General features: G+C 39.1%; 3 protein-coding genes across 7 annotated transcripts in view; all 3 read right to left on the bottom strand.

The window, feature by feature from the left end:
* kcnh7 (potassium channel, voltage gated eag related subfamily H, member 7) overlaps window positions 1–8,782 on the bottom strand; it is a 43,042-nt gene extending 34,260 nt beyond the window's left edge. For 2 of the 3 annotated variants that reach the window (XM_057338011.1, XM_057338012.1), the window contains exons 1-2: window positions 8,133–8,782; window positions 6,493–6,723 (exon numbers count right to left, since the gene is read on the bottom strand). In XM_057338011.1, coding sequence (XP_057193994.1) covers window positions 6,493–6,723; window positions 8,133–8,208 — 307 coding nt within the window. In that variant the 5' untranslated portion in view covers window positions 8,209–8,782. The remainder of the gene's footprint in view (window positions 1–6,492; window positions 6,724–8,132) is intronic. The other variant, XM_057338014.1, reaches the window with a different exon arrangement.
* Window positions 8,783–21,143: 12,361 nt separating this feature from the next.
* Window positions 21,144–35,512, bottom strand: LOC130556854 (fidgetin). 2 transcript variants are annotated; one of them, XM_057338170.1, is made up of 4 exons: window positions 35,355–35,512; window positions 34,469–34,621; window positions 31,718–31,841; window positions 21,144–24,668 (listed from the first exon to the last, which is right to left on the bottom strand). In XM_057338170.1, the coding sequence occupies exons 3-4, from the start codon at window positions 31,794–31,796 to the stop codon at window positions 23,494–23,496; spliced, it is 1,254 nt and encodes a 417-aa protein (XP_057194153.1). In that variant the 5' UTR covers window positions 31,797–31,841; window positions 34,469–34,621; window positions 35,355–35,512; the 3' UTR covers window positions 21,144–23,493. The 2 variants fall into 2 exon arrangements, with proteins under 2 accessions (XP_057194153.1, XP_057194154.1); XM_057338171.1 differs by lacking the exon at window positions 31,718–31,841.
* Window positions 35,513–39,650: 4,138 nt separating this feature from the next.
* On the bottom strand, window positions 39,651–47,306 carry cobll1a (cordon-bleu WH2 repeat protein-like 1a). Of its 2 annotated transcripts, none has more exons than XM_057338286.1 (11): window positions 47,193–47,306; window positions 46,296–46,420; window positions 46,001–46,205; window positions 45,657–45,882; window positions 45,307–45,348; window positions 45,102–45,196; window positions 44,560–44,781; window positions 44,198–44,288; window positions 42,561–42,699; window positions 41,344–42,369; window positions 39,651–39,747 (listed from the first exon to the last, which is right to left on the bottom strand). In XM_057338286.1, exons 2-11 carry the CDS (start codon window positions 46,385–46,387, stop codon window positions 39,672–39,674), a joined length of 2,214 nt encoding a protein of 737 aa, XP_057194269.1. In that variant the 5' UTR covers window positions 46,388–46,420; window positions 47,193–47,306; the 3' UTR covers window positions 39,651–39,671. The 2 variants fall into 2 exon arrangements, with proteins under 2 accessions (XP_057194269.1, XP_057194270.1); XM_057338287.1 differs by lacking the exon at window positions 39,651–39,747 and adding an exon at window positions 40,408–40,793.
* Between the last annotated feature and the right edge of the window lie 4,958 nt (window positions 47,307–52,264).

Raw genomic sequence — 52,264 nt, 5'->3', positions numbered from 1 at the left:
TAATTTTAGCATGATTTAAGCAGAGCCTTTCTTGAATTTGATCACGCTGTTCTGCAAACTCTTGATAGTTTTCTCCGAGCGCATCTGTCGGGGCGAGCGCCGCAGGCATCACAGCGTGAAAGACAAGCAGACAGAACGGACATCGCTCGGGATGCAATCATCATTTCTCGCCCCTACGGTAAACTGAGCTCAACCGCGTTTCAACATTTGGCATCTCTTGCCCATTTGTTCTGACTTGCAGTCACAGGAGACGGAGAACACAGTTTCACTGTCTGATGCACCTTAATCGGTTACTTGAGATGTCAATCATGTGACCTGCTGGAGGTTAGGGCACCTATATCACACTGTGATACACAAATACGTTTTTTTACAAAAACTGTGTATTATAATCTATGCTGACAGTGAACACCGAATATTGTCGAGACAACGTAGCTATCGGTGTCTTTTAATTTTTAATGTGGTGTATTCTGACCTGAAGGGGTTGTTTTGTATGTAGGGTTCTGAAATGTTTAGATCAAACGTGTGTGTGTGTGTGTGTGTGTGTGTGTCAATGTTGTTTTGTATATGAACCCACAGACTATATTCAGCTCAGTTCTCGTTTCAAGATGACGGAAATTTCATTAGATTCAATTTCCGTTATCAATAATTAAACCGACAGAGGCCGTGGAGCCGTCTTAAAACAGAGTAATCCATACGCACACGCACATACGTTCACAGTCATAGCTTTTCAAATCAATACGAGCATTCATTTATTCATCACCCTATTCGCGTAACCTTTCCTTATCTTAGAGAAAAGTGTTGGTGACATTTTAAGAAAAATCAATGATGATCACTGTTAGCGTATGATTGTGTGTATTTTGTGCTTGTATACATCACATTTTCAGTTTAGCCATCTCTGTACATTTACATTACATTTAAGAACTTACATTGCATTGTTCTATACATTTTGTCTTTGACTATGTGCAATCCACTGGGATCGAACCCATGACCCTGGCATTGCTAGCATCATGCTCTAACCACTGAGCTACAGGAAAGCTCGTCACACGCACACACACACACATGATCAAACATTGTGACGGATGGGTTCCATGTTTTATGGGGACAATCCATTGACTTCCATTGATTTTATATCAGGCTTATGATTTATTCCATCCCCTAACCTTACCCCAACACCTAATCCTTATAATCACACGAACCTTTCTGCATTTTTAAATTTTCAATAAATATCATTCTGTATGATTTATAAGCTGTTTTCCCTTATGGGGACCTGAAAAATGTCCCCACAAGGTCAAAATCTACTGGTGTTACTATCTTTGTGGGGACATTACACACACACACACACACACAGGATCAAACACTGTGACTGATGGCTGTTTGAGGACTGTGTGAAAGGTCATTTATTACTCCACTACAGGAGAGAAATAACACTACAACACACACAACGAATGTGTCAGACAGACCATAATTATCTGCCCTGTCAGCTCTTTCTGAAAATCCCTACACTTTAAATCATAATCTTTTTTTCTGTACAGCTGCTGTGATACGATACAAACTATGATGCTTCACCAGACCGTATGGTTTTCATAAAATTGTATCGAAACTTTCAACATTTAGTGTCTCTTGACATCATACATCAAAAAGTGGATTTAGGTCCAATTTTGGTGTGGGCGGAGCTAAATCTAACCAGCCAGCCAAATAGCGTGTTAGGACAACAACTCCTATGAAGATTAAAGAGATCAATGGTTGCTTTATTAATCCACGTCCAGTGAAGAGACCGTGTAAAGAAGAGAAGATGGAAGAAACAAAAATGTGTGCGTCAATAGAAGGAAACTATATCATCTGTGTGTTTCCTCAAATAAAATAAAGATTTCTGATTCATTCCTGCTCACAGAAAACTATTTGTCTTAAAAGATTCACCACCTGACACAGCATTTTAAATCTGTACTTATAATGATGAGTCCTTATAGGTTTTATTTCTGCTGTTTTGTTGTGGGTTTGCAGATTCTCTCTCTCTCTCTGTTCCCTTGAGCTGAAACTCCAAACATCATACCTACCAAAAGCACAGAGCTATAAATATCTCTCATTCTGTGTGTGTGTCGCTCTCTCTTCAGTCTCTGGCCAGGTAAAGCAGTAATATTTCATTTGCATGATCTGTATCAACAGAATCTGAATTAAAACCACTGATCTATATCAATGACTGGATTGCTCGTGACGTCATTACACTGAAGCCACCGCGCCGCCATGTTGGTTTGCCCAAACGGTCTATTGAAGTAATGGAGATATCACATATTAATAATGAAACAGTAAATTGCCAGTCCCTGTTTTTATATCGGGAATTTTCCCATCTCTTCATTACAGTAGCGTACGTAACAGATCAGCGGACGGACGAGGCACCAACATATGACAAATGTGCTCGTTCTAAATACAGATAAATGTAGACTGCATATGTTCTTAAAGTCATGAAATTTTACTTCATAACAGAACTGCACCAATACTCACCTTAACGATCTCTATACATCACTTTCTGCCCAAAATAAACAAACGCAAACACTTCCGCCGCTGGTTTAGCGTTCTATCCGGTCATTTATATAGATCAGTGATTACAACACAATGCCCGTAGCTGCCAGTGTGAACAAATCCACATTCATGTTCAAGTTCAAATATCCATCTCAAGCGAGCATTGTATTAGCACCGTACATGTTAAGGTATCCTAACGCAACTGCATTTACTAAAATAAATAATCATTTAACTAACAGGCCTTTGACATGGTTGTGAACGCTCATAAAAATAAAGGTGCTTGAAAGGTTCTTCACAGCGATGCCATGGAAGTCAGTCAGTCTAAGGTTCTTTAAAGAACCCTCTCTTTCTTACTTCTTTTTAATCTGAAGAACCTTTTTTCGCCACAAAGAACCTTTTTTGAAACAGAAAGGTTCTTCCGATGTTAAAGGTTCTTTAACGAAGCAAATGGCAAACCTTTTGAAGCACCTTTTTTTAAGAGTGTACATTTACGCCGTTTCAAATGAAATGGAAAACATGGACACGGGTCTGCGTGCTGATTGGTTGAGCTGTGTGCTAATAAATCATATACAGAGAGGCCGTAGGGCATCACGACAGCATCTGTTCATTACTGAAATAATAACAGACAGAACAAAGAGGCAAACGGGTCACTGTTTCACAGAATTACTCTGCATTTAACCATAATTGATTTTTATCAATACGCGTTTTCTTTGGGAATCAAATGCATGACAATGCAATGCCCAACCAGTCGAGATACACGAACATACATACACAGGTGCTTAAAAGGTTCTTCACAGCGATGTCACAGAAGAACCATTTTGGTTCCACAAAGAACCATTCAGCCAAAGGTTCTTTAAAGAACCATCTCTTTCTTTTATTTATAATCTGAAGAACCTTTTGTGAAACAGAAAGGTTCTTTAGATGTTAAAGGTTCTTTATGGAACCAAAAGGTTCTTCTATAGCATCGAAGAACCTTTTGAAACACCCTTTTTTTGAGAGTGTACACAATCTGAACGCAAATGAAAACCATGAAATACATTCTGGAACTGGATTTTTGCTTTGAATGAAATCGTGTTCAGAGAGAAAATGCCAGAGCAGCGGTTTCTCACGATAGTGTCCTGTTAGACGGGAAGTCTCAGAAGAATTATGAGGGGCTATCATATTCTGCTGCAATAGAAATGCTAAATGAGGCATGACCCGTATTCATGAATACATTGTTGTCTACAATATGATGTGTATGTGTGTAAGTGTGCGTGCGTGCGATGAATGCAGAGATCCTTGGAAATGAAACCCTTGAAAATAAACTCTTAAATTTGATGTAATGGAATGTTTTGGAAATAAAGAAACATCAATTTTGCAAATCTCTGCGACTCAACAAATGACGCTCTTTAAAGACTTTAGCCCAAATGTTGTTCTTTGATGATGGTAGTCGATTAGTTTCTTACTCCAAATTAGGTGTGAAAGCTCTTCTAATCAAAGATTTTTACTGTAAAGGGCTTTTGAGTTTGCCGTATGGTTCTGTGGAGATTAAAAGTGTTCTTAATAGGATACACGATGTTCTTTGGTTCAGTGTTGTGGTTTCTAGGTTTTATTAAGTACTACGAACACTGGTTTACTAGAGAATAAAAATGATGTGTACAATCTGTAACTTTTTGGGGTTCGAAATAAAGGACAAGTCAGCGCCGATAGCCTTTTGGTTAGCGTGCCGACATATAGCGCCAATGCGCTTTCGGCAACCGGAGACCCGATTCCCGTCTCGAGAGTCCTTTTCCAAACCCGCTCCCCTATCTGCCCAACGCTTTTCTGTCAGCTCTACATGGTCCTGTTCCAATAAATGGTGTAAAACCCCTAAAAATGTAACAAAAAACAGTATTTGTACCTTAGCCTACAACGACGACCTTATAATAACAGTTTACAATTTGAGCTGTCCGCTATGATTTTGCTGTTAATGTCATTTGACTCGAACTTACATAAAGTACATAAAACAACCTGCAATTTAATGTTTGAAATGGACAGATGTTGATGGAGAGGCAGAAGTTATGAATTGCAGCTTTAAATGGATCGTTCACAAAAAACAAATGGCCATTATGGTGTTCTAAACCTCCTGTTTAAGTCGCCTTCTCTCATGGAATACAAAATGTTAGATTCAATGTTTGGAACTGAAATCTTCAGTCACGGTGGAGAAAAAGATGCAATGAAAGTGAACGGCGACTACGGTTGACAGGCCTTATCCTCCTCTGTCCTATAAATCACACAGGCTTAGAACAACATGAGGATGGGAATGAGAACTAATCGTTTTCTGCTGAATTATCCCTCTTGGAAATGATAGGTTCTCTTCCAGGAGTGACGCGAAACAGAAAAAAGACACAAAGGATTCTCTAAAAATGAAACGCGCACCTGCTCATCGTTCACAGTTTAATGCATTCACGGTGGAAATCAGAATAAAACCCCCAGAAGAGCCTCATTTCCACCTCACACAGAGAAGAGCGTTTATGTGACGTCTCCAGGGTGGAAACCAGCATAATGCCATATCCATGAGGTCATATAAAGATAGGTTTGACAATAAAACACGAGACTTCCCCTGTGAGACATACTGTAAAAATAAAGAGGTGAAATGAAATGGGAATGCCAGATAGATTGTGAATTATGTTAGCGGACAGCTTTTCTGCTCTTGCGTTTACGATTGATCAAATTAAATAGATATTCTCTATCACTTTTCTCTATTTAAAAGACATTTAAACAGTTATTGAATTTTTAAAGGGCATGAACGATGGATGGATGATGGCTTTACATCCGTCTCAGATAATGCACTATTACACTTTTGGATTACGAGTAAGTGCTGTTGGTGTGGTCGTGGCTTCCGGCTGAAGGAATGAGATCTGTCCTGATAAAATGATGAATCTCCCATTAGAGGATGAATGTTACAGTAAATCTTGGTGATGTGAGACGGGTGCAAGTGCATGGCTTTTTATGCACCAAAGGAGACAGAAAAGAGCAAGACGTCTGAGGTAAATGAAGAGTGTGCAAACAGGTGGCCGACTGTTGCTTTTGTGTTGGATTTTAAATGTGAAGGTTAAGATATGGACACCTTAAAAAACAAATGTTTTTTGTTTATGTGAAACACTAATTCAGACCTCATTTCTACATTTAGCAGATGCTTTCTTTCTGAAGCAATGTTTAGCACTGTGCTATTTTCCCAAGTAAAATGTATTGATTTATTATTTAAATGCATGAATATTAAAATGCCAACAATATACAAAGCTACTTTTATCTGAAATGACCCTACGGTTTCTCAGGATTATCATACGCAAATTGATGATTGTCACCTTTCAGATTTAATAGCGATGCTTGTTTCATTGCAATAGTAATATTTCGGCGTTCAGACTGTTTATTTTGTGCCTTCCTCTTTCTTTCTTTCTTTCTTTCTTTCTTTCTTTCTTTCTTTCTTTCTTTCTTTCTTTCTTTCTTTCTTTCTTTCTTTCTTTCTTTCTTTCTTTCTTTCTTTCTTTCCCTTTACATTTCATTTAGTCTCGAACTGATCTCTGGTTTCTCTGTGATTTGAGACAAACCCTAACCCAACACAACTGAAGCCGTCACATAGACCTTAACCTCCTCTAAACTCTCTCCTTCTGTTTATATCGCAAATCCCATGGATTAGTTTATTCCTAGAAAACCAATTATAAAACAAAATCAAGCTGCTACCTAACACGATGATGTTTTAAATGATAACATGAATTAGCTTTATGACGCCGATTGTTCCACCAGTCTGAATGCAACTTCTATAACTGACAGCCCAGAATCCATTGTGTTTCACACATTTCTGTTTCCATCCCTGAATGTAAAGTGTGCGACGTGATGTTTCGTGAAGCGCATCAAGTATTACAAAACGTACTTTGATCAAGGGATTTCACTTTGGCCAAGGGATTTCATCATTTAATAAACACACTATATCACACACGTGAAGATGATACATACCGTCCTTGCGGTGATACGCGATCTCCACTTTGCGTTCCTCCGAGCCCAGCAGAGCCTGCGCTACCTGCGCGATGGCGTGCCGTTTGGTCAGCTGTCCATGCAAGAAGTCGCAGGTGCACGGCTTCTGCATGATGTCCGGCCGGGAAAAGCCCGTCATTTCACAGAAGGCATCGTTGCAGTAGATGATGGCACAGTTCTGGACGCGTGCATTGGCTATGACAAATCTCTTGTCTGCGCAAAACAGAGTTAAACATTTTATTACGAGGAGGTTTGTTATTTTTCGTAAGAAAGCCCTGAGGTTTATATGCTAGTCAACTCGATGCGCGTTGTATGGCACTAACACAAACATATCTGATTAAAACACTCGACTATTAGCATCAATGAAAACCAGCGTGAAACATTAAACAAATATCAGCTATTGTAGTAGTGCTCTCGTATTAACAAATCATGTCGGTTTTAACTCAAATTAAACCCATAATGTCCTCTTCAGTTCAGTACTTATGTCATGAATTGAGGGGGAAGAACCCAGATGCAGACAGCAAGGAAGGGGTCAACACAAAATATTGATTAAATAATAAAACAAAAACCCACAATGGGGGAACAAACACTACAAACCAAAGACTCCTTACAAAAAGGGAAAACCAAAACTTCCCTCAAGGGGGAAAAAGGAGAACTAAAAATCCTAAACAAACAAAACTCACTTTATAGGGCAAGGCAGGAACAGGAGAAACTACGGAGACTCACAATAATGGGGAGCAATGTACGTAGACCGAGGAACCAGGACCATAGAACAATGTACGAGACCCGCGAACAACATACGAGGAACAATGTACCGACACGGGACAGGGAAACAGAGGCTTTAAATAGAGGAATACAAAGGAGGGATGATAACACAGGGAGGGTGACGGGCAGGTGACAGGGATCAAACACTAAGGGGAAGCTAACGAGGGAACGAGAGGGCGGGGCTTAGAGACCAGACACCGGGGAGAACGCATATTATGTCGTGACAGACAATAATATGCTTCTCTCCACACATAACAAGAGGTTCTGCCACAAGACCAAGAAAGACATGACAAGAGAGGCAGAACCATGACAATTTAGGCCTACATTTTTGTATTTAGCAGACGTTTTTATTCAAAGCACATTTATTGTGTGCATTATTTAATCCGTATGAACAGTAATATTAGAGAGAAGACAGCAGAGTTAGATGTGAGAGCATGAGGTAGTGTGAATAAACACACGAACACTTAAACAAACCGAATAGATCCTGACATGCTATTAACCCAACACAGGACAAGATCAATGAACAGTTTCCTTCCTAACAACTTATGGAGAACGTGCAAATCTATTGCGCTCTCTCTTAACCACTTAATAAATCAATGACAAACAGCCCAAAGCTATACGTGGACATCAATGAAATACTGAAAGAGTTGTGAATTCTCACCATTTCAGGTTATTTACAGTGAAAGACAATGACATTTTTAACGCTTATGCATTGCGTGTATGTGTGTTTATCCGTATGTGTGTGTTCTCTGGGGATCGAACCCACGACCTTTAAGCTTCCACCAGCGCGTCACAGAAAGCGCGCACGATATTACTGCAATTCTATTAAAAACGAAAACGTAAAATCTGACACTCACTTTGTCCCTCGAATTTGCGAATGATAATGCCGAGAAATGTGTTTTGCGGCGCGACGTGACCCCGCCGCACCGGCATGACTGACGCCTGGTAGGGATCGCGCGTCCCTGCGAATCCGCTTGACGAGCTTCAAGAGCGCAGCGCGAGGAGACGCGGGGTCATTCCGGCGGAGTCTTCTCCTTATGTCCACCGCTCCCGTTGACGTTAGATTCCCGCTGCCCGCGATGCATTCCCGTGTTGGTCTTCGGTGGCCGTTGCGCGAAACGAAAGGCGAGGAAACGCGGCGCGCTGTGAGGCTGCGGGTCCGAGCGGCATCTCAAAGCAGCGGTGTTATGAGAAGCCAGCAGTGACGTCTGTCTCTCCGCGCGGGGCCCTCGCGCATTGCGCGCGACGCGGTTATGAGAGGAAACGGCATCCGTCGCACACGAGGGGAGCGCTGGAGGAGGGCACGGTTCACGCGGATCGCTCTCCGCGAAACACGTCAAACACCAAAACACGTGGGGTTTTCTTTTTCCACCCTCAGGATATCCGTGACAGCGAAGTCGGAAGCGCTCGGGTCCGAATTGGAAAGGTCCATTACATTATCTTATCCGCGTCTACGGTGTCCAACTAAATGACATCAAGTCCTTATTTAGATCAATGGTTAAAAGCAGTTTTACAGTAAAGTTTCCCCTACAAACATTCACCACGGATACGATTTCACAGTAACCAAAGTTTTGCTTTGTTTGCTTTATTTGCGATAGTAACCGCAAATTGTGAAAACATTTTGGACGCTAATAGCTTTTCAAAAGGCGATAGACAATAAATATTCAGCTCGAATCGGTTGAATTCGGTTTGATATCGCGTGACATGAGAGGTGCAGTTTCATCGGTCGCGTGGGATGTCGTGGCTGTCCATGGTGCTGAAAATATTCCTCTGAGAAAATGAATTTTACCTTCTGTAACGAATAAAGCAATGAACTCTGACAGATTGAGAGAAATACAGATTATTCCTGCAGGCTGCTGAAAACGTTATGTGAAATAAAAAGTTGCAATCAGTTAGAACTGTTGTTTTTGTGAGTAATGTGTAGACAATACGTTTTTTTTACAAACATACAAAAAATGAACCCTTAATTTAAAAAAAGTGAACATATCCAAAATGTATAATACAAAATAACAGACCAACACACACTTTCTTTATTTACATAAATAGAATTGAAGGGCCTGTTTAAGCATCATTAAGTTCTAATAGCACGCCTAATCCACATGTTAAGTACACAAACACCTAACACTGAGACATCACGTCAGCACTTTCCAGTGCTTTAACGCTGACTGCTTTACTGGTTTGTTGAGAGATCATTCATGCGTGTCTGTGACCTCGGAAACATGAAGAAAACTCCACTGGGGGTGCAAGTAACAGAGGATGCATCAGTGCTGACATCTAGTGGTGACAACGAGAGAATGAGCACATTTTCAGGATTTAAGAATCAATCACATAATGAACATTTATCCACACATCCAAGTGCTGTCAGATATGTGCGCCTTTTATGTCTATAGTGACTGGAGATCTGATTTAGTGAACATGAATACACACAGGCATGGAATACAGTCTATTTATTCGCAAAGATAAATAATACATGCATTTATTGACCCACTCACAACTTACAGAAAACACCATTTTAATAATCGGTAGTTAGATGCACAGTAGTGCAGAATGGGTTAAATACACCCTGTGATTAGTGTAAAACAACCTAATAATTAAGCCAAAAAAATAAAATAAATATACATTTAATCATTAAGACATTTCATAAATCATATGTTATTATGTTTTAATGATATTTTATTGTGTAAGTTAGTCAGTTTTGAGTTACTATTACTTAATCAAAACAACCCAACTAAAGCTTGATTGATATGCATTGGAACGCATAAAAAGCAAGATTTTTGATATCTGATTTAACAAATGAACTCTTCAGATTTGAGAGACTAATATTTGCAGGAAATGTTCTTGTTAACTTTCCTCTTCAGCAGTTGGCAAATGTTGTGATGTTGCTTTGGAACACAATGTAAATCAATGCAGTGATCCTATAGAAGCGTCTACACTTAACCCCGTTTCTCATTAATATTCAGTGTGATTCATCAATACTCCACTGCACGCATCAATATTCACAAGGATGGAACTTAGAAAGTGACACAGACTCCTGCGGTAACGTCTGCCCGGCTATAATGAAAGGACTGTTGGTAAAGCGTGTAAACCCGTGTTTGTTTGTGTACGTGCGTGTGCATCTACATGTGTGCAGCCAGGTTTACTTACATTGATGGACTTTCAAATGAAGTCAGTAAAATCAAAGAGACGGTAAAAATTGTGAATCAATGAAACAATTTTCAATATCAAAGTGTGTTGTGTCTGGAGAGTGTCCAGTGTTTTATTCATAATTCATAAATATGTTCAGTGTGTAATGCTGTGCAAATGAATGAATAACTCTGTATGAAAACAGAACGACATGGAAAATGAAAATGCCTCTCCTTCAGTTCAAGAACCATAACCCTTGACAGACTTGCTTTGCAGTGTTTGGCTCTTTTCTATTGGAATTCGTCTGACTGATGTTCTGTGTTCATATTTGAAGGACTTTTTCTTAAGCATGCACATTTACTTTCAGACAGACGGATAGATTCCGTGATACATCTGTGTTACAGGGTTTGTCTTAAATATTTACAGCGTGATCCAAAGAAACCTTACACGGCCTCTTAGATTTCGTCTTCCAAAACATTATCAATTAAACACAGGCTACACTTGGGCAAAGAAGAGGTGTTTTGATAGTGTCTGACATCTAACCTCTGCCCTCGAGCCGACGGCTATCAGCTGTCTCACAGTCACCGTCTACAACGTACAGGAGAGTTTATAGAGTTTAAAGAGGTTATTTACGTCAGCCGTGGTCACAGACGGCGCAAGTGTAAATGGGAATCTTTGGGAAATGGGAAAAGTTTATTACACACATTTGTGTGTTATTGTGGAGGAAATGTGTGTGCATGTTGAAGTTGTTTAAAGCTACATTGTCAGATGAAGGCATTGTGAAAGCTGATTCTGATTTCCATTGACGTTTTACATTGTGCATTACCACCTTTGTCAGTCAGCAGATGGCAGCACATTTACATCGAAGAAGTCGTGCTTCATTTTAAACAGATTCTCAAAAGTGCAAATCAGTTTTTTCCTCGTTTGAAAAGATGTTAGATGGTGGAGGACATTATTTAACCAAATAACTAATATGACTCATTTGATCTCCTTGATATTAGACACTTTATATTGCGTAAGAAATATTGTCTTTCACATTTGCATTGTTCAAAAAGTCCAAGACGAATGTCATAAACACAAGGCATCTTTAAATACTTTGAATAAATACATTTGACATTTATTCGTTTAGCAGATGCTTTTATGCAAAGGGACGTACAAATAAAAGAGCATTTAATAAGCCAACAACAGTAAGTACATCCTACAAAGCCATGTTTACAAGTAGGACTGTAGTTTAACATATCAAGGTTACAACATCTTCAATATCATTTAAATCAATAGAATATTGATCTGTTCAATGTGAAGAATGAAGACTGTATTTGAATGATGGCATTAACTGTTGTGGCTGCGCTGTAGGTAGAAGCAAAGCCACAGGAAGAAATCGAAGAGATGTTAATAATTCAGGAGCAAGGAATTTGCTTATCCTCACTTTATTCACAACATTTCAAAGAGACAGACACAAACACCACTCATGAGACCTGCACTTCAGTTTGCAACAAAGTTCAAACATATTCCTGTTATTAATCATAATAAAAATGGATTTATTTCAGAGAATATTAATGCAAGAGTATTACACGACTAAGCAGATTTACAAAGTATATTACAATTTTTAATAAATATGATTATCAGAATCATTTGTCCCTGAATTGTATCTTCTCTCTTTTATTGACTTTCAAATGATCTTATTTTTGATTAATCTGCAAACACTTGATCTGTAATGTAGAATACATTTATGAGGCATTGGAAAGGTCAAAAGGAAGGGCTCCATCTAAACATATTTTGATCTGCATATTATGACTTTTTAAATTATGATGATAATAATTAAGAGACAAAAAAAGCATATATTTGTCACACTGCAGGATCATATAAATTTAATATAAATTTAAAGAATGTTGGCATAAAAAAGTAAACGGAGACAAACACTGTCAGTCATATTTACATCTATTGTGTCCCACAATATATCAATATATTATATCCCATTATATCACACAAACTATGATGTGTCACCACCTAAATTTGACACTTTTCTTAATACATACGCACCATAGAATGGTCAAATGTTTAGTGATTTAAAACACTGTTTTGCAGAGCACAAGTTATGTGATCATTTCCTTTTGAAACTTTTAATGACACATCTTTCTCTAACATTATTTCTCTTATAAAAAGCTTATTTTACACAGACGCTATGATGTCAGTGAAACATAACTGACATCAGTCAAAGAAACAGAGAGAAGAGTTTGGAAAGAGACAAACTGCAGGAGAGAGAGAGAGAGTTATATCGAGACACTGAATCAGATTTATTCTCACGGTAAGTTTGAAGACAAGACGGGTTTTCTTTTTTATCTCTTCGTTCCATCTGTTCTTGTCTTTTGTAAGGCATCAGTCAAACTGAGCGAGTCAGAAAAAAGACACATGTTCTCATTTATGATCTCACAATGGAACCGTTCAACTCTTACATGAACTCCACAAACATCACAAGTCAATGAACAAAAGGTTGTGTGGAGGATGAGGTGTTCATTACTTAAAACTGTTTGTCTTGTAATGCAGCACTTTTCCACATATATAACTGTCTATAGCTAAACTCATTGCCCTGAAACATGCCTGCTGGAATGAGAGTAAACTGTGACCGATTTCACTTTTGAGTTTGCTCCTCACAGGTATTGAGTCAAATCCGGCGCGCACGCGAACATAACTTCACATTCACAGCATGTGCTTATTTGTCCAACACTAAAACTCTCTGCGTTTTAAAGGTTGTCCATCATTAATCCGTTTCCTTTCCCCCGCATGATCGGCCAATCGGAACAGAGCTTAATGAATCCGCTGCAAGGTTAATTTGGCCAGTAATGGCATTAAACGGATATATGGAAACAGTTTCTCCTCTAAATACCAATTCATTACATCTAAGCTTATTAAGAGCGAAGACTATGAAATTATGGCCGGCGTCGGCGCATTAAGAGTCATTAGCTCCACATGCTTGTATATTTGCCTCGCTGAGGTTTTTCTGTGAAAGGGGCTGAAGCTGGCGTAATTATTCCTCTGGCTAACCTTCTACCTCATATTTTCATCATTCTGGCCCACATTTCCATCTTTCCATCCCTCCGTTGCATACTTAGTCAGGGTCCGTCGAGTGGGCCGAGCCATTTGAGCGGGAAAATGAAGCGATTAACGCTTCCAAACGGACGGCTATACGGAGAAATGGACTCGCAGTATCAAAAAAAAAGAAAGAATTTAATAGAGAAAAAACTCATTATTTCATCCCACTCATTTTGTATTAGCGTCTCTCTCCCTCTCCGACCACTCGCCGCTTCAAAATGGTATCTCAAGGTTATGTGTGTCTAATGTTAAGCTTTCATTTTAATTCTCAGCCCCTCATCCTCAATTACGTTTCTCTACCTTTGAAGGTGCGTGCGTGTGTGCGCGCACTCTATATGCTTAATTAAAATAGTGGTGTTGTGGTTTGAAGGGCTGTAATTACACAGTATCTCTCTCTCTCTAGATCACCCACATGCGCCGACTATAATGGATCATAGATTCTTTTTTATTTGCTTTTGTTTTATAGGGTCGATTAAACAATAATAACAATAAAAGATGCAATTAATTGCAAAGGTAATAAATGGTAGTTGTGATGGTGTTTTCAGCAATGCGATTTCATAATTACCCACCACACACACGCGCGCACGCGCACGCACGCACGCACACACACACGCACACACGAGAGAGCTTTAATAGATGCTGAAGCTCTACAACAAAGGCGAATGAAACTCATAATGTAATTAAACAAAACCGCTCTGCATAATTATGAGAGGAAAGCCGATTGCAGAAGCCGGGGGTGTGATGATGTCAAACTTGGGCAGGCCGGGAACATTAAGTGTGTGAAGATATGAACAGTCTTTTGGAAAAGCATTAAATTGACATCCTTAAATGCTTGGGATTAGCCGCCTCTCCAAGATCCGGAGACACATTTGTGCGTGCGTGCGTGCGTGTGCGTGTCTGTCCTGTACTGAGGATTTCTCTGGGGTTAGTCCGAGATTGGCTTTCCAAAGCGTAGGAAAGCGAAGACAGAAGCAGCGCGAGACGCCGTTCAGCCGTCAACCCCACTTGACTTTCTTGGAGAGAGCTCTTTCTGTCTCTCTTTCTCACACGCGCGCGCCGCTGACATGCATATTGACCCTGCAGTTGTGTGTGCTTGCTGAATTCAGATGGTATGCTAATTCGCCGCTATTCTGTCTAGTTAGTGTGGTCACTGCGTAAGCGTCCGGACAATGCGGTTATAAGGCTTCTCTTTTTCTGCACAACTCGAGACGCTAGCGTGCCACGTGCAGTGGAGACAAGCTGTGTTTAATATGTTAAGACTGAGATAAAGAGACTGTCTGGGTAACTCTACCTTCATTTAGAAGATGAGAACCAACAGATTATCAGCGCCTTTATATCAGTGTCTCACATCTGGAAGTGATAACAAGAGACTTTTGAAGTATTAAATATAGTCATTTCAAACCTGTATGAGTTTCTTTTTTCTTCAGAAAACAAAAGAAGATATTTCGAAGAATGTCGATAAGCTAACAACACTGAACTCCATTGTGTGAACACAAACCCACTGAGACATTTCTCAAAATATCTTCTTTTGTGTTCCAGTAAAGAAAGAGTGAATAAATGATGACAAAGTTGATATTTTTGAGTGAAGTGTCCCTTTAGTGCATTTGATGGATAGGAATGTAATGCAAAGGCCGGGTCAGTACACCAAACTAAATTTCAGAAAGCACAAAATCTGAAATCAATGCTCATGTCTTCATGACAAGAGGGAGGGTGTACGTGCAGAAATATTTGAAGTTGGAATCAGGGGCCGCATTCCCAAAACGTTATTAAGGAGAAAATTCTCAGGAACGTTTGGAATGTTTTGCATTCCTGAATAAACTTCTTAAGAAAGTTCTTAATTTTTTTCTCAAGATTGATTTACAAAGTCATTTTATTCTCATGAGAAATGGATCTTAAGATGATCTTAAGAAAATATTTGTGAATTTAAGAAAGAACATTCTTACGAGAACGTCATATAATTTATCTTAATAACAAATTAATATTTGGTCAGTTTTGTGAATCCGGCCCCAGTAGTTCTCTATTACTTTACTTTAAGACAAATCAACGAAGACGCAGCGTTTTTCTGACTCTGAACTCTGCCCTCAGTTTGATTTTGGCGGTTTTTAAAATGTTTTTGACATTTTTACCAATACAATCATGGAGATTTAAACATGCGTCATTGTGCGTAAATGGTCCATTATCAAGATCTTGTTTGAATCCAATCAAACGGTTTTTAATGTCTGCAATCAGTTTTAAAGCTATATTCAGTATTCAAACACAACCCAACCTGATTTCATAAAAAATCAGACCTATTTTATGAGGTGGCTAATTCGTATGAATTCGTACAGCGTGAATCGTGCAAAAAACGTATGATTATTAGAAAAACAATACTGAAGCCCCTCCCCTAACTCCACCCCTAAACCTAACGTCACTGGTGCCAAAGCAAATCGTACTAAAACATACTTACTAATGCATAGGAATCAGCCACCTTGTAAAATAGATGTGAGTGTGATTACCAGTAAAGATGCTTCATGTTCCATTCTTTTCCTAAATCAAATTTTACGAAACATTTGGATCTGCATACAAATTGTGAAACGATAAATATAACACAATTCAAAATACAAATGGCTTATTGTTGCGTAGCAATCTTGGATAAAACGTTTTCTTGGGATACATGTTCCAAAATCCTAAATCTTCAAAATCCAGAATTAAATAAAAAAACCTGATTTTCAGTCTCTGACATTTGAAGCCCACTGTTTGTGACCAATTCTTCAACTCTCTGTTCTTCTGCACGAGGCCGTTTGCTTATTGCAGCACTATGAGAAACAGAACGCACACAAATATGATTGACTTTGTGAATCCCAGCAGCACACAGACAGATAGATGGATCTGTTTTACAGGCCCATATAAAAGCAATCTGTTTCCCACTGTAAGTACCTGTTGAGTTATGGCCACTGACTCAAGGTCAGTCTGTCAGAATCTTCTCTTCTCAGATGGCATTTACACACGGAGGGAGAGAGAGATTGTGGAGAGGGAGGGAGATAAAAAGGTGAAGGAAAGCAGGCTTCGTCCGCTGAAGGGTGGCTTTGGAAATGTGTAGCGACAGCGAGCGAAAGAGATGCATGTGAAATTCTGCTTTTATAAAGCCGTGTCTTTTGTGTGCATGTTTGAAGAAAGAGAGAGTGAATGGGTGATGAAATGAATGTGTGTATTATAAAATGATGTCACTATGTTAGATTAAAGCAGTAATGAAGCGCGCTCAGACCATTAGTCGTGTAATGCGTCTCCAGAGATCACAGCCGGAGACGCACGAGCGGCCGGTACATTAAAGCAGTTTGTATTTCAGTAGGTTAAAACCACTCTTTACCTCATTCTCAACCAATCAGATGCAAGAGATGAGGAGAGGAAGGATAAAGTGCAGCGAGTTACAGACACACCGGGGCCTTAAAGTCCCAGTGAAATTAAAAATGAAATTTCATACTTTTTCATGAAATATTGCAGTGTTTATAGTAAATAGCTTATCAATGTGGCTCATTTTCTTTTTAAAATTCACGTGCCCTCATAATCTTCAGTTAAAATCTGAAAATGCACTTCTGCCCTGAAATGACATAAATTAGATGGCTTGGCCGGAGCATCCGTCAACTCCTCCCCTTCAACTGTCAGTCTGCTGCCAGTTTCATTGCAAAATCAATGCAACAGCTGTTTTTACACATCCAATCAATTCGCAGGGAAAAACACAAGCCACGCCCACTCATTTTCTCCTTTGAAATTACTTTTCACTCGTGAATGTGTCAGAATACGGAAGTAAAAACGATCGCAACTTCCGGTTAACGGGGACTTTAAACGTACAAACCAACAGCATTTCTCCACAATCCCCTCACAAGTGCCAGTGATGCTCAGATTGGATTCAGACAGGTGTGAGTTTGACAAACTACACGCTTCAAAGCTTCAGGGGTAAAAATCACACCTGTCACTGTAGTAGATCAATGGTGTAAACAGACTGTGAAAGCAAGGAAAGCGAAGAAAATTGCAGATAAATACAGGATGGATGGCTTTATCTTGAGCTGAAATCAAAATCTAATTGGATATATTTTTAACAGTTAACTCTCAGTTAAAGGAGGGGGTCTCGCTGCGTGCCGAGCCGAGCGCTATGATTATTCAAATGAGTACTCTACCTTACATTTTAATGACTTGTGTTAGCCGTAATTAAGGTGTCTATTAAAATAGCGATTCGTGACGACGAATACATTTTCGTTCCGGATTAACCACAATAACATGTAGATAATTGTCTCAGATTAGAAGACATCATCGCCGTTATCAGCCCTCAGAACCCAATGTTCCCGTGACTGAGGCACGTTTAAAAGAGGACCAAATGAACGATTGGAGATCAGTCTTAGATCTCAGTCTGAGCTCTGGGTGTGAGTTCAAAATGGACAGGTCTCATTTTTAAAAATGTTCAAAAGCTATATGGAAAAAACATCGTTAGATCACTATAGACCACTTTGGAAGACATAACGCAGGTTCAACACGGGTCCAGAAGAACTTCCTGTTTCAGTTTTTTAACACTACACAAATGTTAAAAATACAATCAGAAAATGTATAATTGAATCAAAACGTTAAATGAATATCTTTAAGATTTAATTATGTGAGATTTAAATAATGGGTGACACTTTACAATAAGGTGCTATTTGTTAACAATGAGTTAATGCATTAGCTAACATGAACTAACAATGAACAATACTCCTACAGCATTTATTAATAATAGTTCATGTTAATTTCAGCATTTACTAAAACATTATTAAAATCAAATGTTGTAAATGTTAACATTAGTTAATGCACCATGAACTAACATGAATAACTGTATTGACATGAACTAACATTGACAAGGATTAATAAATGCAATTAATAACAATTGTTCATTGTTAGCTAATGTTAGTTAATGCATTTACTAATGATAAATAATAGCACCTTATTGTAAAGTGTTACCAAATAATGTAAAAAAAGTGAAATTTTTATATCTTTTAAAGTGGTGTACGGATGTAAAGATGGGTGTCATGGACGGTTGTTAGGGTGTTGCTATGTTGTTTACCGGCCCAGCCCAAAGTCACCAAGATTATTTGAATAATTATGATTATTTTCAAGAAAACAAATTAGCTTGTGATCGTTCCTTTTGATTCAGCCGTCTGTGTAAAAATTCTCTAGCACGAAAAGCCTATTCAAGCTAGTTTTGTACGGAAAGAAAGGCTATTACTGAGATCATTTCAAATGTTTTACTCTAAATGTCGTACTGTAAATAAAACCCATTCATCCATGTGAATCAAGCAAGAAAGAAAAAGAAAGAAAGAAAGAAAGAAAGAAAGAAAGAAAGAAAGAAAGAAAGAAAGAAAGAAAGAAAGAAATGTTAAACATGTTGGCTAGCTGGTAAAGTCACAGAAAGCACACAAACGGACACATAATTTGAACTTTATTAATATTATATATTATCAATACTATGCATAATAACAAATGTACAATCGTCTACACGCACGCACTCGCGCACACACACACACACACTCCGTGGGGACAGTCCATAGGCGTAATGAGTTGTATACTGTACAAACTGTATATTTTATCCCCTACCCCTAAACCTAAAGATCGTAGAAAACTTTTTGCATTATTAGATTTTCAAAAATTATCGTTCTGTACAATTTATAAGCTTTTGTGCCCGTGCGGACCTCAATTTTGGTCCCCACAGTGACACGAGTCCCCATGAGTTGGTGTGCATTCAAGTTCACACACACACACACGCACGCACGCACGCACACACACACACACACACAATTTATTCCCTCCCCCTAACCCTAACAATCACACACAACTGTCTGCTCTTTTACATTTTCACAAAAGTTCATTCTGTATGATTTATAAGCTTGTTTCCTCATGGGGACCAAAAAATGTCCTCACAAGGACAAGGGTTTTGGATATTGCCATCTTTGTGGGACATTTTGTCCCCATACCGTAGGGTTTACCCTTCACACACACACACACACACAAACAGCTGTTTGTGTTCATTCATCCTGTTGTCAAATCTATCAGAGAGAGAGAGAGAGAGAATTGTCCTTTAATGACTGCGTGCTAAAATAAAAAAAATTGCCACTGCACTTATTACTGGGAACGCAGGCTTTCAAATGGTCAAGTCCTTTTGTTATTTGCATAATTTATTCCTGTTTTTCTTTCTCTTTACGCCTTTGCACAATTTTCTAATTTGCATAGACTGTCCATTTAAAGGGTCCTTAAACAGAATTACTGCCCCGCACACTTTAATTGTTGCACAGAAAGAAAATTACACTTAACTTGAAGGGACAAAACAAAGCCATTAAAACATAAGTCAATTTGAGAGAACAATGTGAGGAATGTGAGGTTTAAAGATAAAAAATAAAAGCGTACAGCGATATCTTTCTATAAATATTCATTTGACACACACAAGAAATATTTAAAGGCACAAAATGATCTCATTTACTTAAATAACGTGAAATGACAACAAACAGATATTTTTTACGAGTTTGTATTTTTAAACTGCTTTTGTGCATGTAAATCGCAAGAACAGAAATCAAGTTATTGATTGTCAAAAGTGTTGTAAGAAATAATGGAAAAGGCATTGTAGAAAGAATAAAATCCCCAACTGTAATTTTACAACTAAGCAAGTTTTTATTTTAGCGTTGTCAGTAAAAAAAAATAGTTGTCGACTTGTTGACTCAAGTTTTTAGGTCTTGTCTTAGTTTCGTTGTGTGGAGTCTCTTGTGATTTTTTGATTGTGTTATTCTTACAGTCTCATTTTTAACCTTTGGAAAGTGTCCCTGTATATTTTCTAAGATTTAGCTCACTTTTATTGACAAATTCTTCACCAAAGTGTAGTTACATACTTCCAAAAACACACAGGTTAGTTTTGACATGATTGTGGGGACTTGTCCTTATCAACACACATGCACGCACGCACACACACACACATGTTTATACCAAATTGTTTACAATACCCAAAAATTCATGAAAACAAACGCAACAGAGACAACTGAGAATACATTCATTAAAACTCATAACCCCTTCAAAATGTGTTTTATATATTGAGATGCACTGTAAAACAAGACATTTCTGTTTTATTTTGTGGATTGAAGAACAGAAGTGATCAGCCACTAAAGGGATGTGAAGTTGTAATGCAGTTTCGTTGGCCACACCGCACACACCACAGGAGGTTTTCTGGCGTGTATAAATCTTTAAGGGTTTAGAGAAACTCATCAAACGATGCCATGTGCTCCTATTCTAACCTCTGCTGTCTGCAGCCAGTCTTTTATGTTCCATTACTTTGGTTTGGTTACATCATATGCATTGTCCTGTAACACACTCTTTTTCTTCAGGGTGCATCTTAGAATGATCCTTACACGCAGATAGACCTGTGTTGAGAAATCTTTGTGTCTTGTGTCAAAAGCTCTGCTTCAGAATCTAATGAGCTGCAGTGCTGTCTACATAGACATCCCAACGGCTATGGACCCTCACAAGTGAATGATGGGAAGAAACTGTTAACAGTCACTGTCACACCACACAAATGACCCACAAGAGACTCGACTAAAGCTCACAGCTGACTGATGTTCTGTTGCCAACGGCTCCATTCTCAAATAAACAAACCAAATCTTGGATGATCGTGAAACAGGAAAATATTTATTTTCAAAGATGAATATTTTAGACCAAAAATCATACATGACGATATTTTGCAGTATCATTTCTCAACATTTCATTGGCCATATTTGGACATTTTCCACTGAGCTCACTGCTATGCATTCTGGGATTGCCTAATCCGAAAGGCATACATGCAATGCAGTCTGAGACCTTTTATTAATGTGTTTATTTATTAATTCGAATTGTTTTTTAATAAACCAGCGTAATATTTCTGTCTATTTCTTGGAACAGCTTTTATGTTGTGAATGATGCTCTCAAACATGATCTGTGGTTTGGAACAGAGCTGCTGTGGATGACCGTGTTTTACATAGAATGCTACAGTCTATTGTGTCTTGTGGGTGGAAATAAGTCTCCTTTAAAGTTTTAATCCCTAACAACCTTTTTAACATCACAGATGGTTTGAAAAATTAAAGTCCCCTTTAAGTTGCTCAAAATCAGAAAAGCTGCAGTCAGGACAAAAAAGAAAATCCTTTCAGACATCAGCAATACAAAAAACATGATGGAAGAAAATATTTCCTTTTAAAAGAAAGAAATGCACTTTTGGAAACCAGTTTAAACACACTTAAGGAGCGCCTGTGCTTTCATCTAGAAAATGCATGTAGATGTATCTGTCCAAATCAGTGGAAAATGTACAATAACTGTAAGTTAAATGCGTAGCGAGCACATGATAACACACAGAAACAATACAGTGACGTATCTCATTGAGAATCATCATCATCATCATCATCGGGATGGAGGTGTGTTGTGTCCAGTTCAGCAGAGGAAATTCAATTTGGTTCAAATCACAATTCAATTTCAACCCCGTGGATCTTTGCGCAGTCTTTTCAAGGAATTCCTTCCATTCGTCTCCTGGAATGAATTCAATTCACCCTCCTGAACTGAAACAGCATGGAAATGAAATCCACCCGCATGCATTCACACAGAGAGAGCATTTTTTGGCTGAACGTCTCCGTGCGAGTCGGCTCCCACACTGCTGCTTTGGTGATTTACTTTCAGAAACAAGCACGATATCTTAATTCCCTTTGGTGGGATTCGTAAAAACTCGAAGGAAGTAAACAGACACATCGGTAGCGAGGTCAGCCAAGTATACTTCCAGTGTTTGTGATGAAGTAAACTCAACGCTATTTTTAAAAGCGCCCAAAGCCTTAAGCGAAGATGAACATCCACCCAAAAGGCATGCGCTCTTTCATTCTCACTGAGCAGTTTCACACTTGGCCGTTTAGCAATGTTTTATTTTTGGTATAAATATCGAATACATCTAAATTCCATTTTTTATGTCTGCGATATTGTCTCAGCTTGCTTCTTTCTAAAAGACAGTCTGTATGATGTGAGAGAGTGCCACAACTGGTTGCAATATGGATTAAATAAGACCTACAGTGTAGAAATCAATAATTGAAAGTGGAAATAATGAGTGTTTCCAAACAGGATTCAAATACTCAACACTACGGGTTGACCAATCCACCATTGTCTGGTTAGATGCCTTAATTGATGCAATGCAAATAAGAACAAAGAATTCTTGAAATACAGCATCTACCGGCTCATGTTGGGCTGTTCACACTTACAGAGCAATGAGAGATGCTGAAAGTACCACAGACTTTACACATGACTGTAAATGAACCTATGAAAGTGCATACAAACAAAGTTCAATGAATTGGAATCGACTGGGTTTTGTGGTGTGTGGAGTCGCTCTGTGCTTCTCTCTCACACACACAGACAAGCCATTTCTATCAGACACTTTCCTGAGGTTTTATCACTCTCGCCCTCACACACACACACACAGATTCTATTTATGGCCCGGATCTGTCAATTCTCCAGTGAAAATGGAGGAACTGGATTTACAATTAAAGCTCACCACATAAATAACCTGTACAAGGCCACAAACACACACACAATGAATGTACACCATGGCAATATGATCAACCAACCAAACTGAGTCCAACTACCACACCGGGACGCCTCGTCTCCATGGCACCCGCAACACATCCATTAGATATAAATATTCCTTGCTGTACTCTCTCCATCGCTCTAACTCAGATATGTGTGTCCTTCATATACTGATTTGTCTGTTCCGTGGATGTCAGTGTCTCACTGTGACCTGTTAGGCTCAGCTCAGAAGGGCCGTAAACATAATTGTCCTCTTCCAGGTCTTCAGCAACCAGAACAACTGATCCTGCTGCCGCCGTGCTCTGAAGCCCCCGGATCGAGCCCCTACGCTATGGCTTTGAGCAAGTCCCACCCTTTTATCTCCTGTCCACTAGGGGGAGCTCTCACGCACGGTCAGCTCAAGCGCAGCGGGTAGAGAGCGAGCACGAGCGCTCAGCAGGGTGTGTTTGTGTCGAGGCAGAGGTGTTGGTGAGAGGAAACAGCAGAGGTTGAGGTACCGTTGTTCTGTCCGATCATGGCTACAGTCAGAGACTCCAGGCTTCTAAGAGAGTCTCCGTGATTGGTCGGCTTGAAGGATAAGGATGACGTGATGTCTGCTGATTGGCTGAAGCCAGTCCGCTTGTCTACCGAGTCATCCCCTGAATGCCTGTAGAGGGGACTGCCTTCAGGCCTAGAGTCAGAATTGGCGTTTTCAGGAAAGCTGAATTCCTCAAACACTCCAATCTCCCTCTGGGTTGATGGGTAATATGTCTTGGTAAGGGTGGTAGCGCTTGGGGCATCGCATTCAGAGGTGTTTGCAACCAGGTTAGTGGTTGGGTATGAGTATCCAACAGCTGGTAAGGGAATAGGAGGAGTGATACCCTGGGGCAGGTACCCTGACGGAGGAGGTGGAGGGCTGTAGCCGGTCGGAAGAACAGCCTGCGACGGGTACCGTGTGTTTGGGTAACTGTACGCGGCTAGGCTAGGTGAAGTGTTGGCGCTGTAGGCTGGCACCAGACTGGCGTGGGAAGGGGTGGGGTGGAAAAGAGAGCCGCCATAGGTGCCTAAAGGCTGCAGGTATGGCGTGCTGAAGGGGGCGCTGCTGTATTCCTGATTTCCGGTTTGACTGGTACAGTTACTGCTGGAGAAAGGTTCCGATAGGCTACCGTTGCCAACAATGGGTGAGTTACACACAGACACATCGGACACACTTAACTGTGCTTTAGGAAGAAGTTCAGGAACACAACCCAACGGGGTATACACGGTCTCAAGCCAAGGCTCCGCTTCTATCTTTCGTCCGTTGAGAAGAGGCAGGGCGCTGTTCACCACACCCAGTCCGTTAACGCTAACAGAAACGGCTGCGTCCGGATATCCCACAAGTCCGTTTTCGCAGGGTAGATCCAAGATGGAATATCTCTCGGCGTACCTCTTGAGCAGGTTAGATGCAGTCAGAGCTGAAATGTCATCGTTGGCCCATGAATGCTGGTACGCCGCAGCGGAGGACGAACCTGTTAACCTCGGATCTCGGAGTACTTCGATCTTACGTCCTGGAGAACGGGTGGTGGAGGTGATGTCATAGTGTTGCTCCGCCCACTGTGACTGCTCGGGGCTCCACTGCATCGTCACGCCTGCCAGTCAAACGAAGAAAACGATTATCAAACAAATTGTCTTTTGAACATCAAGCAAAGCTCACTGAAGTTCATGAAATATAAACAGCATTGTAAAGGAATGTTGGAAATTTTTCATTTTTATGCCACCCACATGTATTTACTTATCAATATGAAAGAATAATTTATTCTAAAATAATTAAATAATAATTAAAAAAATTATGCTTTCTTGTGATAAAAATAACGTTTTCCACAAAAACAAGAAACGTTTATATAATTGACAATAATAGGCCTGTATATGTTAGAAGACACAAGGACAACGGTAAAAATAATAAAATAAGGCTAATACGAAGCACAAACAATCATTTAAAACCAAAATGAAGGACAAATAAAAATGTACATTTTAAAATAAAGCACAGGTGAAAATTGTAATGCTAAAATGTAGCACAAGTGATTATATAAATATTAAAACAAAACGGCTTTCAAAAACTGCAAGGTCATGGGTTCGAATCCCAGGAAACAAACATAAAATGTACAGTTTAAAGTGACTTTGGATAAAAACATCTGCCAAATGCATAAATGTGAATGTAAAATGTTCTGAACACATTCCCAGGGTAAAGCTGGACTTTACAGACACAGTAGTAGCATTCTGTATGTTTCATGATGTTTAATTTCACAAAATTAGCTAGATAATGAGTGAAGTTTACATTCGGTTGTGTACAGGTCGTCTTACATGCACACACACGTGAAGCGCAGCTCTGTGATGATATCATTACGGCGTGATGCTGAGACACAGCAGAAGGCTTCATCTCAAGTGAATGAAATAAAAGCTCTTTAATGTAATCAAGGAACCTCATATTACACTCGCTCAGTTTCTCACTCGGTTTCACTGACTCGCACACAACACACAGGAACATAATATTTCAGCATACTGTAATAATGATTGATCAATAACCTAGCTCTCGGCATTAGCAACTGAACCCGACAACAGATGTCACCCCTAAAAATACCGTATCTCTGTCATTTCTGCTCCGCACACATACACACAACAGCACCCAGATTCTAGGTTATGAAACAAAGAGCTTTTCTTCCGTTTGAATTTTGGCATATGGCCGATCGGAGAGACAGATCAGCAGAGAAAGGAAAAGAAAAGAGAAATAGAGAGATTATTTTAACATTTAAAAATACACCTAATGTCAGTCATGTTTAAAGGTGGCGATCAGTAAACTTGTAATAAACTTGTTTGTCTTACCGTACGAATAGAGAACAGATTTGGAAAAGCATTACGCATCAGAAACATCGCAATGTTTTGTTGAGACACAACAGACGAAATAAAACAAAAGAAAGAGACGTTTGTCCATTTCACAGCAGATGGATATTGATTTCAGGCTGATGGAGCAAAATTTACATGTTCTATCCATCTCAATTAAAAACTGCCCCATTACGTTCAATTCCATTGGGCAGAAAATCCTCTCTGATCAATACACACAACTCCAGGTCACTCCGTACACTCTCACAGGGGAAAAGGTTGGATTTTACAGCCAACACACACGTGCATGATGAAAAAACCAACAGTGATCCTCTGAAACTTTAACCAACATAAATCAATGATTTTGAAAATCATTCTTTAAGCTCATTAAAGACAAAGAAAAAATAAACATTCCGTCATCATTTATTCGCCCTCATGTCATTTAAAACCTGTGTGTGAGTCTTTCTTCAGGGGGACACTAAAGAAGATATTTTGAGAAATGTCCCAGTGGTTTTGTGTTCATACAATGGAAGTCAACGGGGATCAATGGTCTCCAAGCAAAAAACTATTACAGCATTAAGGAGGTTTTATCAAACTGCTCAACAGACGATAAGACAACGATTTTCTGCCTTTGATAACTTTGTGAAAAGCGCAATACACGACTAGTCTTAACTAGTCAGGTCAAGACTATAAAATGTTTCAAATGAAGCTTCAATAAGAATACACATCAGGTAAACCTCAGAGATGCTTTAGACAAATGACCAAACCTAAATTACATGAACTGAATTATATTTATAAAAAATATAAAGTTAAAGTATAGCAGTACACTACAATACACTACACTTATGAATGGTTTTATTTGAGCTGTTCTGTGGCTGGTTTTGTTTTTTTCTCACTTGTGTTAAACCAAATAATGGCTGATATTCCCTGTGTACTGAATCTAAAGTCCAAAGCGACGTGTTATAAAGTCCAATATCGGCCGTGGTTTGCTGGAATGCTTTTAAATGCCTTTTGTGTTGAGCTCTACAGAACTACCTGAACAATCCCATTAGCTGTGTGCACGCACACACACACACACACACACACACACACACACACACACACACACACACACACACACACACACGTGTACGCGCACACGCACACACACACACGCACACACACCGTGTAACGCGGCACATCGCCACACACACACAACCACAACACACGTGGACGCACACACACACACACACACAACACACACACACACACACACACACACACACACACACAACACACACACACGCACACGAGTGTACACGCGCACACACACACACACACGCCACATAACGAGCACCACACACACACACACACAACACACACAACTGCGCGCACACACACACACACACACACACACACAACACAACACACGTTGGCACGCACCACGCACACACACACACACAACACGTGTGTACGCGCACACACACACACGTGTGTAGGCATGCACACACACACACGCGTACGCACATACACACACGCACACACACACATACACACACGAACACACACACACACGTGTGTACGCACACACATGTTGGGTTTCCATGTTTTATGGGGACATTCCATAGACACAATGGTTTTTATACTGTACAAACTGTATGTCATATTCCCTCCCCCTAACCCTAACAATCACACACAACTGTCTGCTCTTTTACATTTTCACAGAAGTTCATTCTGTATGATTTATAAGCTTGTTTCCTCATGGGGACCAAAAAATGTCCCCACAAGGACAAGGGTTTTGGATATTGCCATCTTTGTGGGGACATTTTGTCCCCATACCGTAGGGTTTACCCTTCCCACACACACACGTATGACAGAAAATATCCCCACACAATTGTATTACTAAACACTGTATGGTTTACCAGGACACACACACAGCGATCTCTCAAGCAATGTTCCGTACTCTTGAGGAAGACGTTTCATTATCTGGTTTAAGATGAAGAGCACTTCACTTCATCATCCGCTCCTCACCGAGTGTTTATCATCTCTTCAAACAATGCTTACAATGTCAGTCTGTAAATGTATATGAGCTACTATTTAAAATCAGAATCGCATCGACGGACAGCGAGACTCACATCTCCTGAGTGAAATCTCAGGTTTCTCCAGCAACAAAATCAATACATCACACAAACTCACACACACACACGCACGCACGCACGCACGCACAGCATTCATAAAGCGCTTTTATTGAGTAATTAAACAGCCATTACTGTCGCCAACAGCAAAACAGTAAAAAGACAGACATAGACAAAACACACACACATAATCTAGAGCAATGCCTTCAACAAGTGCCTATTGTGATAGACATCTACAGTATATTTGAAAAAATAATTATAAACCATCCAACTATTTTCAGGACAAAGTCCACCAGGTTAGGCAGTTGCAACATTTAAGCTTTATATTTGATCAGTATGTGTGTTCTGTGGGACTCAAGCCCATGAAAAGGGGAAAAGGTTGGATTTTACAGCCAACACAAACGTGAATGTTGAAAAAAAACAAAAGTGATCCTCTGAAACTTTAACCAACATAAATCAATGATTTTGAAAATCATTCTTTAAGCTCATTAAAGACAAAGTTTACACAAAAATAAACATTCCGTCATCAATGGTCTCCAAACAAAAAAACTATTACAGCATTAAGGAGGTTTTATCAAACTGCTCAACAGACGATAAGACAACGATTTTCTGCTTTTGATAACTATTTGATACCCTAACACTTGTGTAATAAGCCAAATAATGGCTTCTGTGTGGACTGAATCTAAAGTCCAATATCGGCCGTGGTTTGCTGGAATGCTTTTAAATGCCTTTTGTGTTGAGCTCTACAGACACGCGTGTACGCACACACACACACAGACACACACACACACACACACGTGTGTACACACACAATGATCAGTTCCTTAATCAAATATAGCATGGTTTTACATGACGGGTCACGTGGAGCACTTCTAAAGTGCAGGTCAGCAGGTCACCAAACATCTCCAATTGTTTTCCAGGCAGAAAATCCGTTTCCAAATCAACACATGAAGGTGAATAAATAATGCCAGAAAGTTCATTATAAAGTGACCTATTTCCGCTCTGTTTTTCTATCTATTAATAAAGCAGAAAATGCATTTGATACAAAACCGCACTCTTACTGACCACAAAGGGCATGATTTTCACTCTGTGTGTGTGTGTGTGTGTGAGAACAGTTCTCCTGTTGTGTCGGCAGTTTGACCATTGTGAGAGTGGCAGGGTGGAAGCCCTCTAATTCTTCTTTAATGTGAATGGGCCATTCAATCTCAACGTCCTCTCTTCAAAAGAGAGAGAGAGAGACTGACAGCACATAATCTCAGCAGCTAAGGGTCTCTGAAAGTCGAAGCTCAGGGAGATGAAAACAAAAGTATTATGCGTATTTTTTTTAACGAAAAGTACTTTTGAATGTGCTCAAGTATGAAAGTAAAACAAACACGTAGAAATGTATGAAATGTAGGAGTTAAAAGTATGACATGCTTTATGATGTGGTGAATTTTTTTAAAGAAAAAAAATACTTCCGACAAATTCAGACATTATATGTACCGACTCTCATGACACAAAACACAAAAGGAGAAATTTTGAAGATTCTAAACTTTTCACTATTCATGAACATAATGAATGCCAGCCGGTACGATCTGTACGGTGTGTAAACACAATTTCATGGCAATTATTTGTAACTATTTTGTAAGGTGGCTAATTCGTAAGAATCCACAAAATCTCATTTGTACTTTCCAGTGTGAGTTTCTCCCCGTGATGTTTGGGATGGTGTCAAGAATGGAGCTTCTAATTTATGCTTTTTTTAAAGTGTGATTTAAACACATCGATTTTGTGTGATTCACATTGAACAAATTCATTCGACATCACCTCATTTTTGGGGAGCCAATCTAAACATTTATCTGGACAAGAAGACAATACTGTATGTGAAGAATGACTTCAGTTTCAATCTCTCCCTCACACCAGTCGAACATTACATTACTTTTAATGTGGAATATTTTAAATAGTGATTTTAACCTTGTGGAGCTTAACAAAGGAAGAACTGTCTGTGTATTAAAAGAGCTAAACATTTTCCAAACATTTCCCTTCTGGGTTCCAAAGAAAAAGAAAAACAGCATACAGGCATATTTTTAGTTGAACCAGCCCTTTAATCCAAATTAATTTAAGTGAATCAAACATTTGACTTCCTCAGAAAAATATCAAAAAAATTCAGACCTCATTTCTTCCCATCACTTCACTTCTTTGCTCTTTTTCTCCTCTGACTCTCTCTCTCTCTCTCTCTCTCTCTCTCTTCTGCAGACAGATTATTTAAAACCTCTATAAAAGACATAGCTGGAGCTTAAATCACTTTCATATCTCTCTAAACGGGAGACGAACGCTACACGCATGTCAATGACCGATTCAATTCCGCACGCCATTTTCCTGCTAATTAACACAGCACCGTCTTCATTTAGAGACACAATGCAGAGCGCTGCGCTGAGGCCGTCTGCCGCTGACATCGCCCTTTAATAGGGCTTTAGCATATTAAACAGCTCAATCATCCCTCACGCACACACACGCACGCACGCACACAGGAGAGTGCTCTGTGTAATAGCAATAGACATGAGGATGATAACATGAAGAACAGAAAGTATGACAGAAGTATAAATTAAGTAATGAAAGTTAGTTCTACTTACTTAAATATTTGAAGTTCCTGAAACACATTTTTACTTTTGAGTAAAGTATATTTTTTGATTAACTTGAAGTTTTAACTAAAACTAAATAAAAATAATTTGCTCCTTGTTCAATTTACTAAATTTAGAATTTAAAAAGTTCAACACAATTGGTCGAGAAGGATTTCCAATTCCCAGCATGCTTTGCATCAGACTGCATTAGGAGAGTAAATATGATTATTTTATGTGTTTTTCAGTAAAGTTAAAGATTTGTTAATGTTTAATGTTCACTTATCTTATATATTTAGAAGAGTTTGATATAGTTTTCATTTTTGTCACTAAGACTTATTAAGAACTTTAATTTAACATTTACCAAAATTTGCAAGTTCTGCTTACTTAAACAAAGATCTCTAAAACTGAAAAACTTTGAGGCAACAAATTGGCTTTTTATGAGTATTGGCAATTTATCCGGGTTTACAGTGTACATTTGCAGTGTTTCTTCGCGGTCAGTTTTGACATGATGGACTTTTAGAAAATCCCCCTAAAACACCATTTTTTTTGTCTTGTTGGCAAATAAATGCAAAAAAGAATACATATACATGCTAAATTATGAATTATGAAAGACATTCTGTGATGGAAATGCCCAAGACAATCTCATGCCAATTCCTAACTATATTTACTGTACAATCTGCTTGTTGTTGTGTTTAGAGATAGGCTTTCAGTCTTGGTTCTGCTCAAGCAATTCACATCGTAAATATTCATTCGAAATCACCGCCTGGTAAAATAGTTATGTTTTCCATGAAATCAGGTTGAAATGAAACATTCTCACATTTTTTGCATAATTTAACAAATTACAGATTTGATTACGGATTAAATAATTATGCACACTACAAATGCTGCCCACGAGTCATAATTAGAGGAGTCTTTCTTAGATTTCTTAAAATATCGTATATGTCATATTTTATTTGAAGCATGCTCGTTTTTTGACACCCTGCTAAATTAATACATTACTCTTTTGGTTGGAAAAAAACATTTAAAATGATGGAAAAATAATAATAATAAATCATAATTTAACAAAATGTGATATGAATCCCTGTGATGGACAGTTTCACAGATTCTGACCTGAGACAGCTGGGACAGACTCCAGCACTCTCCTCCACCTCCAGTCCTGGCCAAAAGTGATGTCCAGATTGTGGAGCATTTTTACACAATATTTTCTTTAAATGCCCCCACACGTAAGATTACACTATCAAAAAATAGAGAAAATTAAATAGAGAGAAAAATGGAGAAAACACTAAACCTTTTAGGGATTTATTAGCCAAAAGATGAACTATAGTGTATCAGAGAATATGGGTTTTAATCTAATGTACATACAAAAATACATAAAATATTACGAACTGCTTTTTGTTTGTCTAAGATTTTTGACTTTGGCAGTCATTCTTCTGGCTCTTGATTTAATAAACTGTATTTTTGCCAAACCTCCTTAAATTCTTCTCAAAGCTGAAGATCGGTTTACACAACACACATAGAAAATATTTAAGACATCTTAATACAAATACGTTTGAAGTTCGGCCAATACTGCCCAGTACTGGACAGATGATGTTTTATGTTTATTCACATTTAGTATGGACCATCTTGTAATAAAATGTCATAAATTTGCAATGGATTTATAAAGTCTATGATTAAACGTGCATGTTCTGTACAAGGGTAAAATAAATCTCCACATAAAAGGGACTTCCAAGGTAACGCAAATAAATGATGTCTGCAGGCACAGTAAAAATATAACAAGAAGAAAAGATTAGAGATATAAATGCACATAGTCTAATAAACATCCTTGTGAGAACATCTTCCGTCACTTCATATCTACATATTTAGATGTGTGAAAAGATGGATGAGAGGGAGAGAGGAATAAAAGAAAAGTGTGATATTAAAGACGGAAGGTTTGTTTCATTACAAAATTAACAAACAACAGAACGAGACACAAACCAGCGTTTAACACTTGACATCTGACCTGTTTACACTGCATTTACACATACTGCACAGAGGCGGCCGGCATAAATACAGTTACACAACTGTAAAAATTCTGCGATTATTAGAAAAAAGCACAAATGAAGGCCCACACCTACATCACTGGGGCGAAAGCAGATCAAACAGATTCGTACAAACAAGATTGTATAAATTCACTCCCTCATATAATTACCATGCGAGCTTGCTGGTTGTCATGGCAACAATCGTTTAATTCTGCTAATTTCGTTTAGCACAGCCAAAGCAGCATCAGAGCCATCTTACATGTACACATTTGACAAACTTGTTTCTAAAGTGACTTACACAGTGTCTACACCGGACGCGACCACAGTGACAAATGGCTTGTTCTTCATGGGTTTGTCGTGTCGTGTCACGCCGCATCTAGTGTGGACTAGGGCTGGGAGACTTGGCCTAAAATCAAAATTTCGATGAATTGAACATTTTCTCTCGATTACAATTATTGAACGATTATTTTGTTTTTGTGTGGACACTAGTTGTGTCCCAATTTTGACATACTACTATACACTATGCACTTAAACTATGCACTCAACCATCTAGTGTCTGAATTTAATAAGAGTAGTATCGTCCCAAATGGAATACTAAACAGTTAACCGGAAGTGTGTGCAGTTTCCCAGACGAGGGCAAATGACGTCAATCTCACAATACAATGCATGTCAATAAAAATCTATTTGTACATCGTTCATTTAATGTCATTTTAATCTGTATTGCTCAGCATGACTTAAGTCAGCATTAAACTGAAGCGTAATCACTCTGCACGCGGACTTTGCTCGAGCAGCCCTTCTGCTACGCAAGCAAAACTGCGACCGTTGAGAGTGTCCAGAGTTGCACACTTCATATTTCGGTTGAATGAGTGCATCATCCGGGTACTTCAAGTGCACTTCTTTATTCAGAAATGTTAACGTGAACGTACTACTCACACTATTTATACTACAAAATGGCGTAGAATAGTGCATACGTGCGCAGTTTGGGACGCATCTACGGTCTTACGGTGGATTCAAGTTAAACATTTTGTTCAGTACCTGGGGTTTGAACCCATGACCTTTTGCACTGCTAACACAGCACTGCACTAAACCGTATGACATAGGCCTAATAACAACCACCACAAAAATATTTTTCAGGTATTCAAGCAGGTACAGCAATACATTTCTTGGTGTCTATATTTGCAAAGTTAGACACAGGAATTCTCTTAATTGACGAATACCTGTCAAACGTCATATTTTTGTCTCTGTGAAGTGTGGGATGGACTCAATGACCCCACATTCTGTAAAATAACCATCACGCACAATACTGACAAAGAGAGGGAGAGAGTTGTCATTTGGCAAAGCATCCTAGCCCAAATTATGCACACCTAACCAACCTCAACACCGCGCGCTCACGGCTGATTTCCCGCCAGAATCCCATCAGAGCAGCAGGCGTTTATTACGCGCCCGCGCAGCAGTTGCGCTGACCGCGGCGCGCGCTACATGATTGCGGTCCGTAACCTCCAATCTCAACTACCTCTCCCCTGACGCGAGCGGGGAAAACGCTATCATAGCAATGAAAATCAATCCGAGTCCTGCACGACCGACATGAAGGAAACATCCGAGTGAACAGATTGAAAAAAAACGACTTCAATGGGAAAACACATAAATTGAGAAGGGAGACAAGGGATTCAAAGGAATTGAGGCTAAATTATAAATAATAATAAAAGCATAATAATAATAAGGAATGCATATGCATGGCTGACATTTATAAATAATGAAACCGTGAATAATTGTATAAAGTAAAGATGACACCAGTTACTGGAGATGTTGCGTGTTTGAAATGAAACTGAGAAATATCACCTACCATACACACCGCTGATCATATTGCTGGACATCAACACAGTGATGGACGGACGGCGCACACAGTCAATGTAAATGTGTGCTATAATATATTTTTAAGTGAGCAGAACTTTGAATCTACATGCAAACAAAGTCTTCAGTCGACAGCAACTCCAAACTGTGAGGAAAGAGAGAAAGAGAGACAACGTGTGTTTGCCATTGTATTCAAGTAGCCTATACCAAACAGACAAGTCATTCTAACGGTTAGAATGAACAATTAATAAAAAGTAAACAATGCCACGGTTTCACTACAGTAGCCTAACCATACAAATCGTCATGAAAAATGTATAGTTAAGTTATTAGTTTTTACTATAATAATGATTATTTTTCATAAGGGGTCGTACACGTGTCCTTGTTTTATAAAACAGCGTAACTTTTTCATACGTAAATATTACGAAATAAATATGACTCATATTTATAATTGTTAGTATACTACAATGAGCCTATATAATATGCATTTATGTAAACAACAATCTACATAAAGTATCTCTGCACTTTATCAACGCTGTACTAAAAGTCATGCAAAGAAAGGTTCGTCTTTAAGAGAAACGCAATAAAGTAAATCAAAGACCATATCGCGCTGTCACTGTCGTCTTGACACACATCACGATACGGCTCGATATTGTCTCATTATAAAAGTCTAGCTCAATAATAAAACTTTCGGTCTCGCGCTCAAACTGCAACAATTTCGTGGCGTTCGATGCACCGCCGAACAGATTCTGCGCGCGCTGTGTTTGGATCGGGCCTGTGTCCGAAGGTCCGAGAGCTCTGTCCGTGCGGTTGCATGGCCCCTGTCTCTCTCTCCGGCACAAACGGACAGCTGCTGGACACAAACAAAGTGAAAGATTTACCTGTTTGACGGCGGGAGAGCGGCTGTGACGTTGAGAGAGGAGGGATGCGGGTTACTCCGGGTCTGTGATGTTCTGGAACGGGTCCGAGTCGAGGCTGGAGAGACTGACCACCACACAAACACTGACCACATCTACTGCCATGTTGGAATTCCAGAAGCTCACGCCAGCTGCCGAAAAGAAAGCGAAGCTTTATCTCCTACTGCGCATGCGCCCAGCCAGACCGACGGTGTGTCCAGTCTCTCTCTCTCTCTCTCTCTCGATTCGAAATAGCTTTATTGTTAAAAGAATACTTTTCCAAACTGTTATGTAAAATAAATATTAAGCAAATATTACACTGACACAAGAAAACAGTCATCATGGTATCTGCTCCTATATAGTTCAACTGATTTATGACTTTTGATATATGTTTGGAGATTTTAAAATAATAAATTTACATCTCATGAAATATATATATATATATAATTATATTTAATGAAAATATTTTATAAAAATACATAACTCTTCTCTCTCTGTCCATACACAAACATAGTATGGCATTATTTTACACACCATCAAAGACAATGGATTTGAACATCTATGATCATTAATGTAAAATATAATTTCTAACATTCATGTTTAACACGAGACAATAAAAAACAATCTAAGCTAGGTTAAGACAACGTGGATAGAGCATCATTAAAACAATTCATCCAAATGAGAAGAGCTGCAAGAAATGATTAATCTTTTACTTATGGCATATATATATTTGTTTTATGTCTACTTTTTTGATACAATATTATTTAATTTAAGAATGGTGTAAAGGTAATTACCTTTAATGCAGGTAATGTGTCTGAATATAAAAAACTAGAAGCGTATATAATATGCATGATCACGTATATAAAGTAGCCGCAGACAAATTCAATCAGTGGAAAGAAACTAAACATCATCTCATTCTAACCCACATGTTTTCTCATTACACAGCCACTCATGTCTGTCTCTCATGATCATTTCGCATAAAAAGCACAAGCTTAGCATAAATTACGAATATTTCTGCATATTAGCCAGGAAAGCCGTGACACGTTAATGACCCCGGTGTCAAACGGAGAAGAAAACGAAACATAGATAATCTGACAGAATGAGAAATAGAAAGAATAACAAAACAGGACAATCTCTACTTGACATTTAAGATTGTTTCTAATCACCTTTCCTTTATTAAGGCCTGTTTTCATTTCACGCTGTGCAGTAAGAGGAACTCATCAAAAAAGGTAATATTTGACATAGGCCTACACAAGGGGACTGAATGTGAGCTGAAATGTGATTTAATGCCAAGGGTAGGCAACATTTACTGTCCATGTTCTATTGTTCATTTCTAGACTAAATATGTTGTGCTGTGTGTTTGCCTTTTCGCTCTGTATCTCTCTGGGTAAGGGCAGGGAGGAGAGGCCAAGCGCACGGCATTGTGGGGGTTCGAATGCGGTGACATCAGAGGAAATGTCAGAGATTGTGGGAGGTGATGATAAAGAGAAACTCAGCTCCGTGCCCCAAAGCTTTACTGACATTTTTGGACAGTTGGAAAGGTCAGACGTACCTTCAGTTAAAAACGACTCCTTTTACACACATGTGGGTGAAATAAAGCAACAATATCATGACTTTACCTTATTTACTCAGGTTTATATTGATATGACTCCTTTTACAAAAAAATAACCCATTCACGGGTGTGTTTGCACATGTGAAATTCATGTGGCTTTTCTGTGATGGGTTCACTTAAAAAAAAAAAAAAACAGTAATTTTACCGTTTACAGATTTTTCGCACTGTAATGTAAAAACCTGTATTTTTTACAGATGTCGCGCATATTTTTAAAATACGGTAAAAACAGTCAAATTACAGAAAATGCTTCAAATGTACAAAAAAAACATGATAAACTTTGAAAAAACTGTTATTGTCTGACAGAAAAAGACGTATTTTTACATTGTTGCGTTTACACATGAAATAATACATGTTTGTATATGATGTCTAGAATATCAACACTACACAATCTAGTTCTTCAAACGTCTGCTGTGTCATTCAAGTCGAAGGCCTCCAGCATTCTAATCAATAGATTTCATTGGATTTTAAGTGCAGATGTGTGTCTGACAGCTTCATCTGAGGTCCGTTCCACCCGAGACAGACTTTATGTAAAAGAGTTTGGCTGTGATTGTTAATTAGGGCTTTAGGTGATCAGTATTCATGACTGTTCGCGGCGGGTCGCTCTCGCCGGGTGTGTCTGCGCCGAGCGGGGGTTGAGGGAGCGCTGATCTGGCGTCAGTGGCCGGCGGAAAGTGTGTGTGCCACAAACTTGCCGGAATACTGATGAGAGAGGTTAGCAAGGCCCCCGTCCGCCGGGAAACAAGTAAACGTTTGGTCCGTCTCACGCAAGAGCGATGGACTTTACACAAGGTGCATATTTGAATAGGAATTCAGTTCCCTCACCCACACATTCTCACTCATAGATTTATAAAAGACAAAACGTGTACGGGTCAGATGACCGAAATCACCCCCCCTCCTCAAACGGCCGTGGCAAACATACACCCAGCAGTGTTTACAGGCACACGTGGGTTTCAATAGCCCAATTTTATGAAAAGCCCCTCATTGTGCTTAGCGGGGTCTTATTCAATCAGCCGTGCCTGCTGGAAAAGCGTCGGTACGCACCGCTGAGAGGTGCTCGAGGAGGGCAAGAAAACACGCCTGGAAAATGAGAGGGAAATGTGAAATGGCTGAAGGTCTTGAAGGTGGAGATGTAGCCGTTCGGCACGCTGGCGTGGCCTTGAGAGTTCTCTTCAAACAAAGAGCACAGAAAATAAATAAACTTCATCCTTTTTATCTCTTTGATTGCCTGGAGTATAAAGTAATATCAACAACTTCTTTTCACTGGTTTTATAAAGTCTGTACATGTTGTCCTGATGGACAGATTAGATGTTAGAGTGCGGTGGGTTTTTAAAGACCACTTGCGCTCCTCTGTGATTTGATCTTTGTGTTCGTTCTTAAAGGTTCAGAGTATGAAATTTAGTAACATCTAGTGGTGAGGTTACGAATTGCAACCAACGGTTCACTCCACCCCTCGCTTTCGAAGCACTACGGTGGCTGTCACAGAACTGAGATATCGTCACGTTTTCTCTTCTTCGCTGGATGAGATCCTTCTAAGGTAATAAGAGTTACATCTGCTTCTTTATGAAAGATCTTCATACACCTCTGAACACATGTATATTATATTGCATTTCTGTCAAAAGATCCAACAAAAAGTTACACATTGGGCTTTTAAGATGATGACAGTACGCTGGGGTACATGAGCTGCATCAGAACCAGTGATGTGATGCATTTGATGTGTAAGCCAAGAACAGTGAAGGCTTCCTTGAAGAAATATTTCACCCAAAAAACGTTGTTCCACACCCTCATGACTTTGTCACAAAATGTGACATATTTTGTTACATTTACATTTAGTCATTTAGCAGACGCTTTTATTCAAAGCGACTTACAAATGAGGTAAACGATAGAAGCAATTGGAACAACAAAAAGCATAAGTGCAGTAAAAAACTGGTCTCATATAGCCTACCACAGTAAACAAAGCAAAAGATTTTTTTAAAGGACAGAAAGAGTAGAAAAGAGATTGAACTGATGGGTCATGTGCTGACGGAAGAGATGTGTTTTCAAACGATTCTTAAAGATGGCCACAGAATCTGCTGATCTTGTAGCAGCGGGCAGATCATTCCATAAATGTGGAACCGATCCAGAGAAGGTACGTGAGAGAGATTTTTTCCCTTTTTGGGATGGCACCACAAGACGTAGTTCGTTTGCAGAGCGTAGGGATCTGGCGGGTACATAAGTCTGTATTCGCGAGTGAAGGTAAGGGGGTACCGAATCAGTGGTGGTCTTAAAGGCCAGGAGCAGAGTTTTGAATTTGATGCGAGCGACTATAGGGAGCCAATGTAACTTAGTGAAGAGAGGAGTGACGTGCGCTCACTTCGGTTCATTGAAGACCACTCTTGCCGCTGCATTCTGGATCATCTGTAGAGGTTTGGTTGTGCAAGATGGAAGTCCAGACAGTAGCGCATTGCAGTAGTCCAGTCTGGACAGAACAAGAGCCTGGACTAGGACTTGCATAGCATGCTCGGACAGGAAAGGTCTGATTTTCCTAATGTTGTAGAGGATGAATCTATAGGACCGGGTGGTGCTGGCAACATGATCCGAGAAGTTTAGCTGATCATCGATCACCACTCCCAGATTTCTCCATTTCTGAATGGAGAGGTTGTGATGAGTCTTTGTGTCAGCCGGGATTACAAGCAGGCTGCTCTTGCCATATCTCAGGACTGAGAGCAGTGCAGTCTCGGTGGAATGACCGCTCTTGAAACCAGAGTGTTTGCTGTCCAGGAGGTTGTTCTGCGTGAGAAAGGAGGAGAGCTGGTTAAATACAACACGCTCAAGAGTTTTGGCGATGAAGAGTTTACCCAAAGTCAATGGTGTCCAAATCTTTCAATCTCAAGAACAGAGAAAAAGGAAGCAGAAAAGAAAGCCATGTAACCTATATTCTCAAAATCTGTATGGAACTCTTTCTTCAGTGGAACACAGAAGACGACATTTTGAGAAATGTCTTGGTGATTTTGTGTTTATACAATGGAAGTCAATGGGATTCAATGTTGTTTGGCTATCAACGTTCTTCAAAATATCTTCCTTTGTGATCTGAAGAAGAAAATGATACAGGTTTGGAATGACATGAGGATGAATAAATGATGACAGATTTAAATGTAAGGGGGACTGTCCCTTTAAGCACAGGACTGAACATGCACTAGCAGCAGACAGAGCATTTAAAGTCTAGACAGAGCAAATGTAAAACAATGTCTGCCACCTTGTGGCCATAGAAAACCAACACGTTCATTTATAAAACAATGAACAAACACAGAGTGACATACATAACTGATGCATTTTGCACTTTGTTTCTTTGCTATTTCTATATGGTCTCCAAATCTGAAGAAAAAAATCTTACATGTGAGGTTTGTAAACATATGTTATTTATTCATGCACAAAAATAAGATGTCAAACATCATTAGGAAAAAAATATCTTGGGGAAAAACACCTCAGAAATACAAGCCTTCATTAATACACAAAATATTTACAAGACATGATAAAGCGTTCACATATTCAGACTTGGCATATTATTGTTTCTATGACCATCAGTTGAAATGCTGGCAACGCTCATATCAGACGTCATTTCTGGAACACATCAAACATCTTGACCGAATTCCAGAAATTAGAAAGAAATTCTCACAGAATACACATAGAAACACAAGTTTGGTGAAAACAGATAAAGCTTTCAAAATGTAATTCATCATCAAAGCAAAATATTCACAATGATAAAACCAAGAAAGTGACAAAAGAGATTCGATCTTCTGGTGATGAACACCTCATTCAGACTGAACATCATCTACCTGGAGAAAAAGCACGAGGCTCATGTCAGAGAATAACACGCATACATCCCGTGCATGTTTATTGTTATCTGTGATGAAAACTGTTATGGGTGGAGTCATTATTTCTAATTTCATAAAGGCGTTTAAACAAAACGCACACTGAAATGCATCAAATATTTAGTCGAAAATGGCTAAACACGTGAACAGAAATTCACACAAACACCCCAAGAGGAAGGAAGACGCATCTTAAATAAACAAAGTGTACATGACAAACTAAACACAACTCATTCATCACACGGTCACAAAGTCAAGATGCGTCAATGAACTAACGCACACATTTCCTTGTCATCCGACAGGAATCTAACAGGATTACAAGACATAAACTTCCGAATGTCAACAAACTGACTGAATGATGCACTTCGGAAATCCAAGTTTAAAGCCAGATTTGAAGAAATAAAGAACTAATCATTTGCCAATGACACTTCTCCAGAAGATAACATTCTGTTGATATTTTGTGGATTTTATTTACTCACTATGCGTGTGTGCGTGTGTGTGTGTGTTCATGTCCCACCTCTTGTTGTGTTTGGGATCCATCCCACGTCTGCAATGTTTGGCCTTCTGAAATACAGCCAAAGCAAAAAGAGAACAAGCATCAGAGCGTGATTTAGACGGATGTCCAGGAGGTAGAGGAACTGAGCCGTGATCCACTGGTTCCGGTTCAGGCTTGGTTTGGGTGGAGTGGGCTTTTGGTTTCGAGAGGTGCGAGTCCCCTTCGTAAACGGTATTTGAATTGAGAGCTTCATCTTGGTCAAAGTGACTTTCACGGTTCGGCCACCGGTTGCGTGTTCGGGCATCTGTGGCCGTCTCCATCTCTTCATCGCTGGCGTTTTCTCCATCACTGTTATTCTCATGCCAGCAGACAGGTGGCGGCGGATATGGGAAATTCTCATCATCTACTTCCATTTGTGAGTTTCGGAATTCTCTTTTAATCTTCCCCCGGGCATCTTTAATTCTCTTACCGTCAACACCTATAAACTTTCTTCTCCTCTCTTTGTATTCCTCCATCCAGTTCTCCTCCTTACAGGTCTCCAGCGGAGCACGTTCTTGTCTTTCATCTATATTTGAATGAATCGACTCGCTAGCCTGTCTCAGATTATTTGTCATTTGACTCCCAACTGGTTTGAGATTCTTCAAGCCCGTCCGGAACAACTCTAGATCTTCTTTGATGTTTTTCAGGTGAAGAGATCGCCCATTGTTGATTTTCTCCATCTCGACGTCCGTCCATGTTTGATTCTCTTTTTCTAAGTGCCGAAGAACCTCTGAAAGGTTCTCGGGCGTCTCTGAAGCCCTTTTGAAAAGTTCACTTTGGACCTCTTCTTCTGCAGGTTCTTCAGTGTGGATCTCTGGGTGTTCCAGGGCACCGGGGCTCAGGTCCTGTTCTGTTTCGGCAGTGTCGGATATCTGCTGGGTCGGTGACACCTCAAAGCGTCTCTGAGGAACCACGGTGAAGGTGGTCAAACCTTCTCTCTCACAGGAGTTCCTCAACAGATGACAGCCAGGAGGAGCCTGAAACTCTTGATGCTGGACCGTTGGAGAACTAAAGAGGAGTCAAGAATATTACAGTTGGCTAACGTTATCCGAAAAGATTCACACAAACCATACAGAATAGGAAAACTCCAAAAGTCGTAGCTTTCATGTTTAAGAACATTGGCATCTTTAGATGTAGGAAGGTTTGACAAACCTTAGAGAATTAAAAAAAATATGAAGACATTTCTTAAACAAACATACATTTCAGAAGACAACTTTCTCTGATGTCGAGCCTGCAGTGATTCCACAAGTTCACTCATAACTTCAGCGATCGCAGGGCAACGGCCGGCTACATGAGCTCTAGATTTGTCGGAACTGTTGTCGTCATCTTCATCATTTTCTACTCGAGTAAAACAAAACATATAATAACATACACTTGTGGTAACATTGCTGTGCATCCGCGTGTCTGTAAAGCCATTCTATCACATTATACTGGATCTCATCTCTCCACACAATAAATAAACCAATGCAAAGTATTTCATTTCATTTATTTAAAGACCATCTGTTTTAGTAAAGAGAATTTCAGCAGTTTATTTGGCAACAACAACAACAAACACTTGACAGAGTTTGGGGGGAAACAAACAAACAGGAAGCACACAGAAAATGAACAACAAAGAAATCAAGAGCACATGTTTAGACAGGACATTATTCAAACATGTAAAGCAGACAAACAAAATAAACAAACAATAAAAATAAAGGCAGATGGCGTCATATCCAGGACTATATTCAGTTGCACTGAATTTACTGAAATTTTCGATGAATTCTTGAACCCACAAATCGATTGAATGACATTTGATAAAACTACTGCACAGTTATTTAAATAAAGGTACAGTTCACCCAAAAATAAATCTTTCATCATTTACTCATCCTTATGTCATTTTAAATCTGCATGACTTACTTTCTTTTTCAGAATGCAAAAGAAGATATTTTGAAGAATGTGAATAATCAAACATCACTGAACATCTTTAACTTCAATTGTATGAAGACAAAACCACCGAAACATTCCTCAAACTATCTTCTTTTGCGTTTCACTAAAGAAAGAGTCACGTTCAGATTTACAACACCATGAGGATGAATAAATGATGACTGAATTTGTATTTTTTTACTATGCACTATGTGTGCAAGCATGATTATGTTTCACTCCACATTACGTACACTAGAACAAACTGTCCCAACACTACAAACAAGGTATTAAAATGAGATGAAACCCCAGCCATAACGCACTGTTATTCACACAGACAAGAATGATTCAGACAAACCTGCGTGTCTAAACAAAATAATACTTATTGTCAGATAACAAGAACACAGTGAAGATCTCTAGAGAATTAGGACGAATCACACTGAATTGCTAGAATGAGAGTGTGACACTATACACGGAAGACCGTGACATGAAGGCGATGTAATGTCAACAACACAAAGACACACAACCATCACTGATGACAGCAGGCACAGAAACAAGCACCAGGACAAGACAAGGAAAGACACCACAGAGCCGGTTAAACGCCACCTCCTGGTAGAACAGTGTAAAACAAAAGTCAACAATCAATCCAACACTGACAGACATTTGGGCACTTTTCAAAATAACTTCCAGTGCATGACAAGCTTTACATTTTCATCAGTACGTGTTTGAACCCATGACCTTCACGCTGCGAACGCAATCCTGTACATTTACAGGCTCGGATACTTTTTGCACTATAATAATTTATAAGAGAGAACATTTTTAGTTACGTCAAATACTTAAGCAGATAGTGGCATGACAAGCATTCAATGGATCATATTAAAATAAACTGTATAAAAAAACACCTGCAGACACGTCATGTACACAAACGAACGCATACCTTTGTTATCTGCATCAGATGGAGGGGGCGGAGCTTTCCTTTTAGTTCTTTTAAGAGAGGACTCGGTGGATAATATTCGACTGAGTAGACCCTAAGCAAGATACAAGCAGAAACATGAGAAGAATTTATTACGGTATAAATCATTCTTATGACTATTCTGAATTGCATCGAACTACAAACGACAATTTGAAAGGACCTAAATAAATGTAAATAGCATTTTTCAGCGTTGTTTTAAACAGTATTGCCTTCCCCTCTTTTTTCTATTTCCAAGTGATCTAAATTGTCAGGTCATCCAATAGACCATAATTCACATGTGTCAATCCAGGTGTGGACTAATGTGGTAATCATCACGTCATACCCACCTGTTTTCCAGATGTGTCCTGCTCTGAAAGTTCAGTAAAGTCTTTGTAAACAAGTTCACAGCCGACGCTCTGTGATGTCATCAGAGGAGCACGTGGAGCGGGTCTCTTCTTGGGCATGTCTGCAGCATCCGCAGGTAAAGCCGAGTGACCGTTGAGACACGTCTCTCTGACCGCATGCTGGCTGTTCAGTTCAGGAGAACCTGGAGCACTGACAGTCAAAACCTGCAGGACAAAAAACAAAAATCAGAACAAGCCACATTGCAGCTCACTCATTTTAAAGCATATACTGTACGTTCACAAATATTAATATAAAGTAATCATAAAATGGAAATTCAAATGATTACAATTCTAAACACGAATGCACCTGGAGTTTTGGATCATCACAGTCAAGAGGTCAACATGATAAAAATCTTCTTTCAAAAGGCAAATTTAAAAAAATTCATGAGGCCATGTGTGTTCATGAGGCCACAGGCAGTTGCGACCGTCACAGCGAGACAGACAGATAAACCCACAGACGGGCGGAAAGTGTGACACGAACCCACCTGCTCAGATGTTTTCTTGCTCTTTTTAAAAAAGCCAAAAAATCCTTTGTTTCCCTTCTCTCTCTGGTTCTTCTCTTTGACTGGGGTTTGAACACCTGAAAACACGCAAATCAAATACACAATTTTGTGGACCGATATAGTTTACAGAACAGTGTGCTAATGTAGAAGTTGTTTCATTGGTGGTTGGTGGGGTGGAGTTTTGTACCTTCTGTTGACACGGGACCAGCGGAGTGATTGGTTGAAACCACTAGAAGTAATAGATAATTAAACAATTTATTGCGCAACATAAATGCTTTAAAAAAACAACAACAAAAAAACATTCATTTGGAATATAACATCAGGACCTTTTTAAAACGTTTTATCTTCTGAATATCAAGTCAACGTGAAGTCAATTTAATGAACTTTTTCATCTTATAAAGACTGTGGCCCATCATTATAAATAAGCACCACATTTGCCCTCTGACAGATGCTTTTCTCCTAAATGACTTGCAGGACACTTGTTAAAGGGACAGACTGACTTAAACCAACAACCTGCTGGTTACCAGTATCACTGACCTTTCATGTCTTTGGCGTACAGCTCTCTGATTCCATAGTCATTGAGTGTTTTGGTGAGGTCCAGGCGCTCCTCTGACCGGTACGTCCTCATTAAGAGGGTGGTATCTGGATTAAACTCGCACTTCTCACACAGCGAGGGCATCAACTCAGCCAGCGGCACTCTGGGATTGACCCGCACCACTGCTTTATGAGACTTCTTGTAGTTTATCAAAAGACGAACTGTTGGCTAGAAAATATGATGCAATACAAACAAAACAAAACAGGTGCAGAAACCCACAATTACCAGCTGACATCAGACAAAAACCTGCCTTCCAACGATGAAACAATATTTCTACTAGACTCACCACAGGCAAATGAGGCTTTTTCCTGTTAGCATCGTCACTCCCTTTAGCTTGCAGGAGGACTTTCTCAAACTCAAGAGAGCCAATCGGAGAGTTGGGTTTGAAACTGATGTGGTTCTGATTGGTGGAGACGAGTTTGATGACATGATCTGATGGAACGAGGCGGTGTTGAGCGCACAAAATCACCAGAACGTCCATCACTGGCTTACTGCAAACACACACATTTTAAGGTGAGGATTCATAAACATATTTAACATGAGGACATCATTCTTCAACTCTCTCTCTCTCTCTCTCTCACCTGCCGTGTACTGTGGCTGTGGTCTCCTGACCTCCTGGAAGCTGCACGCTCAGAGTGATGTCCCTGTCTGTCAAGTCTTCTTGAGGGTCCATGTGTGTGCCGTAGAAAGTTTGAAATCTATAAAACTAAAAAAAACTGAAAGTTCAGATAATGTTTATCCATAAATAAGATATTTGGGCATATATAACAATGCTGGACTATGATTTTCAAAAGTAGTTCAACTTCTGTGGAACTTAGAGACACAATAAACAAAAGAAATGCATTAAATTGTCCATATTATTTGACCCAAACACTGTATAAAACAACCGAATGTAACCTGGTATTTAATTATAAAAGTCATACCATCACGCAATCTTAAAGTCATACCAACAGTAAACCAGAGGTGTTTAATTATCAATAGATATCCTGAAAGTAACAAAAAAGTCCAAGTAAAATTGGGGAAGCCCAATGTGTGTCAACGCCTTTGGGTGTGTCCTGAGCGCGCGCCATGGAGCGTCAAAACGCATGCCTTAGCTGACCGCGCGTGACGCTTCATAAGAGCGCGTGCAAACTGTGCGCATTTCCCACGAGATTTACGACAAACGCGCTTGACGAGCACCTGCTGCGAATCTAACCAAAATGGTGAGCCAATGCACAACCAATGTACACACAAAACAAGGCATGAGATATTTAAAACCAATCTAGATGTGTTAATTCAGCTAACAGTTTGTTCGAGATGTTTTAATAGTTTAAACCCTTCATATTATACGCATATATTCAGCGTTGTAGTTTACTGTTACATGAAGCACAGGATTAAGTGAAGCACGATCAGCAGCTCACCGGTGCGCATGTGAACATTAAAAGAATTTAACGCTAAAACTTGGCGCATTTAATGCAGCATGTGTGTGATATCTTTACCTTTACAGTCTTCCGTCAGTTCTGTGGCGTTCAGATGAATGAAACTAAAGACGCGATGTGAAGTTCTGAGCAATGCAGCAGGGAAGGTGCGAACACAAGCCTGTCTAATCCTCTACACTACTTTATGGACATGCCCAGTTCAATGACATCAACAAATCTCTCTCTCTCTCTCTCTCTCTCTCTCTCTCGCGCGCGCGCACACACACACACACACACACACACACACACACACACACACACACACACACACACACACACACACACACAGAGAGAGTGAGAGGTACTGTGACTTTAACATATTAAAATTGTCAACTTAACACCAACTAAGTGCATTTCATAAAAAATATTTATTTAAAGTTGGTGTCTGAGAGAAAGGCCTGTGGACATTAGTATTACATGTATGAACATAAACACGTGTAGAGTGATTTAGTAATCAGGGGAAATGTCTTAACATTTTATCCAAAGTGATTTACTGAAAAAATGATTTTAGCTGTTTGTCCGATTTGATTAATTTAAATAAGTTAAATCAACACAATTTTTGTAAAATTTGGTCACAACACGATTTTTCATGTTCAGTTATGTAATTGAATCCCTTCACGTTGGCACTACATAAATGTTTGTGTTGTGTTGACATAAATCCTCCGCCTAGTTGTAACGATTATATTTCCCAGCATGCTTTGCGGAAGACTGCATTTTGAGAGTTATTTTCTTAATTAAGTGTTGTTTGTGTGTTTTTCAGTGAAGAGAAACACTTGTTAGTGTTTAATGTTCATTTATCTGTGAGATTTAGAGGAGTTTGTTATATTTTTCAGTTTTGTGGTTGCCATTGTTTAGAAAAGCGTTGCATTAGATAGTGGTCTTAACTTCATTTCAAATTAGAGATGTAAATCTTTATGCCACATTTATTACAAACACTTACAGAACATTAAACGGTAATATGACACTTCAACATAAAAAATCATGTTTGTTTAACAAACATAAACATGGCAACTTGAACATAATGAAATGCTGAGTAAATAAAACTTTATTACGTGCAAACGATGTAGATAATTTAATCAAGTTAATCCAACCGATTTTTTTTCAGTGAGTGCATTCAATCTTTACATTTCTTTTCAGCATGTGTCACCCGTCACCTTTGAGTTGCTAATACAGTACAGTAATACAGAAGAGTGGTTCCTATAGCTGCAGCTCTGCAGACAGGTCAATATCTTAAACTGTAAAAGGGATTATGTAACACATATGTCAGAAAAACTGCTTCAATCATTTGAAAGACTGTGTTTCATTGTTTCAGATGAGCGCATACCCAAAGTTAAGCGCACACACATAGCCTTGTGTAGGAGTTTACATTTGTTTCGATAACATCCTCACTTCCCCCCATACCCCCCCCCCCCCCAGGTCACCATGCCATCTCTCACTAAACTGTTTATTTCCTTGAATGTGAACAGACATTTCTGACCTTGTGGATGCTCGGTGTCAGAGGGGTGAGGAGAGATTTTCAACATTGTCTTTCTAATGAAAGTGCGTGCTGCCACACAACAGTGCCAATGTAACTGCCTTGTTACTTGCATTTCAGAATTTTAGCAAATATAAACTGCAAATATATAATAGTTACACTGGGGATGAGATATTTATATACATTTGATATGCAGAAAAACGTGAAAAATCAACATGTTATTTAGAATTTAACCTATAGAGGCCGCCATTGCTTGCCCAAAGACGTATATTGTTTAGCTTACAGGTAACTTTTACAACTGAAATACAAAATGCTAATGATACAGAAACACTTGTAAAGTTTAAAACAGATAACTGTTTTTTTTACTGTGCATTCCATTAATAATTAAACTGCGGTTGGGTTGTTATGATTGAAGTAGCCCAATAATAATAATAATAAACGGCTAACTAACACAATAAAACATGATAGCACAATAAAAATCATGATTCAAATATGGACTTATCTGTTTTTTCAAATAAACTCTTCACTTCTCTTTTGATTAAAATGTGTTAGTAATGCAAAGACGCTGTTGTATTTTTACTTTAGTTCTTGTTGGTCAGAAACAATGCACACAGTACTACAAGATTAGGAACAATGAAGAAGAAAATAAATGTTTAGCTATTGAGAAATACATTTTATCCAGTGTAAAGCGTGCTTTGACTCGATTAAGGTATAAGGCAGATCTATAATGAACAATCATAATGTATAAAATACACAACGAGGTGGATAATAATGTCTTTAAGAACTGAAATTGTAATAGATTTGCTTACATTGAAAAGCTGCTGACATGAGGTGGAGCTCTAAGTTACATCAAACACTCTTTTCGATCAGCATGAGCAGTGTTGCACAGGCCATTGCACATTGAGTCCGAAATTTGCGCACGTTCAAAAATAAATACGACCTCACTTTGTGTCAATCACATTGACACACCCTCCGATATTTTCATCTGTCACAAAAAATTCGGACTGGGTTCGATTTTCTTTTTCGCAAGCATTCTGAGAGACGTTTTGACAATTCAGAGACAAACGAGCGCCAAATACGAAAAAACGCATACGAAAATTTCGGACTGAATGTGCAAAGACCACTCTGGCCTTTAAACATGAGTTTAAACATCTTACTTTAAGTATTATCATCTTTTTTTGTTGTTGTTTATGTGACGGGTTTAAACCGGCGAGGCTGAACAGAAATGTTTATAACTCGCGTTGAGTTACAACTATTTTACGTCACGCAAAAAATGGCGGCTTATGAAAGGATTCTTTTATCAGACATCTACTAGGTTTTTATTTTACACATAGACTGTGCCAGAGTTGATTTAATAAGCTATACGGATGTAGGACTTTTAACCATGTTTCTTGGCCGTTCGGACAACCCTGCTGTTCTAGTCAGCTTGTTTCCCTAGCTGTGCTGTGATCTTCTGTGTGCCCTGTGTCTGGATGACACCCGGCGGGCGAGCGCGCTTAATGAGGGGAGTTCGGTGAATGTCAAAACCAGCGCGATGCGTCATGCATCAACGCGAGCCCTGCAGAGGCGCGATACGCTGGCACAAGGGAATCGCTAATGCAGTAAATCGCTTATCCTCACTGGGTGGTTATTTTTAAGGCGAAGACCATACGAATCCATCAGCGTTATCATTTCTACTAAATATCTAATGAGTAACCAAAGAGAACCCCAGCAGAGACGCAGACAAGATTCACAGCATTGATAAATAAATCTGCTCAGTGGGGTAACTGGGGTGGTGCTTTAAAAAATACTGCCGTAACTCACTTTCGCCATAAGGGGGCGCCCGCGCATTGTTTCGATCGGAGTGCCTCTCCCGTGCCTCAGGTGCAGTGTGCGGCACTCTTTCAAGCGTGGAGAAAGATTTTGACCGTGTCTGATAAATTTGTGGATTTCAGGAATGAACAGCTCTAGTCCCTTCACTAACACTAGAACACTTTACTGAACCTGATAGTTTAAAGCCTGGAAAGGCATAAAAATACACACGTTTCCAGTTTTTAAGGGCGTGCGTTTTTGTAACACATACTGTATATATATATATATATATATATATATATATATATATAAGTGCCTTGCTTCAAGGTTAAGTATTTATTTGACCAACTATACATTTTTATCATTACTGAACACATTCCTGTGACCTATTGTATATGTGGTAAGAAAAACACAAAATGACATTTTAGTTATTTATTCCTTATATTATTAAATAATACGTATCATAAAAATGCATATACCTCCAAAACCATGTCCAGCAATTCAAAATTATAACATATCATTAAAAAGGAGTTTATTCAAGTGTGCTATAAGTATAACTCTTGTAAACCTAAAATAAGAAAAGATCAGAAATGTACTTCCCAGAAAAACGTGGCGTTAAACTAGTTGTGTAGTATACTTAAAAGTACAGCACTTTTATAAATTAGTCCAATTAGTATTCACAATACTAGCATTATTTATACTTAAATATATTTTAAAATATATTTGAACTTTGATGAAGTAAACTAATGAACTTTAACTCATTTTAATACATTGAACTGATTTTATGTAGCTTAAGGGTAATAGTAACACTTTCTACACATGTCACTCAAAATTTCTAAAACGTGTAATGAACTAATAGACAAAACAATAAGCAACAATGTAGGCTATACAAAATAATGAGATTTGACTCTTAAATGCATTTAATTTAAACATCATCATGAAATATAAATAAAATAGTTTATGCAACAAAGGTAATTATTATACCTGTGAAATGACGTTTTCTAATGTAAGAAGAACCCCCCCCTCCCCACATTGGTAAATATTTACTCCCAGAGCAGCCGCGTATCATCTCCGTGTTGTCGTACAGGGGTCGGCCTGGTCCTCACGTGCGGATCCAGGCTATAGATGCGCATTGACACCGGAGTCGAATCGTCAGGCTCGCGCACGCGTCACTCCCACCGATAACCGGAAGCGACTATCATCCGTGATATTTGTGGAGACAAACTGACAGCTGCGAGCGCCCAATGGATACAAACACCATCGCCGTGTCCTCTTAACCTGATCGCGTTTTAATGGGAGAAAAGCGCAACGAAAGAAGTTAAAGAGAGAAAAAAGAAGTTATTGGAAATAACTCCAGGTTCGAACCTGACGGGCATCGCTATGGTGGGTAAAAGATTCATTCATAAACGTCTAGAAATTAAGGCCTGAGAAATGAAAATCATATTTATGTTTTGCAACTCGAATGATACAATTACGACGCCCGACATTGGAATATGAATCGCTGATGGTGTCACAAATGTATATTTTGCGTATTTGTGTGACAGAAGGCAATTTGTGTTTATGACTTTATGTCCTTAGGCAAATAAAGATTGTGAAGCTGCATTCACTAAAAGGTCACCGTCTGAACACCAAACACAATGTGATTAAGATGAAATGACATAAAACAACAATTAATCTCATGCGTAGAGATCATAGAGCTCGGCATATGTGTGCGCAATGAATTGGATGAGCCGGGATGATATAAAGAGTTTTAACGGGATTTGGATCGTTGGCATTATTCCTCTAAGCCATTTCGGTGGTTTTACACGGGATTTGTATGTGAATGTTA

This window comes from Triplophysa rosa, linkage group LG7 (assembly GCF_024868665.1).
Source record: "Triplophysa rosa linkage group LG7, Trosa_1v2, whole genome shotgun sequence".
Classification (NCBI taxonomy): Eukaryota; Metazoa; Chordata; class Actinopteri; order Cypriniformes; family Nemacheilidae; genus Triplophysa; species Triplophysa rosa.
This window is presented reverse-complemented; position numbering and strand designations above follow the sequence as displayed.

Bases quoted from the DNA above. Each gene is read 5' to 3' on its own strand.
- cobll1a (XM_057338286.1), bottom strand. From the start codon at position 46,387: ATGGACCCTCAAGAAGACTTGACAGACAGGGACATCACTCTGAGCGTG. The intron at 44,782-45,101 runs GTGGGTTCGTGT...TTTGTCCTGCAG, and splicing joins GCAAGAAAACATCTGAGCAG to GTTTTGACTGTCAGTGCTCC. The intron at 42,370-42,560 runs GTATGTTTGTTT...ACTCCTCTTTAG, and splicing joins AGAAAGTTGTCTTCTGAAAT to TTCTCCAACGGTCCAGCATC.
- LOC130556854 (XM_057338170.1), bottom strand. From the start codon at position 31,796: ATGCTCCACAATCTGGACATCACTTTTGGCCAGGACTGGAGGTGGAGG. The intron at 24,669-31,717 runs GTCAGAATCTGT...TTTGACTGGCAG, and splicing joins GTCTGTCCCAGCTGTCTCAG to GCGTGACGATGCAGTGGAGC.